Raw genomic sequence first — 72,089 nt, 5'->3', positions numbered from 1 at the left:
AGCAATTAAGGTAACATAAGCAACTTTAACTTTCAATAGTACCCTAAGCTAGAAGATCTGAATTTGAAAGGGACGTGGTCCCAATATTCAATTTCTCTTGCAGGGATTTTTGTTTATATATTGTGTTGTTTGTTTATATATTATTTAAAACTTGTAGAAATATTAGATTTTGATGGTTCAATATTTAAGTGTTTTTTTTATGTTAAATGGACTTTTTGAATGTTGTGGATCACGTTTTGAATAATACCATATGATGAAAATTGTATGAAATTGAAGTTATACATTTGGGATAATGTATGGACTGATGTTTGTTTGTGTATTAAGTATTGATGCCTATGTGGTAACAAAGATCTTCGAACTTCACTAATGATCAAAGTCACATAGACTAAGATATCAAGTGGTGAGAAACTGATATGGGAGTTAATGCACACTATGACATATGAGATGCACGACTTGGGTTGTATTGAACTTACCTTGATCATTTCTCTTGCACGCTGGTAATCTAAGTCTTGAGTATTAGATCAGGTGTTAGTCTGTGGTAGGACTTACTTAATACGGGTCTTCTGGAAGATGTCAGTTGTTATTATGTTTTGTTCAATATGTTAGATGTGTATATCCATGTGGGATTTATGTGATTGTTTTAAATTAGAATTTGAAGAAAATTGAATAATTAAGAAATTGATCCATGTCATTTGTTTTGATCTTTTGATTGAATTATGTATATTATAAAATTTTATTTTCACTAGCTTACCCTTGCTTTTCTTATTATGTTGTGAACTGCGATGACTGTACTATGTACACGAGCAGATGATCATACAGGTGTCGGGGATTCTAAAGGGCTTTAAGATGTTTTTTTCAACTTTATATTGTAAATATTTGTATTTCTGTAAGTTTTAATCATGTATTAGGAATGTTTTGGAAACTCTAAGCTTGTATATAAATATGTAGGAGTTGTATTGTAATAGTTAGACGTATTTTTGAGGTGTTAAACTTATCCTTTTCACTACTCAAGATGAATACATTTTCAAAAAGATATAACATCATCAATTTCTCTTCATTTTATATTAAAGTTTACACTTAATTTATTCTCTAATTTTTATTTTTTTTTATAATTTTAGTTTTGGTTGTTTCTTATTTTGTTAAAAAAACAACTACTTTAAGTCTATTATTATTACATGTTAATATGTAAAAAAAAGACTGATATAATGAGAAACATACTTTTTCATTGTTATATTTTTTATTTTGATAAAAAAAATCAAAGGAAGAATTTTTTTCAATATATTTAATAAAAGCAATATAAAAAACTGAAATATAAACCTAAACATGGCATATTGTCTCTTTCCATGGTTATTATACTAAGAACATGTTATTATTTTCGTTATTTCATTGGAGATTAATGGAATGACATGTAGATAAAGAACTGTTTTTTTTTAAAATAACTAAGTTCTTATCAAATTTCTCATTTGTTATCATTTTAATCTAAACAAAATATAAGCAAAATATATATATATATATATATATATATATATACTTAAAACAAGAAATATAAAAAATACTTATTAAATTTTAAATCCATAATAAATTTGAGTATATTCAATTGAGTTTCTATTAAATTTTCTTAGTATATTGATTACTAGAAAATTATATATTTTTTAATTGAGGTTTTTATTTATATAACTTTTTTGTTAATTGGTGATGTAGTTGTTATTTTGTCATGTCACCTTACTTAGTTGTCTCTTCATATTATTTTTGTTAATATTAAATTATGTAATTTTGTGGTTAACATAATATTTTATTTTTGGATGAGGATCAATAGAAACGAAAAGGTTTGCAAAAAAAATCTAAAAATGGTGTTAGGAGACTACGAGAACATTAACGATAGAATAAGGGTTATGACCAAATACAAAGTTTGTTGCAAGTTTTTTTATCCTATACTACCGTTTTTTTATCCTCTGCTACCTTCCTGTGCAACTCCAACCCTACATTTGTTCCATAGTCTCTTAACACTATATTTAGGTTTTCGTTTTGTTTTCCTCTTTGTTTTTGTTGATTTTCATCCCACACGTTTTCGTTTTCAGATTCTTTTCAATCTCATCCAAATAAGTTATTTCTTATAATTTTGAACCAAAACAATAAAAACTACATATTATTAGATGTGCCACAAATAAACCTGGTTATGGAATGTCCTTCATTATCTTCGGGCACAACTTCAACTTCCTTTTTTTCTGCTAATCAATCTCATGCTTATTTTGCTAATCAATCTCATGCTTATTTTGCAATCTCTCAAAACTATATTTAGATTTTCGTTTAGTTTTTCTTTTCATTTTTGTTTACCCTCATATAATAGTAAAAGTCATATATTATGTTAACCAAAAAATTACATCATTTAATATTAATATAAAATAATATATGGAGATAACTAAGTCGGGTAACAAACCAAGATAATAATTACATCACTTAGTTAACAAAAAAATGTTAAAGGACAAATACTCAATTGAAAAATATACCATTTTTTATTAATAAATAAAAAAAAATAATAGAAACTCTATTAAAAATCAAAGACTTCAAACTTAATTAAATCAATACAAAATATAATTATTTAAGTGTCACATTTTTTCTTTTCTCCTCATTGATAATCAAATGCAACATATCCACCCGTATTAAAAATAACAAATTAAGAATCCTAATCCCTTTTTCACCTCCAATATTTTTATTCAAATTTTACTAATGTTCTTACAGCAGGGACCAAGAACACTCGAAATAGGTTAACAAGACTAATCCTTCAATCTTGGGCTGGATACTATCTTGGGCTAGATACTATCTTAGGTTGGATACTTGATTTCTCTCCTCGACAGGAACTCTTGGCTTCTCCTCTCGGCTGGTGCTCTCGGCTTCTCCTCTCGGCTGGTGCTCTCGGCTTCTCCTATCGGCTGGTGCTCTCGGCTGGTGCTCTCGGCTGGTGCTCTCGGCTTCTCCTCACGACAGGTGGGGGGTACCTGCAAGTCGCTCGGATGCCAAAGTCAGAAAATGTTTAATATTCATCAGATAAAATCACTCTTACCTTTTTCTTACTCTGGACTTCTATTTATAGGGTTTCCTTAATGGGTTTTTCCCCTTTTCTGTTGGACTTTCTCTTTACACCTTTTTATTATTTACACACCCCTCCTGTAGGTTTTAAACTTAATTGGGTTTTATTTTTATAGTAGTACTTATATTTTATTTTATTCTTTAATGTATATCTTTTTCACTCTTGGTTTAAACCTCTCTGTTTTAACCTTATCCCCCCTTGTTTACTTAATGTTGTTCTCGGCCTAAACCTCTCGGTTTTAGCCTACCAGTACACTAGCCCCCGAGACAGAAATATTTTATTTTAAGTTTAAACAAATATTTGTGTCTTAATATAATATAATAATTTTGACATTTGATTTGATTTGATATGGAACGCTTTGGTTTCTGCGCTTTATTTTGCTCAGTTTACATGACTTGACAGGAACTTGCCATTTTGACTGTTAGATGACATATTTTTGAATGGTGCCACATTGTTTATAACGTTTGAAATTCTAGGGTTTTCTCTGGGCTATAAATAGGTTTGCCATTGGGTTTTTTATGATTGTTTGAGCTTTGCTGCTGTTGAGAAGGAAGCGTATTGTCAATCTTCGTTCAATTCTTGCGAAGGTAATGTCTCTTTCAAGTTCTTCTGCTACTGATGAATTTTCAAGCGCGGGTGGTGAATCAACTGGCCGAGTGGTTCGAGAAGAAGTTCCTCCTGAGTCGAAATCTTCATTTGCTACTCCATCTTGTATGAATGATTCAAGTGGAGCTCCTGCTATTGATATTCCTCAAGAATTTGAATTTATCGTGCCTCAGAAAAACCTTTGTCCCAATTATTAATGGGTTAATCCTAAAGTCCGAGAGTATTTCTCGAAGTATCGTTCTGCTAACGAACTTCGGAGTTTTCTTTCCCGTTATCAAATTTACTATTCTGATATTGAAAATGATATCATTTCATTTCGGCGTGTTGGAGATGTTGATAATGTGTGTCATGGCCGAGAAGGTGATAGCTATGAATTTTTTTATTTTTATGCTTGCTTTTTCAGAGATCTGCATATTCGATTGCCTTTGAACAATTTTCAAATGGGCGTTCTTAATTTTCTTAATGTTGCTCCTACTCAGCTTCATCCTAATGGTTGGGCTGCGATGCAAGCATTCAATATTTTGTGTAAATTATTGTCACTTTCTCCTAGTCCCTCTGCGTTTCTATACTATTATAGTTCTCGGCCTGGTAAACGGCCGGGGTGGCTATCCCTTATTAGCAAATCCAACGTGTGTTTTCTTAAGCCTTTTACGTTGTCGTATAAGGATTTTAAGGGAAGTTTTTTCAAAATTCTAATAGAGCCAATAGGAAGAGAATACTTCTTTAATGGAAATTCTCCAAAATTTCCTCTGTATTGGACGAAAGATCCTGTGAAGTTTAACTCAATATCTTTCCATTCGATGGGTGTGGCCGATCGTCATGTTATTGAAGTTTTTAGTCGTTTCTCGTACCAAGTTCCCACTCGTGCCTTGCTACAGTTGTATACTTCATCACATCCTCGAGAAGATCTTACTGGTACGTGGTTGTTCCGCATTTTCTTGCTTTTTAGGATGAGTTTTTTAACTTTGCTAAATTTTTTATTGATTTTCAGCTCTGATGGCAAGCACTAATCCGAAAGCTCGATCTTACTTTTCGAAATTGCTGAACAAAGATGTAACTCCCCGACGTGAGAATGTGGTAAATCCTGTTGTGGAAGTAGAAACTGTGGAACTTGTTGCTAATGTTGACGTGGTGGAACCGACAAGTAATGTCGATGTTGCTGGTCCTTCGAAGAAATCGAAGAAACGAGATAGGAGTAGCAAGAGGTCACATTCGTCTTCTCGGCGCCATCGCCATAGTGAAAATGTTTCATCTGAACCTCTTCCTGAGACGATTTTTAGTGCTATGACTAAGTATGCAAAGTTTGTTCAAACATCTTTTAGTGAATCATCTTACAATATGCTGAAAAATATGGATGCTGCTTCATTAGCGGATTCTGTTATTGAATTGTCAAGTAGAAATCTTTTGATTGGAAAAATGATGAAAGAGAAGAATGGGAACTACGTGTCGTTATCTGAATTTGAAAAATTGAAGAATGATCTTGCTGAGTATAAGGAAAGGATGAACTCTTTATCTTTAGAGTTAGAAAAGATGAAAAAACAGAAAAAGGAACAAGAAGTCGAGAATGAAGGTCTTGGAAAAGAAATTTCTGATTTGAAGAATGAAAATCTGAAATCTAGCGCAGAGAATGTTCAATTGTTCAAAGAGAATCAACTTTTGACCGAGAAGGTATCAGCGCTATCTTCTACGAATGAATCCGACAAGAACACCATCAAACTCATGGATGAGGAGATTAATCAGCTAAGGACTAATGTTTTTGAAGCCGAAAGTTTTATATTTGAACAACACAAACTTGGCTTTGAGAAGGCTCTTCAACAAGCAAAATACTTTTATAAGATTCCTATTGATGAAGGTAATTTTGATGTTAAGAAGGACTTTTTTAATGGTGAGCTAGTTCCTGCTAATGAAATTTCGGATAATGATGCTGAAGATATTAATATCGAAAATTAGGTATAGGGTTTTAAGTTTTATAGTTTGTCAGTTACCTCTCGGTTACTTGCTGAGAAGTACAATTGTTTTGGAATGCTGGGTTTGTTGGATATTTGCATTCGTGATGTAATTCCTTTTTGGGAACTTTGTTAATATAAATGTTTAAGCTTTTGTGGTTATCATCATAATTTTATCCTTTATATTATGTTGTCTGGTTAAAATTTTCTTTCGGTTATAATCGTTGTGAGACTTGTTAGTTTTCGGTTTTCTTTATGTTGAAAGCGTTAAAAATGTCTGAATTGTTTGAGCTCACCTCTCGGTTTTAATGATCATAAATATTAGTTTAAACATGACATTCAGTTAGAGCATGAAGATATTGACTATGTTGTAACCTGGACCTTTCGGTTTTTTAAGCGTGATATTTCGGATTATAATCATTTAACATTAAAGGCCTTTCGGTGTTTAACCCAATATTGACCCTTTGGGTTATTTATTTTAAATTTAAAACATTCATTTGTTAATAAGATTGTTACCGGGTTCTTTCGGTTGGGATTTAAAAAAGTATATTACCCCGTGATTATCGCATTGGATTATTTGCTTTCGGTTTTATCGTATTGGATTATTTGCTTTCGGTTTTATCGAACAAGCATTTTTTATCTTTTAAATTGTGAAGTATAAAGTTATTAATCAGAAACCTTTAATTTATTAAGGTTGATTCATAATTGATACATGATTGATTGTAATATGCAATTGTCGGTTTAGCAATGTATTTTGGATGAGTAGCTTTCGGTTTTTCGAATTGTAAAGTTACTGCTTTAGACCTGGCGTTTTGTGAAGGTGTAAAGATCATGTATCTTTTAATTCTGATCTTTCAGTTTCCGTGTGAAATAAAACGTTTAAGATTGACAGTTTTAAAGGAAGATTCTGACGGCAGGGATTTCATCTGATTTGAAGGCTTTCAAAAATGAGAAGTATATTTATGTTTGTTCAGGAGGGATTTCACCTGAAGTGAAAGCATCCAAGCCCAAAAAAGTTATGTAAATCAACTCTCGGGTGGGATTTCACCTGAAATGAAAGCATCCAAACCCAAAGAAATTGTGTAAATCTATTCTCGGGTGGGATTTCACCTGAAATGAAAGCATCCAAGCCCAAAGAAATTGTGTAAATCTATTCTCGGGTGGGATTTCACCTGAAAGCATCCAAGCCCAAAGAAATTGTGTAAATCTATTCTCGGGTGGGATTTCACCTGAAGTGAAAGCATCCAAGGCCGAGAAACGAAGAATGAATATGTACATAATGGAAGATAACAAGATGGATTGTTTCTTGAGAATTCTTCTTCATTATATGATAAATAATTACATAGTCTTCTTTTTACATCTATTTTAACTAAAATAAAATTTTAGATGACTTGCATTCCAGGTTCTCGGTATCACTTTCTCTTCCAAAGTTTCTGATCTATAAGCTCCATTTTGTAAGTTTTCTAGCACCCTAAAAGGACCTTCCCAATTGGATGCCAACTTTCCATGTCGTGGATCCTTTCGAGCATCAGTTCGCATTCTCCATACCAGATCACCTTCTTTAAAAGCCCTAAATTTTACTTTTGCATTAAATCTCTTCATTGCTCTTCGTTTTACTGCAGTCTCCTTTATTTTTGCTTTTTCTCTAAGTTCTTCAATAAGATCAAGATCGGTTCTCAAACACTCATTGTTGATATTCCAGTCTTCCATTTGTCTTCTTAATGTGGGTTCATTAACTTCTACTGGTAACATTGCATCTGTTCCGTAAGTGAGATTGAACGGTGTTTCTCCAGTTGATGTTTGCGGTGTGCAACGATATGCCCATAAGATCTCCGGTAATTTCTCTGGCCATAATCCTTTAGCAGTCCCCAACCTCTTTTTTAATTGTCCAAGAATAACCTTGTTTGCGGCTTCGGCCTGTCCATTCATTTGCGGATGTTCAACTGAAGTGGTTGTGGGCTTGATTCCCAAATCTGCATAAAATTCCATAAGTTTTTTTTCAATGAACTGTCGGCCATTGTCACTTACAATAGTATGTGGGATTCCGAATCGACATATTATATTTTTCCATACAAACGTTTGGACTTGTTGTGCCGTTATCTTTGTCAATGCCTCTGCTTCTATCCATTTTGTAAAGTAGTCTACAACTACTATCTTGAATTTTGTTTGGCCTCGTCCAAGTGGGAATGGGCCAAGTATATCAATTCCCCATTTTGTAAATGGCCATGGAGATATAATTTCTTGCAACTCCTGCGCTGGGATATGATTTAAGCTCCCAAACTCTTGGCATTTTCTACATGTTTTGACATAAACTTCACAATCCTCTCGGATTGTTGGCCAATAATAACCAGCTCTGCAAACCTTTGTTGCCATTGTTCTAGCTCCGCAATGCAGTCCACAAATTCCTTCATGAAGTTCTTTGACCACATATTCTGCTTGTTCTTTGGTCAAACATTTTAACAGGGGCATGGAATATCCCCTTTTATATAGCTCATCACCGATTAGAATGAAACTAGCGACTTTCTTTGCTGTTTTGGCATCCGGCTCAACACCTTGCTCCTGGGTCTTTATGATTTCGATGTATGTTTTTATCCAGTCATCTTTGGATGTTATAATATTGAAGCATTCGTCCAGACTAACTGTCGGATGACTGAGGGTTTGTTGTATGACTGAATTGTGTTGCACTTGCCTTTGTTGGCTTGCTAACTTAGACAATGAATCTGCTTTCATATTTAATTCTCTTGGAATATATTTCATCTCGGCTTTGTTAAAACATTGCATAATATTTAAGACTTTATGATAATATTTCATTAACAAAGGGTCTTTTACCTGATACTCCCCGTGCACTTGTCCCACCGATAGCTGTGAATCAGTTTTGCAAATGACATTTTCCACTCCTATGTCTCTGGCTAATAACAATCCTGCAACAAGAGCTTCATATTCGGCCTGGTTGTTGGATGTTTTGAACTCGAATCTTAGCGCCATCTCTACTTGGAAATTATCTGGTCCTTCAAGTACTATTCCTGCTCCGCTTCCTCTTTTGCTTGACGCGCCATCTACATACAAAGTCCACTGGTCCTGTTGTGCTGATGTTGGCATCTGAATGATAAAATCTGCAAGAGATTGGGCTTTAATTGGTCCTCTTGGTTCGTATTTGATTCCATACTCCGAAAGCTCCATTGACCATGTCACCATTCGACCTGCAAGCTCTGGTTTTTTTAAAATTTTAGATATTGGAAAATCTGTCCTCACAATTATCTGATGATTCTGAAAGTATGGTTGAAGGCGTCTTGCAGCATACACTAATGTTAAGGCAATTCTCTCAACTTTGGGATATCTGGTTTCGGCATTTTGTAGGGTTCTACTCACAAAATATATCGGTTTCTGCTCTGGGTTTTCTTGGATTAAAGCAGCTCCTATTGCTTCATTTGAAGTGGCTAAGTAGACTATGATGGGTTGATTGGGTACAGGTTTTACTAAGTTTGGAGGTTCAACCACCATGCTTTTTATTTGAGATAAAGCTTGCTCACATTGTTCACTCCACACAAAGTTTTCAGATTTTTTCAACAAGTTTATAATCGGTTTGGTTTTCTCAGCCAATATTGGCAGAAATCTTGATAATGAATTCAGCTTTCCTACTAGCCTTTGTACTTCTTTTAGGTTTTTCGGTCTTCCCATCTGCATGATTGCCTCACATTTATCAGGATTGGCTTCGATTCCTCTGTTTGTCAACATGAATCCCAAAATTTTTCCTCCTCTGACGCCGAAAACGCATTTTTCTGGATTAAGACGAATATTGTACTTTCTTATTTGAGCAAACACTTCTTCAAGATCTTCCAGGTGTTTCTGTATCACTTGATTTAACGACCATGTCATCAACGTACACTTCTAGGTTTTTTCCAATCTGTTCTTTAAACACTTTGTCCATCAATCTTTGGTATGTTGCTCCAGCATTCTTCAAGCCGAAAGGCATGACTTTATAACAATAATTTGCAACATCAGTGGTGAAAGCTGTTTTCAGGATATCAGGTGCATACATCTGTATTTGATTATACCCCGAATAAGCATAAAGAAAACTCATCATCTCTTGGCCAGATGCCCCATCAACTAGTCGGTCCATGTTAGGCAATGGATATGTGTCTTTTGGGCAGGCTTTGTTCAAATCGGTGTAATCTGTACACATTCTCCATTGTCCATTTGGTTTTTTGACGAGTACCACATTAGACAACCACGTAGTATACTTAGCTTCTCGGATAAAACCAGCTTGTATTAATTTTTGAGTTTCTTCAATTGCTGCCTTTCGTCGTTCTTCTCCTAACTTTCTTCGTTTTTGAGATACCGGCTTTGCTTCCCGGCAAACAGATAATTTGTGACACATTACCTCTGGATCAATTCCAGGAATATCAAACGGCTGCCAGGCAAATAAATCCTTATTGCTACGCAACAGTGTGATGAGTTTGCTAAGCAATTCATCAGGCATTCTTCCACTTATATAAGTGCACTGTCTGTCGTCTTGGCCTAACACTACTGCTGTTGTTTCTTCTTTCGGCTCCAGCCTTTCCTCATTCAATCTGGGATCCAAGTCCACCATGGCTACTATTTTTTCAGCATCTCTATCCATCTTCAAATTCATTTTTAGACCTGCCGCATAACACTCCCGAGCATCTCTTTGATTGACATAAACTGTCGCTATCTCTCCTTTTTCTGTTGGGAATTTCATGGCCAAGTGCGGTGTTGACACAATTGCTCCTAACTTATTTAAGGAAGATCGTCCTAGCAACACATTGTATGAAGTGGATGCATCCACCACCAGATATCGGATTTTAATTTTTCTAATTTTGCTACCTCTTCCAAATGTTGTTACCAAATCAACATATCCTTTTGTGTTAACTCTTTCACCCGAAAAGCCAATGATTTGCTCTTGGAAAGGCACTATGTCTTCTTCTCTCAAATGCAACCTTTTAAACGTATCCCAGAACAAGATATCAACCGAACTCCCTTGATCAACCAGGGTCTTCATGACAACATATTCGGCTATTTCAACCGTGATCACCATAGGATCATCATGATCTGGATCAATTTCTTGAAAGTCTTCGTCTGTGAAAAGCATTGGTGGTAAAGTTCTTCTTTTAAAAACATGATTAACAGCCCTGATATTTCTTCAATGTTGCTTTCGTGCAGATGAGGATTCCTTCCCAGAAAAACCCCTTGAGATCGTATTTATAAACCCCCTAACCGGCCTTCCCAAACTTCGCTCTCTGCTTCGTCTTACTGACTGGGTGCTTTGATAGATTCTATCTCCTCTTTCATCTGGCCTTCCAATCCTTCTATCATCTCTTTTTTCCACTCGTTTATTTTCTCTCCTTTCAAACCTTTCAACCCTTCTTTCACCCAGCTCTCGCCCTCTCACATCTCTCTCAGGGCTCAACCATGCTCTTGCGTTTCCCCTTTGAACAAAACGTTTTAACTGCCCGGCATGAATCAACTCTTATATTCTGTCTTTCAACCCAATACATTCTTCTGTATGATGACCATGATTTTTATGATATTCACAATGTTTGGTGCGGTCTGCCCTTTCTGGTGTTCTTGCTTTTCTTGGTGATGGTATTATTTCGGCTGCCATGGCTTCCTGTAAAATTCTTGCTCTGTTTGTATTTAGAGGTGTGTATTGTTGGAACTTTCGACTTCTGAACTCTTCTCGGGCTCTTCTTGCAACAGGTGGGTGTTCTCTTTCTATCACCCTCTTCTCACCTCCATCAACCCTTACTTGGTTTCGAAACTCCCTTAATTCTTCCATTTGCATAAATTTTGATGCTCGTTGCCTTAGTTCATCCAAATTGATCGCAGGTTTCTTACAAAGACTATCGGCAAATGGTCCCGGTTTTAATGTCGTTATCATATGATGCATGGTAACCTCTGGGCTAAGATTTCGGATTCCCAAAGCAACCTTTCCAAAACGTTCCATGAACATTCTTAAAGACTCTCCTTTCTCTTGTCTTATGTTCACTAAGGCGATTGACGTTAAATGATGAGGACGACTAGTTGCAAATTGAGCGCCGAACTTTTCTATCAATGTATCAAAACAATCTATACTCAAAGGTGGGAGGCGTGTAAACCAGCTCAATGCTGCCCCTTTCAGAGTTGTAGGAAATACTCTGCACATAACAGCATCATTCCATGTATACAAGCTGATTTGAGTAGTATATATTGCAATATGCTCATCAGGGTCCATACTCCCATCATATTTGTCAATGGTCAAGTTCTTCCAATTGTCAGGCAACGGAGTATCATTTATAACATCATAAAACAGATGTTTTCTAGAAGATGTCCCTGCACAAACCCCAGAGTTTTCAAGCCATCTTCTTTTGGTTTGGGAACTTTCGTTGTGATATAGCCTTTCATTCACTTGTATCCCAGGTTGAACAGTTTCGAAAGATGAATTCAACACCGATTCCTCTTGTAACTTTCTCCTCATGTGTGCATTTTCGGCTCTCAACATACACAATTCTTCTTCATTATTCTTTTTTAACATCTCGAATTCTTTTTGTAATTGGACCAACATTGCCATTGGCATGTTAACATTGTCTTCCCGATCTCCACCTTGTTCTCCTCCTTGACTCATCTTGTCTTTAACCCTTCTCAATTGACCCTCGGCCCCACGGTGGGCGCCAAAATGTTCTTACAGCAGGGACCAAGAACACTCGAAATAGGTTAACAAGACTAATCCTTCAATCTTGGGCTGGATACTATCTTGGGCTGGATACTTGATTTCTCTCCTCGACAGGAACTCTTGGCTTCTCCTCTCGGCTGGTGCTCTCGGCTTCTCCTCTCGGCTGGTGCTCTCGGCTTCTCCTATCGGCTGGTGCTCTCGGCTTCTCCTCACGACAGGTGGGGGGTACCTGCAAGTTGCTCCGATGCCAAAGTCAGAAAAGGTTTAATATTCATCAGATAAAATCACTCTTACCTTTTTCTTACTCTGGACTTCTATTTATAGGGTTTCCTTAATGGGCTTTTCCCCTTTTCTGTTGGACTTTCTCTTTACACCTTTTTATTATTTACACACCCCTCCTGTAGGTTTTAAACTTAATTGGGTTTTATTTTTATAGTAGTACTTATATTTTATTTTATTCTTTAATGTATATCTTTTTCACTCTCGGTTTTAACCTTATCCCCCCTTGTTTACTTAATGTTGTTCTCGGCCTAAACCTCTCGATTTTAGCCTACAAGTACAACTAAATTTTGGATGTCTCATTTAATTAAGGACTCTAATACTTGATAGTCCATTACTCACATCCATCCATTTCAACTAAATCCAATTAATACAAAATTTTACAACCTAACTATTACTAGAAATTACCAAATCATAAAATTCATAGAATATTTTACTCTAATCCTTAAAATACTACATGTCTAATCATATAATAAACATCAACACAATATATAAGAAGTATTCTGATATTTTTGTAATAAATTGGAATTATATATAACAAAGTTATTTGTTTAAATCTGTCAGAGATTTTTTTTTTATCTATAAGTAATTTTTAGCACTTTTTTTATTGGAGGAAATTTTTTCAATAAAATTCTCCAAAATTTCCTCTTTTTATTGTCTCTAATTCACTAGACAATTTATATTAGAAAAGATTATTTAAAAATTTGAATTACAAAACTTTTCATTTTTCACTCCCACATACCACTCTATCATTTTCAATTCAAAATCAAAACCATTTTGAAACATTTTTGTTAAATCTCATATCCAAATAAAATTCAATATTTTGTCCATATATAATTTCAATTTCTACAAAATCTCCTATCAATTAAATCCAAATTACTTCAATTCCTTTTAAATTTAAAATTTCATATTAAGATTCCAACATAAAAGTATTAATTCTAATTATAAGTATATATAAACCGAAATAATCATCCGAAATAATCACCTACAAATATCGCTAATCAGGAAGCCTACATCATAAAGTCATACTTCTATCAAACTCTATTTAAAATTATGAGACACAAAATACCATGGAACACAACCTGTTCCTGCTAGGGAGATGGGACCTAGAGAACTGTTGAAGTCTTCTTCTCCTTCCTTCGGTCGGGCAGGTGGTTGAGTGATGAACTGGGATCCTTCTCTTCCTTCTGCTTATCTTTCGGCACTCGGGACTCGGTCGTCGGGTGAACACCGGATGGTGGGGGTACCTGCGAAGGCACTCCGACGCTCAAGTCAGTAAAGCGGGTGGTTAGCTCTCAGGTAGGTGAACAGTAATAATGACATACCTTACTCCTTGAAATGCGTGCTATTTATATTATTCTAGTGGGCCTACCTTGTTGGGCCCGTTTATCGAGGTGGATACCGCTTAGGGTTGCATTACCTAATTCTTGATGATGGATTAGCTTCACTGATCTCGGTCTGAGCGTTAGTTGTAATGGGGTTCGGCCATCGGCCAAATTCCCACGGTGCGGGTCAGCCATCGGCCAAATCCCTGTGGTCTTTGGCGGTTTCGGCCAAGCCTTCTAAGGCCTCGGCCTCTCAGCATAAGTCTTCAAAGGCTTCGGCCTCTCGGCACAAGTCTTCAAAGGCTTCGGCCTCTCGGCACAAGTCTTCAAAGGTTTCTGCTCCGGCCGTTCGGCCAAGTCTTCAAAGGTTTCTGCTCCGGCCGTTCGGCCAAGTCTTAAAAGGTTTCGGCCAGGTTCTCATGGTCTCGGTCGGGCTGACACGGCATCGGGCAGCCGGGTGGGTCCCGATCTCTCCCCCGTACCGGTACACTTGCCCCCCAGGCTCAAGGGCAGACGCGTGAGTTATGTCCGATGAGTCTTCAATAATGGGACTCGGCCGGTCTTCCTAGGGCGTGCGGTTGTTTCGTTTCTCGAGGTGTGACGTGATCTGGGCGGCGTGACATGACCTTTGGTGACGTGATGTGATTGGCATTAATGAGGGGTTTTCTGGGCGGGAAGTATTGTGAACCGTTGGATCTAAGAGATCTAACGGTTGAGATTGATTCGACGCTTCGAATTCCGAGGCCCATGGGCCCTATAAATAGGGGTCTCCAACAGTGTCGAGACCTTGCATTTTCTGAGTGAGTTTGTCTGATAGTGGAGCCTTCCCTCGCCCACTCTCTGAGAACCGAGTGACCGTTCGGTCTTTTGGCAAAGCTTCACCTCGTTTTTCCAAGGTTAGTAGTGATGTCAACCGTGTCTCGGCCAACGTCAGGGACGTCCGGCCATTCTTCCCCCTCTTCCGGTTGCCCCTCTCGTGTCCTTGGGCTTTCTTCCTCTTTGTCAACTCCTAAGTCAACCTCTTCTTCGTCAACCTCTTCATCTGCCACCGATTCTTTATCGGTTGGGATGGCCGAGGGGTCACCCATGGTAGAGGTGGTTAGGGGGGACGACCCGGTTAACGCCGTTGACCGATCGGATTCCCCTCTTACTATCGTAGTTGCCCGGCCGGGCTCTCCCCCTGCTAGCGCTGGTGACCGGTCGGGCTCACCCCCGACAGCTGTCCCACTCGCGGATTTTAGTTGGGTGGATCCTAGGGTTGTTGAGTTCTCGTCCACTTATGGCACCGAGAAGTCTGTGGCCAAGTTTTTGGCCAGGTACCCGGTGTTGAAAGCGGGCGAGGGTTCTGACGATTCCAGGGATCCAGACTACTTCAGGATCTTGCCGTGTGGGCCGACCGAGCGGGTGTGTCTGGATCGGGCTGGTAACGGTCCTCCTTTTTTCTATATGTATGCTTGCTTCTTCTCCGACCTTCGCGTGTCTCTCCCCTTTGATAAGTTTACAATGGGCGTCCTTCGGGCGCTCAACGTGGCCCCTACCCAAGTACACCCAAATACATGGGCGTCCCTTCAGGCATTTCGCTTGTTGTGTGACGTTATGCGGCTTCGCCCAACCCCTTCTTCTTTTCTTTGCTAATATGGCTCTCATCCCGGTCGCCTTGCTTCTTGGCTATCTTTGGCCGGTCGGCCAGGGAGTGTTTTGTTCGACCCTTTCGCGGTCTCGTACAAGAGGTTTAAAGAGAGGTTCGTCAAGGTTGTCATTCGGCCCGAGGCGACGGCCTTTTTCTTTGACCAGGCAGGTCGGTCTCGGTTTCCCCTGTATTGGACTTCCAAGCCGACGGAGTTTAAGTCTTGGCCGAGGCCGACGGAGGGCGAGGAGGTGGAGATTCTCTCCTTCTTCGATGCGCTCCCAAGGAAGCTTCCTTGCCGATCGCTGATCGGTGCATATACCGAGACAGCGCGTTGGGCAGCCATTAGGGGTATGAGGCTCGTCCTTTGTTGTGTCGGTCAGTGTTTTTTATTTATGTTGTTCTAACTGTTTTGGTTTGCAGCTACGATGGCTCAGGAGAAACCGGCCGGCGTCAGCGTCCTCGACAAGTATCGGGAGAGGGCGGCTGCCCGAAAGGGACGTCAGAGTATTGATGTTATTCCCTCGACCGCCCATGGTGCTGGAAGGGGCGAGGCCGGTCCCTCCCATAAGTCCAAGAAGAGACCGAGGGATGGAGGTAACATTGCTACCACCCATCGTTCCCCCGGCTCTCTGCCGACACCGCCTCCTCCCCGTGAGGTTGTCGAGGCGATCCCTTTGTCCCCTCGGCGCGTGGAGCAGGCATCTGGGCATCAAGCTGGAGGCCACCGGTCTTCGTCCTCGGCCCTGGATCTGCTTGGGGGGAATCACAGGTTCATGCGAAGAGTTCGCGTGGCTCTCCCCGAGGGGACTCGGGAGTCGCTCCGGTCGGTCCCCCCCATTGACTTGGTGAGGAGCGGCCTAGAACTTATGTGCCGGTCAATCGTCCTCGTTGAGCACGGGGTTGAAGGCCACGACCGGCATGCCGAGGAGGTGACTCGGTTGGAGCAGGAGCTGGCCGAGGCTCGTGAGGATTTGCAGCGGTCCTTGGCTGCTAATGCTGAACTTTCGGCCAATGCTGCCCGGGAGGCTGCTGAGAGAGAGCTTGCCGCGAAGGATGCCGCTCAGGCGAGGCAGCTTTTGGCTTCGGCCAAGGAGGAGGCCCGAAGGGCGGCGGCCGAAGTCGTCGAGGTGAAGAAGATGGCCGAGGAGAAGCTCTCATCTTCGGCCTCTAAGTTGGCCGCCCTCCAAACCGCAAAGGAGCAGGTCGAGGCTGAGCTCGACCAAAATTATGAGGAGTCGGAGGAGTTGCTCCAGCAATGCTTCGACCGGGCGGTGCGCCAGGCTCATGTGCTTTATGGAGGGCCGCCGGCCACTGGTTCATTTAACATGGACTATGAGGTTTACCAGGGCCGGCTGGTTCCGAGTGCTGAGGTGGGGGCTTTGTCGGCGCAGGAGGCTTCGGCGGCCGGGACCAATGAAGGGGAGGCCGTGGCTCGGGTCGAGGGGGTTGAGGCCGAGGAGGGGGAGTGCACAGAGGTTCAGGAGTAGGTTTTCCCTTAGCCGGGGTGTGGCCTTTTCTTGCTCTTTTGATTTCCTCCGAGGCCGGGGTGTGGCCTCTTTTGCTTTGGTTTTTTGATGTATCGCCTAATATGTTTGTTTATTAATGTGTCGTCCCGTTTTCCTTTCATCATTTTGGTGTGAGAATTGACAAGTTACTCAATCGGTCTTCTAAAAATATGGGCGACTGGCCATTTAATTGCGAACGTGTAACTCGAGCAAGTAAAAATGTGGGCGGCCGGCCATTTAAGTGCGAACGTATAACTTGAGCAAATAAAATTACCGCCGATCGGTCATTTAATTGCGAATGTAAAATTCGAGCAACTGAAAATGTGGGCGACCGGCCATTTAAGTGTGAACGTATAACTTGAGCAAATAAAATTACCGCCGATCGGCCATTTAATTGTGAACGTAAAATTCGAGCAACTGAAAATGTTGGCGGCCGGCCATTTAATTGCGAATGTAAAATTCGAGCAAGTAAAAATAAGGGCGGCCGACCATTTAATTGCGAATGTAAAATTCGAGCAACTGGAAATGTGGGCGGCCGGCCATTTAATTGCGAATGTAAAATTCGAGCAAGTAAAAATATGGGCGGCCGGCCATTTAATTGCGAGTGTAAAATTCGAGCAAGTAAAAATATGGGCGGCCGGCCATTTAATTGCGAATGTAAAATTCGAGCAACTGAAAATGTGGGCGATCGGCCATTTAATTGCGAATGTAAAATTCGAGCAACTGAAAATGTTGGCGGCCGGCCATTTAATTGCGAATGTAAAATTCGAGCAACTGAAAATGTTGGCGGCCGGCCATTTAATTGCGAATGTAAAATTCGAGCAAGTAAAAATATGGGCGGCCGGCCATTTAATTGCGAGTGTAAAATTCGAGCAAGTAAAAATATGGGCGGCCGGCCATTTAATTGCGAGTGTAAAATTCGAGCAAGTAAAAATATGGGCGGCCGGCCATTTAATTGCGAATGTAAAATTCGAGCAACTGAAAATGTGGGCGTGCCGGCACTTGCGATGTTAATCGAGCAAGAGGGCGTTCGGTAGGCCGGCACTTGCGATGTTAATCGAGCAAGAGGGCGTTCGGTAGGCCGGCACTTGCGATGTTAATCGAGCAAGAGGGCAGTCGGTGGGCCGGCACTCGCGATGTTAATCGAGCGAGCGGGTGGTCGGCGGGCCGGCACTCGCGATGTTAATCGAGCAAGTGGGCAGCCGGTGGGCCGGCACTCGCGATGTTAATCGAGCGAGAGGGCGTTCGGAAGGCCGGCACTTGCGATGTTAATCGAGCAAGAGGGCAGTCGGTGGGCCGGCACTCGCGATGTTAATCGAGCGAGCGGGCGGTCGGCGGGCCGGCACTCGCGATTTTAATCGAGCAAGTGGGCAGCCGGTGGGCCGGCACTCGCGATGTTAATCGAGCGAGAGGGCGTTCGGAAGGCCGGCACTTGCGATGTTAATCGAGCAAGAGGGCGTTCGGTAGGCCGGCACTTGCGATGTTAATCGAGCAAGTGGGCAGTCGGTGGACCGGCACTCGCGATGTTAATCGAGCGAGCGGGCGGTCGGCGGGCCGGCACTTGCGATGTTAATCGAGCAAGTGGGCGTTCGGCCAATACTTTCGGTAGGATATTTGCAACACTTTTGATGAAAACGCCTCGTTAAAACCTCCCTGGTTGGGTGAGGAAAGAGTGCGTGATTTTATTGATTTTAGCTGTAATAGAACTTGAGGTGCGTGGCATTCCACGTCCTCGGTACAATTTTTCCTGACAGCCATTCTAAATGATAAGCCCCTCCCTGCGCAACTTCTCGAACTCGGAAGGGTCCCTCCCAGTTGGATGAGAACTTCCCTTCATTTTTTCTTGCGTCGCTGCGCATTCTCCAGACAAGATCGCCCTTCTGGAAACCTCTCGGCCGGACTTTGGTGTTGTACCGTCTGGTCGCCCGGGCTTTGCAGGCAGCCTCCCGAATCTTGCTTTTGTCACGAAGCTCACTTACCAAGTCAAGGTTGACCGCTAGGCTTTCCTCGTTTAGGGTGAGATCGAACATCTGCCGTCGTATGGTGGGCTCGGCCACCTCTACCGGGATCATGGCCTCGGTTCCGTATGTCAGGTTGTAGGGCGTTTCTTGTGTGGTAGTTTGGGGAGTGCACCTGTACGCCCAAAGTACCTCGATCAACTCCTCGGTCCATCGGCCCTTTGCTTTGCCCAGACGCTTCTTCAGCTCGTTGAGTATGACCTTGTTGGCGGCCTCGGCCTGCCCATTGGTTTGTGGGTGTTCCACCGAGGCTGTGACGGACTTGATGCCCAGGTCGTCATAGAAGGATTGTAGGCCTCGGTCGATGAACTGTCGGCCATTGTCAGTTACTATTGTGTGTGGGACGCCGAATCGGCAAACTATGCTCCTCCATACGAAGTTTTGTACATTCTTCGCCGAGATGGAGGCGAGGGGCTCGGCCTCGATCCATTTGGTGAAGTAGTCGACTCCCACCAGGAGGAATTTGGTCTGCCCCTTCCCTAGGGAGAATGGCCCGATAATGTCCATCCCCCACATGGCGAACGGCCATGGGGAGATGATGCTATGCAGTTCTTCCGGCCTGGTGTGGTGGAGGGGGCCGAACTCTTGGCACTTGGCGCATTTCTTCACATATTCGGCACAGTCGCCTTGCATGGTCGGCCAGTAGTAGCCGGCCCTCAAAACTTTGGCGGCCATCGTCCTCGTCCCGGCGTGATTTCCGCAGATTCCTTCATGGATCTCGGCCAGGATGTACTCGGCCCTTTTGTTGGTGATGCATTTTAGCAGGGGGGTCGAGTAGCCTCTCCGATACAAATCTTCGTTAATCATGATGTACCGGGCGCATTGCTGCTTCATCGCCTTCTCTTGGCCGGCCTTGCATGTGCCGACCGTTAGATATTGGATGACGGGTGTCATCCAGTTTTCGGCGTCGGCCTCTTCTTCTTCGATAGCCAGACACTCGGCCTCGGCCTCCGTCACACTAGGGTGTCTCAGCCATATTTGTATGACTGACCTCTGGTGGCTCTTCTTTTTGGTGATCGAGAGCTTGGACAGGATGTCGGCCCTTTTGTTGTCCTCCCTCGGTATGTGTTGCAAGGGCGCTTTGTTGAAGCGGGCGATACTGTTTTTGGCCGCGTGGTAGTACCGCTGCAGCAAAGGCTCTTTAACCTCGAAATCTCCGTTGACTTGGCCGACCATCACCTGGGAGTCGCTTTTGCATGTAACCTCGCGCGCTCCCATGTCGTAAGCTAGGTTCAGCCCGGCCAGCAAGGCCTCGTACTCGACCTGATTGTTGGTCGCCCGAAATCCGAACTGGAGGGCTTGTTCCAGGAGGAGGTCGCCCGGCCCTTCCAGGACGACTCCCGCTCCACAGGCTGTTTTATTTGATGAGCCGTCCACGTAGAGAGTCCAACCGTCCGAGAGGGTGGGCAGTGGTGTCAGCTCGGCCGAGAAGTCGGCCAAGCATTGAGACTTGATGGCGCCCCTCGGCTCATAACGTATGTCGAACTCGGAGAGTTCGACCGACCATCCTATCATCCTCCCTGCAAGGTCCTGTTTAGATAAAATTTTGAAAATAGGGTAGTCGGTTCTTACCGTTATGGAGTGATTTTGGAAGTAGGGGCGCATCCGTCTTGCCGTGAGGACGAGTGCGAGAGCCACCTTCTCAATCATCTGATATCGGGTCTCGGCCGAATGGAGGGTTCGGCTGACAAAGTATATGGGTCGCTCCTCGCCCTCGGCCTCCTACACTAGGGCAGCGCTGACTGCTTCTTCCGAGACTGCTGGATATACGAGGATTGGGACGTCGGGTCTCGGCTTCTGGATGACGGCCGGAGATGTGAGGAACTCTTTGAATTTTTTGAAGATTTCCTCGCATTGGTCGTCCCAGACGAATTTTTTGCCTTTACGGAGCAACTGAACGATCGGCCTCGTCCTCTCGGCCAGGCGGGGGACAAATCGAGAGAGGGTGGTCAGCCGCCCAAGGAGTTGTTGTACCTCCTTCACGGTGTTCGGGCTTCTCATGCTGAGTATGGCCTGACATTTGTCGGGGTTGGCCTCTATCCCTCGGTGGGTGAGCATGAAGCCTAGGAACTTTCCTCCCTCCACCCCGAAAGTACATTTTTCGGGGTTGAGTTTCATGTTGACCCCCCTTAGGGCCTTGAAGACCTCGTCCAGATCCTTCAGATGTTGCTCGAACGAGTCGGACTTCACGACTATGTCGTCCACATAGACTTCTACCGCCCGGCCTATTAGACCCTTGAAAATTTTGTCCATGAGGCGCTGGTAGGTTGCCCCGGCGTTCTTGAGGCCGAACGGCATGACCTCGTAGTAGTAGTTGGCATCGGCCGTCATGAAGGCCGTCTTCTCCTTGTCCCGCGGGTGCATGCTTATCTGGTTATAGCCAGAGTAAGCGTCCAGGAAGCTCATAATTTTGTGGCCGGCCGCCCCATCCACCAGTCGGTCAATGTTCGGGAGGGGGTAGGTATCCTTCGGGCATGCGCTGTTGATGTTTCTGTAGTCGACGCACATCCTCCAGTTACCGTTAGGCTTGGTAACCATGACGACGTTGGCCAGCCATGTCGTGTATCGGGCCTCCCTTATGAATCCGGCCGACAGGAGCTTGCCGGCCTCCTCCTTCGCCGCGAGTCATTTTTCGTCGCCCAAGTCCCTCTTCTTTTGGGAGATCGGACGGGCTTCCTTAAATATGGACAGCCGATGGGTGATGACATCCGGACTTACTCCCGGCATGTCGGCCGGCGTCCATGCGAACATGTCGACATTCTTTTTTAGCGCGGCGTGCATGACCTCGGCCTCGGCCGCCGCCAAGGCTGTCCCTACAGCCGTGCTGTGCTCTTCGTCGAGGAGGGGGACTCTCCTCAGCTCCTCTCTTGCCTCTAGCCTGTCCTCGGTTGCCCGGGGATCAAGGTCTACTAGTGCCACGGTTGGCCGGGTCTCCCTGGGCCGGTCCTTCCTGGGGGAGCGGTCCTTTCGGGAGGACTTTCTCGCCCGAAGGGGAGAGGTGTCTGCCCTTAGAGGCTCCACCCGGAGGCTCTCGGCGTAGCATTCCCGTGCTTCTTTCTGGTCCACGTGGACCGTGAGAATGTCTCCTGTCTTCGAAGGGAATTTCATTGCGAGATGAGGGGTTGATACTATGGCCATCAGCCGGTTGATGGATGGTCGGCCGAGGAGGATGTTGTAGGAGGTGTTGGCGTCGATGACCAGGTACCGAATTTTGATGGTCCTGGTGTTCTTCCCCTCTCCGAAGGTGGTGTACAAGTCGATATACCCCTTGGTACCCACCCTTTCGCCCGAAAATCCTACCACGTGGTCGTCGTATGGCATCATCTCGGCCTCGGCCATTCTCATGGCCTTGAAAGTTTTCCAGTAGAGGATATCTACCGAACTTCCTTGGTCCACGAGGGTCTTCCTTATGGTGAATCGATCTATGTCGACCGCTATCACCATCGGGTCGTCTTGCTGGCGGTAGTCCACGCCTTTAAAGTCTTTGTCCGTGAACGTGATGGGTGGCATCCTTGGTCGGAACGCCACGGCGTTTACCTGGTGTACCGCCCGGAGGTGCTTCTTCCGGGCGTTGTTTGTGCTTCCTCCCCCGGCGAAACCGCCGGCTATGGTGTTGATAACCTCTCGGTTACCTCTCCTATCGCCCTCCCTTGGGGGGTCGTCCCTTCGAGGGGGGTCGGCCCTTGCGGGTTGTCGGTCGCCTCTGTTGTTTTGGTTTTCTCGGCCGCGCTGAGGTGACCTCGTCCGCCTGGGAGGATCCGTCCGGCCCGGTGGGTCTCGGCCATTCCTGACGAACCGGCGGAGATGCCCAGCCTGGATAAGTTCCTCTATCTTGTCCTTAAGGGCCTGACACTCGTCGGTTGAGTGTCCGGTGTTCTGGTGGTACCGACACTGCTTCCTCCGGTTGGCGTTATTTGGGCTGGCCACCTTCCTTGGGGGAGGGATCAGCTCGGCGTTAAGGGCTTCGTCCAGAATCCTTCCCCGCTCGGCCGTTAGGGGTGTATACCTCGAGAAACGGATTGGTCGGTCTCGGTTCTCCCGGCGCCGGTCCGTTCTCTGTATCGGCCGAGCCTGTCGGTCTTTTCCTTCCTTCCTCTCTCCACCGGCCTCGGCACGGGCCTGGTTGCGAAACTCTCTTAGCTCCTCCAGCTGCATGTACTTAGCGGCTCTCTTTCTCAGCTTCGCCAGGCTGTCGGCCGGCTGCATGCATAGGTTGTCGGCAAAGGGCCCCGGGCGCAGGGCCGTCAGCATGTGGTGCATGGCGACATCCGGACTCAGATTTCGGATGCTCATTGCCACTTTGCTGAACCTATCTACGAAGGTTCTCAGCGACTCTCCTTTCTCCTGGCGGATGCCTACCAGGGCGATTGAGGTCAGGTGGTGCGGCCGGCTGGTCGCAAACTGTGTTTCGAACTTTGCGATGAGCGTGGCAAAGCTATCTATGGAGTTGGGTGAGAGCTTGGTGAACCAACTAAGGGCTGCACCCTTCAAGGATGTGGGGAACACTCGGCACAAGACGGCGTCGTCCGAGGTGTAGAGACTCATATGGGTGGTGTAGGCGTCCATATGCTCGTCCGGGTCGGTCGACCCGTCGTATCGGTCTCGGTTGAAACCCTTCCACTTCTCAGGAAGTGGGACTTCGATGATGTTGTTTGTAAAGGGATGACGACGGTTCGGGTCGGCCGTTAGGGTCGTCCGGGTGGACCTGATTAGGCACGACTCGTCGCCCGTTTCAGTCTCGCGGGGAGGGGGTCGGCCTCTCGTCCCCTCGGCCACATCCGGGTTGGGGGGAGAGGTGTAGGACTTGCCAACCACGTTCGTCGGTATGACAGAAGGTCCTCCCTCCCCCAGCTTCTTTCTCATATCTTCGTTCTCCCTGCGGAGAACCTGCAGCTCTTGCTCATTTTTCTGAGCGGCCTCCTCGGCTTTTCTTCGCATCTCGGCCATTTCCCTCTGGAGAGACAGCAGCAGCATTGTCTGGTCGGCTTCAGTCATTCTTTCCATGCTTCTTGTCGAAACCATCTACTTTTTTCCTTCAGCTAGTTTCCCTCGGCCCCACGGTGGGCGCCAATTGTTCCTGCTAGGGAGATGGGACCTAGAGAACTGTTGAAGTCTTCTTCTCCTTCCTTCGGTCGGGCAGGTGGTTGAGTGATGAACTGGGATCCTTCTCTTCCTTCTGCTTATCTTTCGGCACTCGGGACTCGGTCGTCGGGTGAACACCGGATGGTGGGGGTACCTGCGAAGGCACTCCGACGCTCAAGTCAGTAAAGCGGGTGGTTAGCTCTCAGGTAGGTGAACAGTAATAATGACATACCTTACTCCTTGAAATGCATGCTATTTATATTATTCTAGTGGGCCTACCTTGTTGGGACCGTTTATCGAGGTGGATACCGCTTAGGGTTGCATTACCTAATTCTTGATGATGGATTAGCTTCACTGATCTCGGTCTGAGCGTTAGTTGTAATGGGGTTCGGCCATCGGCCAAATTCCCACGGTGCGGGTCAGCCATCGGCCAAATCCCTGTGGTCTTTGGCGGTTTCGGCCAAGCCTTCTAAGGCCTCGGCCTCTCAGCATAAGTCTTCAAAGGCTTCGGCCTCTCGGCACAAGTCTTCAAAGGCTTCGGCCTCTCGGCACAAGTCTTCAAAGGTTTCTGCTTCGGCCGTTCGGCCAAGTCTTCAAAGGTTTCTGCTCCGGCCGTTCGGCCAAGTCTTAAAAGGTTTCGGCCAGGTTCTCATGGTCTCGGTCAGGCTGACACGGCATCGGGCAGCCGGGTGGGTCCCGATCTCTCCTCCGTACCGGTACACAACCTATTTAGGATCGTGTTAGATTCTATATTTAAAAATTATCAAAGAAAATAAAAAAAATATTTAGATTATAATTTTAAAAGATGCAAAAGAAATGTAAAAGAAGATAATTTGAAAATATGTAAAGGAAGGAAATTTTCAAATTTCTATTTACATTCCCTTATTTGTTAAGATTTTAATATAAGAGTAGGTTTTGTTTAACCTCATACCCAATTAATTTATCATAGCCCCACTCATTTATTATTCTCATTCCATTTTTTTTAAACTAACTAAAAGTTTAGTTAAAGCAAAAAATTAACTATCTAATTTCCATTATCTATTTAAACCCATTGATTTATTACTTATACCAAATAATACACATACTTGTAAACCTGCATAAAATTCTCAATCCTTATCCAGATCATTTTAAATTTGGAACTTCATTACTTAGTGATAATTTACTAAGACTTAACTTAATTACTTATTATTCTTTTAGTTTACAAAAGTATTTTTAAAAATTCCAATTTAGATACTAAAGTAACAATTTAGATACTTTTAATAATATTTTAAAATATTGATAATTTTAATAATTAATATGTGAAATCGAATGAAATTGTAAAAATATTAAAATGAGATTGCTGTTGATGAAACGGCGTGACCAACTGGTGTTTTATAAGAATTTGACGTTCTTGGTCTTAGAAAAGAAAAAAGCAAATGAAGCGAAACCTGAAAGAACATGTGTTGGAAACACTGAGCAAGTGCAATCATGTGAACCACCAGAAGCAACTTTACCACTCTGGGCCACGCACACACCCACTTCTACGCCTTTAAGCTCCTTCGCTTCTGCGCCTTCACCCTCTCCAACCTCTCCTATCTGAAAAGAATTACTGAGGTGCGAAAAGAAATTATGAAAGTGCAAGGAAGAAAATATTCAACTTGTCCAATATCATAACGGCTATTCTTCATCCCATTTTTACCAATTATATCCTAATTCTAAGATTTATAATATAATTTTATATTTTCAATTTTAGAGTTTTAAAACTCTACGAATTTGCAATTAACAAAATGAAAAAAAATAAACCCAGCACTTTTTACAAAAGGGTTATTTTAGAATTATGAAGGTGCAGAAAGAAGTTATTAAGTGCAAGAAGAAAATGCCAAACTTGATTTGCGAAACTTCAGTATCATTTACCCTGACTTTGGGTTGGTTCACAGAGCTAACTAAACTTTTGACAAAAAAACATTATTTTTTAAATCACAGAACTTTAAGTTTTTATAATAAAACTAAAATTGATTTACTTATTAAAATTATTAATTAACTTGATGTTTTATTATTTGCATACAACACTTTTTTTATTATTTTTTCATACAAAATATATATATATATATATATATACATTAATTAGTTTTAACTTTATATATTATAAAAAAATGTTACATAGAGAGATATAATTTTTAATACTATTGGTGGAAGATGGCGAAGGAAAACCCTAGATTTGCGAAAGGTGAAGAACCACGCTAACAATGAATCAATGAAAGCAAGAACAGTGAGAGAAGAACATAAGGTTACATAGTATTCACTATAAACAATTTATTTTTGCACCTTTATGCTTTATCCCAGACTCTTCATATATTTTGACACATATAAAAATATTCTTTTATGCAATTTCATACGGCTTTCTCCAATTATTTTTATACTGTAAAATCTATAATATATATTTTTAATTTTAAATTATAAAATCAAAATAAATTTATAAATTATACAATTTAAAATATTTTAAACTTACGAAAATAATTTTGATTTTTCTCACACTTATAAAAATGCAAAAATCAAGTATAAAAGAACTAAAAGAAATACTTTAGAATTAAACTTAGAACATAGAATGAGAACCATGCGAATTTTAAACTTAGACTCTATCATCATAAGATAAATGCAAAAAAGATAACATGAGATTTAAAAAAAAAAACATGTTTCTTATGTAACTATGCCACCACCCTTTTGATTTTCTTACCATAATGTTTTCTTTTTCAATTAATAGATGCTCATAAATGCACACATGCTTCAACTATTGTAATTATAGGGTCTCAGTGATACATTATTAAATGAATATCAAATGAATCTTAAATCTTTCATTTTGTTTTTAGTGCAAATCATAAAAAGATTGTGAAACTTGTGTAGATAAGATGTTTTCCTTATCAGAAAACACGTTCAACAACCATATCATCAAATTTTTTTAACTTCTTAGAGAAGTTAACTGTTCTGTTAGTTAGAGTTGAGTGTCCAGCTTTTACATTGACTTAAAGTATTGAAATATTAGTAATTTTAATGCGAAATTGAATCAGTAAAAATCTTAAAATGAGATTGCGTCATCACCAGCTGAATTTGACCACCAACTGAATTAATAGGAATATTATTACGTATTATTACGCGTTTAGAATATAGTGATGGAGACTTTAAAAAATCATTTGTTATGTAACTATCTCAATAATTTCTTTTAATTTTCTTACAATAATATTTTTTTCAACCTTATATTATAAATATTTGTATTTCTATAAATTTTAATCATATATTAGAAACGTTTTTGAAAAACTCTAAACTTATATATAAATATGTAGGATTTGTGTTCTAATAGTTAGATTTATTTTTAAGGTGTTACACATATCTTTCTTACGGCTAAAGATGAATACATTTAAAAAAAAATATAACACCATCAATATTTCTTCATTTTATATTAAAGTTTACACTTAATTTTTTTTTTTTTTTTTTTGTATAATTTTAGTTTTGATTGTTTCTTATTTTGTTAAAAACAACAACTACTTAAGTCTCTTTTCATTCTAGTTTTACAGTATAAATACTTGTACACTTTTGTTATACAGTTTTACAGTTTCCAATTATCAAATTAATTTCTGATCAGTCAAATATTACTGATATTCTTTATTAGAAAACTTTAGTTCAACAACCTCAAATGATGTAATATTATCTCTCTTGTTAGGATATCATCAAATTTTTAACTTTTTGAGAGAAGTTTACTATTATGTTAATTAGAACAATATGGGATAGGTTGGAATTACCTAAATAAAAAGTTAGTTTGTTAACTCTAAGAGTTAATTTGTTAACTCTTAAAAAACGTAGTTATTTTCTGTTATTAGAATGTTTCTCTTTTCATTCTAGTTTACATTTTGTTCAATATTGTACATCAATAATATACAGTTTTAAAGTTTTCAATTATCAAATTAATTCCTATTCTGTTAATTAGAACAATACAGGATCTGTTGTAATAAGCTAAATAAAAAAGTTAGTTGGTTAACTCTTAGAGTTAGTTTGTTAACTCTTAAAAACAATTAAAATCCTAAGCTAATTATTTTCTGTTAGGTTTATCTTTTTATTTAGTTTGACAATACAAATAATTGTACACTTTTGTTCAATATTGTACATCAATAATATACTGTTTTACAATTTGCAAGTATGAAATTAATTCCTTATTAATCAAATATTCTTAATATTCCTTATTAGAAAACTTTAGTTTAATAACCTCAGAGTGTGAGATATTTGCTTTCTTGTTAGGATATCATCAGATTTGTAACGTTTGAAAGAAGTTTACTATTCTATTAATTAGAACAATAGGATATGCTGGAATAAGTTAAATTAAAAATTAGTTTCTTAACTCTTAGAGTTAGTTTGTTAACTCTTAAAAACAATTAAAACCTAAGCTAGTTATTTTATGTTATTAGAATGTTTATCTTTTCATTCTAGTTAGACAATACAAATAGTTGTACACAAGATTGTGAGATATTTGCTCTCTTGTTAGGATATCAAATTTTTAACTTTTGAGAGAAGTTTACTATTCTATTAATTAGAACAATATGGGATCTGTTGGAATAAGTTCAATAAAAAAAATTAGTTTGTTAATTGGTTTGTTAACTCTTAAAAACAATTAAAATCTTAAGCTAGTTATTTTTTGTTATTAGAATGTTTCTCTTTTCATTCTAGTTTGACAGTATAAATAGTTGTACACTTTTGTTCAATATTGTACATCAATAATATACAGTTTTACAATTTCCAATTATCAAATTAATTCCCAACAGGATCGTCTTAACAAAGTTGAGTGTCCAACTTAAATTGCATTTACATTGACTTACAAGGAAGAATAAAGAGCATCAAAATAAAGACATATCACTCGTATAAGCAGACATTAAGAAAGAGAATCATGTCTATTATTCATATATATACTTTTCTGCCATAACAACAATTAATGCTCGTCTATCACTTATTTTTTTTTATGGACAAGAATTCAAGGATGGCCCACATTGTAAGTATACTAATACCATTTTATTTGGGAAAGGGTAACAATTTATAAGAATTAAATTTGTGATCTTTCCAATTTATTAATATTATAATTAATATATCAATTTTTAATGTTACAACTAAAATACAACTTTTAGAGAGAAAATGGAGTAAGATGGTTCAAAATGTGAAACCTCTTGAAGAGGATGGTTTCCATAAGCAATGCATTTATAGGATACCACCAAGAATTCTTGAAAATAACCCCAAAGTCTACCCCTCAAATTGTTTCTATTGGCCCTTATCATCACAAAGTAGACAACATTTTTGAGACAATGGAAGAGAATAAACCCAAATATCTCAAAGGGATTTCTAAATCGAACACATCTAGGTATGAGAGAATTTGTTGTCAAAATGAAAGAGATGGAAGAAGATATTCGATTTTGTTATGCAGATCCTATTAAATATAATAGAGATGATTTCTTAAACATGATTGCATCATAATTGAGCTTTTTCTAAGACTGCATACATATGATGTGGAGGGAAGAGATCCTTTGTTGACAAAACAATGGATGCTAAGGGATATTCAGAATGACTTGATACTACTAGAAAATCAACTCCCATTCTTTGTTCTTGAATAATTTTACAACCTCACAAAACTGAATCTACTATTCCCTCCTTTCTTGATATTTGTTTCAACTATTTTAGGAATCTTGAAATTGGTACCTTTTGTCCAATGCACTTCACAGATCTTTTAAGATTTATCTAATATCATCATCAAACCTTCAAGTTGGAACACCAAATGAATGAAAAGGTAAGCCAACTATCAAAAATAGATAATAAAGACTTACTTGACTTAACCTATTTCAGATGGTAAGTTTATACTGCCCATCTTGAATATGAATAACTACACATAAATATTCTTAAAAAATATAGTGGCATTTGAGCATTGTCACATTCAACATACAAACATTATTAGTCAATATCTAAGGATTCTAAATTTTCTCATTAACTTTTAAGAAGATGTGAAGGTATTGGTTGTACCGTACAAATAGTTGTACACTTTTGTTCAATATTGTACATCAATAATATACAATTTTACCATTTCCAATTATCAAATTAATTCCTATTCAGTTAATTAGAACAATATGGATATGTTGGAATAAGCTAAATAAAAAAAAGTTAATTTCTTAATTTGTTAACTCTTAAAAACAATTAAAATACTAAGCTACTTATTTTTGTTATTAGAATGTTATAAGAATGTTTATCTTTTCAATTCTAGTTTGACAATACAAATAGTTGTACACTTTTGTTCAATAATGTACCTCAATAATATATAGTTTTACAATTTCCAATTATCAAATTAATTTATTATGAATAAAATATTCTTGATATTCCTTATTAGAAAACTTTAGTTCAACAACCTCATATTCATTATAAGATATATTAGCTCTCTTTTTAGGATATCATCGAATTTTTAACTTTGGAGAGAAGTTTACTATTCTGTTAAATAAAAAAGTTAGTTTGTTATCTCTTAGAGTTAGTTTGTTAACTCTTAAAAACAATTAAAATCTTAAAATCGGTTGAGATCTAGGATAATCTATAATATATTTTTTAATTTTCAATTGTAAAATCAAAATAAATTTATAAATTATACAATTTAAAATATTTTAAATTTACAAAAATAATTTTGATTTTTCTCACACTTATAAAAATGAAAAAATAAAATATAAAAGAACTAAAAAAAAATACCTTTCATTCATGCGTAAAACTATTTATAGACAAAAGTAAGAACCATGGCTAATTTAAAACTTAAAATGTGTTTATCATCATAAACCAAAAAAAAAAAAAAACAAATGAGATTTAAAAAAAAATCATATTGTTATGAACTATACCACCAATTCCTTTTGATTTTCTTACAATAATTTTTTTTCAACCTTATATTGTAAATATTTGTATTATATAAATTTTAATCATATATTAGGAAAATTTTGGAAAACTCTAAACTTGTATATAAATATGCAGGATTTGTATTGTATTAGTTAGATGTATTTTTGAGGTGTTACACGTATCTTTCTTACTACTCAAGATGAATACATTTTTAAAAAAATATAACATCACCAATATCTCTTCATTTTATATCAAAGTTTACACTTAATTTATTCTCTATTTTATTTTTGTATAATTTTAGTTTTGGTTGTTTCTTATTTTGTTAAAAAAAACAACTATTTTAAGTCCATTTTCATTCTAGTTTGACAGTATAAATAGTTGTACACTTTTGTTCAATATTATACATCAATAATATACAGTTTTACAGTTCCAATTATCAAATTAATTTCTTATCACTCAAATATTCTTGATATTCTTTATTAGAAAACTTTAGTTCAACAACCTTAGATGGTGAGATATTATCTCTCTGGTTAGGATAACATCAATTTTTTAACTTTTGAGAGAAGTTTACTATTATGTTAATTAGAAAAATATGGGATAGGTTGGAATAAGATAAATAAAAAAAATTAGTTTGTTAACTCTAAGAGTTAGTTTGTTAACTCTTAAAAACAATTACAATCCTAAGCTAGTTATTTTCTGTTATTAGAATATTTCTTTTCAAGTTTACAGTACAAATAGCTGTACGCTTTTGTTTAATATTGTACATCAATAATATGTTTTACAATTTTCAATTATCAAATTAATTCTTATTTTATTAGTTAGAACAATATGGGATCGGTTGGAATAAGCTAAATAAAAAAGTTAGTTGGTTAATCCTTAGAGTTAGTTTGTTAACTCTTAAAAACAACTAAAATCTTAAGCTAATTATTTTCTGTTATTAGAATGTTTATCTTTGAAATTAGATCCTTATCAATCAAATATTCTTGATATTCCTTATGAATCACATATATGGTTCATATTTATACTTGTTATTCTTGATATGCCATAACAATAATTTTGAGTGACAAGAGAATTGAAGGATGGGCCCAGTATATTAATACCATTTTATAAGTATATATTTAATTTTGAGTTTCCGTTTTACATTCATCACTTTGCAAAGTTTATTGAATAATAAATAAATTATATAAAATAATTCCTATAAATTTTAAAATAATCCTATAAATTATAAAATAATCCTATAAATTATAAAATTATGTTATGTAATATTTAAAAATTTCTTTAGATTAATATTTTAATATTAGTAAATATATTAAATTAAAGACCAAATTGATAGATATTCATAATTTTTATTTTGGAAAGGGTAACATTTTATAAGGATTAAATTTGTGGTCTTTCCAATTTATTAATATTATAATTAATATATCAATTTTTAATGTTACAGAGTTTTTACCAAATAGAAGTAAGTCCAGAGATTTAACAACTAAAATACAACGTTTAGAGGGAAAATAGAGTAAGATGGTTCAAAATGTGAAACCTCGTAAGATGGTAATTAAAAAAAATACCTTTCATTCATGGGTGATTCTCCCTACACCCAATCAAACCTAACCTACACCCAATTGCGTTTGTGAAAGTACCAAAGTACCCTTAATGAAAATGAAATTAGGTTAATTGTTTTGTGCACCCAATCACACACTCAACTTCAGTCTCTGCCATTCTCGCACCCAATCACACACCCAACTTCGTCTCTGCCATTCTCGCACCTAACACCGTGGTTCGCATTCTCGCACTTACAACGAAGGCTTGAACAAAGATGAACCCAGAAGCTTGAAGGTCGTCCACTGTTATGCGAAGGTTTGAGCATCATCTGCGACAGTGAACGAAGGCACCGGAGAAGGCATCGGAGAAGGCATCGGAGAAGACAAGGTATGCGTGTGCGTTGCGTTGTGAACATTTTTAGGCGGAAATCATTTTGTGACTTCTGGATATTGTTGTGCGGAATCAAGTTGTTTGCTGCGTTGATCTAGAAGTGTTTAAATCACTTTCGGATGTTTGGACGCGGAAGGTAGTAGTTGTGGACTGCGATGGTTTCATTCGGAAGGGTGTGAATGGATTCTGGATATTTGTGTGCGGAATATAGTTGTGGGCATTTTCATATTTGGAGTAAAATATCTACTTCCGGACGCCTGCATCTGAAATGCGAAAACCAGGCTTTGTAGACGATATCTGAGCACAACCCCAGTAAAACCTCCCCTTCTGCATCTCAAAGCATCACCCGAAGAAAATAAAGTTCCTTCTGCAACTCACCATACACTATTTTTCAAAGTGAAGAAGAGAAGGACACAATGGAATTTCTAAAAATTCGTCGGGTGCCGATCATAATTGATCGGGTACAGGAAGCAATTGCCTTAATTCATGCGATAAAACTATTTATAGACAAAAATAAGAACCATGGCGAATTTTAAACTTAAAATGTCTCTATCATCATATAAATCATCTGTGCCGTCGAAACCACCGCCACCGCCGCCGCTGCCTTCGACTTCTTCCGCAGAATGCTAACCTGAAGCCTCTTTCCCTGCGTCCAAGACTTCAACCTCTTGTTCGGTCTCGTCGGGAAATCGCACCACCATGCCACGACGATTTCCCTCATCAAAAGCTTCCAATCGCTAAGCGAAAGTGCTAACGTGTGCACTCTCAACATTTTGCCGTTTTAGGTGTCATGACCAAAATCGGCGTGGAACCCACGCTGGTGACGCTTAACACCATCGTTAACGGCCTTTGAATTGAAGGGGATATGGATCGTGCCCTTTGGTTGGTTGAAAAAATGGAAACTTTAGGTATCAGTGCAATTTTCGAACTTATGGGGAGTTGGTTAATGGTCTGTGTAAAATTGCGGATACTTCTGGTGCTGTGGAGTGTTTGAGGAAGATGGTTGAGAGAAATTTGGAGCCTAATGTTGTGGTTTATAATGCGATTTTGGATGGGCTTTGAAAGACAAGGTTGGTGAATGAGGCTTTTGAGTTGTTTTGTGAGATGTGTGTTATTGTTGAGCCTAATGTTGTGAGTCTTCACAGACCAAGAACTACGAGATCGCCCCTTTCATTCTGGGGTGACGGCGGGATCGTACCATTCGAGCCTTTTTTTCATGCTTTTCCCGGGGGTCTGGAGAAAATTGCAATCAATAGGATTTTCCTAATCCTTCCACAATTGCTTGATTCAGGGTTTGTTGATGGGTTTGGTTGGTGGAGGGAGGGGGTGGTTTTGTAATGAGATGGTAGTGGAGAAGGGGATTGCAGCAGACGTGCAAACGTGTTTTCGATTCTGGTGGATGATTTTTGCAAAGAAGGGTTGGTTTTATGGGCAAAGAATGTGATGAGTTTTATGGTTAGGACTGGTGTGGAGCCAAATGTTGTTACATATATATAAATCGTTGATTGGCGGGCATTGCTTAAGGAATTGGATGGAGGAGGCGACGAGGGTGTTTGGATTGATGGTTAGCGAGGGGGAGAGGTGTTTGCCGAGTGTTGTGACTAGGGTGATCATGGATTGGATTTTTCAAAATCCAATCTAGATCCAATCCAAATCCAAATAAATGGATTGGATTTAAAATCCATATCCATTTTAACTAGATAAAATTTATTTGGATTTTTCTTAAATCCATTTAAAGTGGATTGAATCTAGATTAAATATACTTTCTTAATTAGATTACCACTTTGTCAAATACATTACATCCATTTTGATATCCACACAAACTAACTTGACTCGAACTGGGCCTAATCCAACTCAATTTGGACGTGGATCAACGCGGACCAACTCGGTTCAACATCGACCCGGGCCCGGACCACTCGACATCCTGAGCTCGGACGACTCGACATCGACTCGGTCTCGAACGACTCAACATCGGCCCGGACCCAGACGACCCAAATGCCCGGACGACTCGACATCGGCCCAGGCCCGGACGACTTGACATCGGCCTAGGCCCAGACGACTTGACATCGATCGGACCCTCTCGACTCGACATCGGCCCGAGCCCAGACGACTAGAAATCAGGCCCGGGATCGGACAACTCAACATCAGCCCGGGCCTGTACGACTCAACATTATTATGGGCCTATACGACTTAACATCGGCCCAGGCCCGTACGACTCGACATCGACCCGGGCCCGTACGACTCCATATCGACCCGGGCCCGTACGACTCGACATCGGCCCAGGCCCGTACGACTCCACATCGAACCGGGCCCGTACGACTCCACATCCGCTCGGGCCCGTACGAGTCGAGATCGGCCTGGGCCCGTACGAGTCGAGATCAGCCTGGGCCCGTACGAGTCGAGATCAGCCTGGGCTCGTACCACTCGACATACACTCGGGCCCGGACGAGTCAAGATCAGCCTGGGCTCGTACGAGTCGAGATCAGCCTGGGCCCGTACCACTAGACATCGACCCAGGCCCGTACCACTCGACATCGACCCGTGCCCGTACCACTCGACATCGGCTCGAGCCCGTATGACTCAAGATCAGTACGGGCCCGTACGACTCGACATCGGCCTGGACCCGTACGACTCAAGATCGGCCCCGGCCCGCACGAGTTGAGATCGGCCCAGGCTCGTACGACTCGAGATCGGTATGTGCCCGCTCGGATCGACATCGACTCCAACCCGCTCGGATCGACATTGACCCGGGCCCACTCGGCTCAATATCGGTCCAGACCCGCTTGACTCGACATCAGCCCGGGCCCGCTCGACTTGACATCGACCTGGGCCCGCTCGGCTCAATATTGACCTTGGCCCGCTCAGCTCCAAATCGGCCTCGGCTTGGACGACTCGACATCGGCCCGGGTCTGGACACTCGACAACGACCTGGGTTCGAATGACTCGACATCGGTTCGGGCCTGCTCTGCTCGACATCGACTCGAATTGTCTTAGCTCAACTTGGATCGGGCCAAGTCAAAATCCAACCCAAAATGTAATTTGGATAATCCAAAAATGTATCTAATGCATATCTAATCCATATCCAATTAAATGGATTGGATTTAAAATCCAAAAGTATGGATTTGGATTTAAGATAAATCCATTTAAATGGATTAAAACTAATATGGATTTGGATAATTATGGATTGAATTTTGTAATTTGGATTTTTTGCCCACCCTTAGTTGTGACGTATAATTTGTTGATTCATGGATGGTGTAGGGTTAAGGAGGTTGATATGTCTCTGATGGGTGAAATGATTCGGAAAGGGTCGGATCTTGATGTGGTCACTTGGACCATTCTTATTTGTGGGTTCTGTGAAGTGAGAAAGCCATTGGCTGCAAAGGAGTTGTTTTTTTTTATATGAAAGGGCATGGCCAGGTTCCTAGTCTCCACACCTGTGCTGTTGTGTTGGATGGTTTGTTCAAATGCTGGCTTGATTCTGAAGTGGTGTCGTTGTTCACAGTGATGGAAAAGAGTGGTCTGGATCTTGATATTGTGATTTACAGTATCATACTTGATGGAATGTGCAAAGAAGGAAAAGTTGATAATGCAAGGAAACTTCTTTCTTGTGTCCTAGAAAAAGGGTTGACAACTGATGCATACTTAACCTAATGATTAAGGGTCTCTGTAAAGAAGGACTGCTGGATGATGCTGAAGAGTTGCTTAGGAGAATGGAAGGGAATGGGTGCACCCCTAATAAACACTCTTATAACGTCTTTTTTGCAGGGACTGTTGCGAAAATATGATATTTCTAGGTGTAGAAAACATCTCCAAATAATGAAAGGAAAAGGGTTTAAAGTAGATGCTGTCACAACTGAATTTATTACACCTTTCTTATCTGCTAATAAAGGAGATAATGCATCTCAAGAGATGTTGTTAAGCTGAACTTTGTTTGCATTTAGTGTCTATTCATTATCTGAGTTGGTTTATATCAAGTTTTGAGAAACTTCATAATGTTAGACACTCAACCAGGCCTCTTAATGGTGGGATCCAACCTTTCTATTATCTTGGTTTAACTGCCTAAAGAATTTATCATAAGAAATTGAAACTTGAGTTATTATGAAAAGTCACACTTTTTTTTCAAAGACAATGATGTCCATAGAGAGAGATTCAGATACTGCATAGACTCCAAGATAGTTCAAAACATCATTGTATTTAGAACTTTGGACAAGATATGTTTTGTCATTTGTCCTAAATGATTGTAGGTAGAAGTTTCGGTAAAATATGTTTTTGTTAGTCAAATTTAGGTTGTGAATTCTCTAGTCACTTCCAAATATGAATGTGTTTAGATTTCATATGTTACTGGTTTGGACTAAAATGTCCCTCAAATGTACGTAATAGTTCACTTGGTTAACAACAACATTTATGCTTTCATCCATGAAAACAATTACTGTTTTATTGTTTATATAGTGTTGTATTGTTGAGTCTAAAGTGAAGTAATATAAAAATAAATACCGAGGTATTTTTAATATATTAAAAATGATATATTAGATAGGAGTGACATTGAAAATTAGTTAGGACATAGGTTGACGTTGAAGTTGAAATTGGGGAGTGACTATCTCTTAAACGTCAAACTCTGAATTTTCTCAATTATATTTTTGCACACCACACATAACATATTGTGCCTCGTTCTTAATAAGGCGACTATATATTTTGAATATTAGTGTCTTGCTTGTAGTATGCATTACCAAGATGCTTATATTAAAACTTTCCAAGGTCTGCCTCATGCAATCCAAGTTGAGAGAGATAAATTGAACAAGTATGGTCCTCCCCTATTAGGATGTACTATTAAACCTAAATTAGAGCTATCCGCTAAGAGTTATGACAGAGTAGTTTATGAATGTCTTCGTGGAATACTTGATTTTACAAAAGATGATGAAAATGTGAATTCCCAATCATTTATGCGTTGTAGAGACCATTTCTTATTTTATGGTGAAGCGATTTATAAAGTACAGGCTGAAACAGGTGAAATCAAAGGGCATTACTTGAATGCAATTGTGGGTACATGCGAAGAAATGATAAAAAGAGTTGTATTCTCCAGAGAATTAAGCATTCCTATCATAATGCATGATTATTTAACATGAGGGTTCACTGTAAATACTAGCTTGGCTCATTATTGTCGGGATAATGGTCTACTTCTTCATATACACCATGCAATGCATGCCGTTATCGACAGACAAAAGAATCATGATATGCACTTTCGTGTCCTAGCTAAAGCATTACATTTTTCTGCTGGAGATCATGTTCACTCCGGTACCGTAGTAGGTCAACTTGAAGGGGAAAGAGAAATCGCTTTGGGTTTTGTTGACTTATTGTGTGATGATTTTATTGAAAAAGATCGAAGTCGTGGTAATTATTTCACTTAGGCTTGTGTTTCTCTACAGGTGTTTTGCCTATTGCTTCGGGAGGTATTCACATTTGGCATTTGCCTTCTCTGACCGAAATCTTTGGAGATGACTTCGTACTTCAATTTGGTAGAGGAACTTTAGAACACCCTTGGGGAAATGCACCAAGTGTTGTAGCTAATTGAGTAGTTGTTCTTTCGAATGTGGTCTTAACTAGAGCACAAATCGGTAAGAATCATGCCCTTTTGAAAATAAACTTCATGCTTTCAACAAGATTTGTTGTTATGTGGTCAAACCTCTTGCCCCGTCATAGGTCTGAGTCCATTTTTCTAATTATATTTGATCCATCCAAGAGGCTGCTTGCCGAAATTCTGCTCTCATTATCGATAACTTTGTTTGTAGAGTCGGTTGCTTCATCTAATAACTTATCACATTCTCAAAAAGGGGATTAGTGGAAAAGTTAGTGAATTGTGTGATGGAAGTTAAGGAATGTTTACACATGTTTATTAGTTGTCGCTTTAAGTTTTCATTTTTAACCTTTTGTTGAAATTGGATGCTATATGGTGTATGCAATACATTAAGGTCAGATCATCTCCTTCCCAAGAAACTTATGGAGATTCCAAGTTGATAGTATTGTTGTTCCTGTGTCGGTAATCATGCATAAATTTGACCGAGGCATCACATATGCTCGTAACAATTGGAAGAACCATATATGTCCATGCTTTATTTCACCTTCAACAATGGCGAAAGCTAACAGAAAAATGTTTCAGTTCCCATCTTGACAGATGTAGTCAGTAAAGTTCTGTGATATTTTTCGATCAAGAATGTGTCGTCAACTTGAACTATTGGCTTGCAATAGTTGAACCTATCAATGCATGACTTGAACGACTATAAGTCACATTCTGAGATGTAAGTAGATTTGTCTGAGTGCTCGGTGATCGGACATTGACGCCTGTGTCAAGCAGGTCAACTCGGTGGTCTGGTCGAGTTAATGGACGACGTAAGTGGGCCTTAGGTATGGATGCGTTGAGGTTCATTCATATACTAAAGGTGTATAAGACCTGGTCAGCGAAAAAGTGCGAGTGGTGTGTTTAGTACATTCGGGTCTAGCACAAATAAAATATTCTCTAAAAATGCCTAAGTCCAAGAGTGCTAGGGTTTTAGGGATAAGATGCATGCATGATACGTGAAAGGCTTGTACGCTACAATGGACAAATGGGTCCCCTGATGTTTGTACATGAGTTTGTACTCTGGCGGCCATGCTGTTAAGATTATGCACTCCAAGGAGGAAAGATTCTAGCGGTTGTCGTACTAAGATTGTGCGCATTGTAACAGATTCTCCTCCCATCAAACCTACTTTCACTCGAGATAAGGTTCTCATGAGAGAAGGGTTGTTACAAGAAGTAACCTAAAAGTAGTCTATAAAAGGGACTTGAGATCCCTAATAAAGGTACACCGTTTCTAAGACTAAAACTACTTGCTTACTTACTCATTGTTTCTATAAGCCCTATACTGACTTGATCGTCAGTGTGCAATCAACAGGTAGAGCCCCCTGTGTTTCAAACGGAGCCGCGTTCCAACATCCAAAGGAAAGAGCAAATTCCAGCAGGGGCAGACGGAGTCACAATTTGTTCCCAGAGTCAACCAACGACTAGGTCAACAGGCAAGAACATTTGGCGCCCACTGTGGGGCCCGATAAAATTAGGTCCTATCTACAATTGTGATCAAGCTACCAGGCGATATGAGGAATACTCGACAAGGTCCATCTGGACAGGAGGAAGGTGACAATGCCACCTTACAAAAACTCATGGAAACCGTCAACACTATCTAGCAAGCAGTGGCAGCATCCAAGGCTGACCTAGAGAGGGTTTCGGCTGAGGTACGGGCCGAGCAGGCCTATAGACAAGACCAATTCAGGGTCGAGCTAGACACATCGCGAGAAAGCAATCAAGAGTTACGCAGGGCTAATGGAGCGCTACGAAGAGATCCACAACGCTTAGGGGAACACGCAGCGGGGGAGCAAAGCCCGCCCATTTCAGTCAGAGCTTGCCCCATGCTGTTCTCCCAGGCGATCATGAATGTCGTGATACCAACGAATTTCATGACACCCAAAATTACTTTCACAGGGACCGAAGACTTGGAGGCACACATCACTACTTTCCACACTTAGATGATGATCTCTGGAGGAACAAACGCCATGCATTGCAAGCTGTTCATGGGGACGTTCGCAGACACGACATTGGATTGGTTCATTGGTCTTCCTAACGGACACATAACCTCATTCGATCAGTTCTCTACATTGTTCAGGGAGCAGTTCATAGTCAACCGAGCTCCACCCCTTATCTCTTTCGAACTCTTCGGGGTGAAGCAGTACCAGGGAGAGCCCTGAAGGGCTTCGTGAACCTGTTTGAGGCGTTGGTTGTAAAGCTCCACACCAAGGACGAAGCTCTGATGGTGCACGCCTTTGGACGGGGAATTCTGTCAGGGTCGTTCAACGATTCTTTGATAAGAAATCGTGCGAAGACGTTTAGTGAGATCCGGCGACGAGCTGTTGCGTACATCGACGCTGAAGAACAGGTAACAGTAAAACGAGGAAGTGTTGGGCCAACGAAGCCCCGAGAGAGCAGCTGAGCTCAACCCATGAGAGTACATAAAGCTGCGATGGAGAAGAGATCACCGATCAGACATGTACCCTACGAATTGAAAAAAGCATTTGATTAGGGCGAGAGTGAAGGGAGACTTTCCCTGTCGACACAAGTTCAAAATGAGCCACAAGGAGTTGATCGCCATCCCAAACGTGGCTGACAAGTTGAAGTTCCCCCCAAAAAGTAACAAGAATTTGGGGCCAAGTAAGGGCACTTGGTGCGAGTTCCAAAAAGCCTTTGGGCACAACGTGAGAAACTGTATAGCACTGGGATACCAATTGGCTGATCTGGTGAAGGATGGTTTCCTGAAGGAATATCTAGAGGAAGGTCAAGAAGCCTCGATGGTGGTGACCCCAGCAGTGGATTAGGGACATAAAGTGCCAGTCCATGGCAAGGTCAACACGATCTTTAGGGGGTTCTCAGGGGGAGGATGCACCGCCTCCCAGCGAAAAATGTATGCTAGAGGAGTGATGGCAGTAGAGGCGCGAGATGTGGTCTCATATGATAATGACCTAGTGGTGATCTTGGGGGTCACGGTAGGGAGAAGGGTACACCGAGTCCTCATCGACCAAGGAAGCTCGGTCGATGTAATGTTTTGGTCAACCTTTAACAAATTGCAGTTATTGGCCGACCAACTAAGACCATATGGCGACTGTTTGTACGACTTCACGAGAGATCAGGTAGAAGTGAGGGGGAATGTGGAGTTAAGAACAACCTTCACGGATGACACCTCATCTCGAACCATCAACATCAGATACCTCGTCGTTAACGCTCCTTCAGCTTACAACATCCTCCTAGGTAGACTTGCCCTGAACAGGTTAGGAGCAGTGGCCTCGACGAGGCACATGAAAATGAAGTTGCTTTCCCTTGAGGGAGGGGTAGTTACCATCAAGTCCGACCAAAAGGCGGCAAAGAAATGCTACGAGAATAGCTTGAAGACTAAAATAGGGGTATGTGCAGTCACCGCCCATCCCCAGGAGGTAGAAGGGGTCACCCGCACGGAGATCACCCGGGAAAAGCGACCTGAGCCTACAGGCGAGTTTTAGGAAAGAGAGATCGGAGGAAAGAAGTTCAAGCTTGGCAAGTCCTTAAGCCAAGAAATGCAAAACTAGATCGCCGAAGTCATATCACGACATTTGAACGCCTTTGCATGGTTTGCCTTGGACATGCCCGAACTCGACTCTGACTTTCTGTGCCATCGTCTCACGATGGATCCAAAGGTTAGACCTATCCTACAGAGGGGAAGGAAGTTCAACGAGGAAAGATGCCTGGTCATCAGGCAAGAGACCCAAAAGCTGTTGAGTGTCAACCACATAAGGGAAATCCAGTACCCTAAGTGGTTGGCAAACGTGGTGTTGGTCAAGAAGGCCAACAGGAAGTGGAGAATGTGCGTCAATTCCACGGATTTGAACAAGGCCTGTCCGAAGGATTCATATCCGCTGCCCAACATCGACGCCTTGGTGGATAGCGCGTCAAGCTACCGACTTCTCAGCTTTTTGGATGCCTTCTCGGGGTGTAACCAAATTTGGATGCATCCCCGAGACGAATGCAAGACAACATTCATGCCAAAGGTCTCTAGTTATTGCTATAAGGTGATGCCCTTTGGGTTTAAGAATGCTGGAACAACCTACTAGAGGCTGATGGATAGGGTTCTCGCCCCCATGATTGGACGAAACGTGCATGCGTGTGTGGATGACATGGTCGTAACCTCCAAGGAGAAAAACCAACACATTGTTGATTTAAAAGAGCTATTCACCATGATAGCCAGGTACAATTTGAAGCTAAATCCTGAAAAATGCATATTCAGGGTAGAAGTAGGGAAATTCTTGGGGTTTCTCCTCACTGAACGGGGAATAGAGGCAAACCCTAAGAAGTGTGCGAAGATCATCGCAATGAGGAGCCCGACCTCTGTGAAAAAGGTACTGTTGATCAAGTGTGATCAAGTGCTTTGAAGATTTCAAATTATGCTTTGAAGAATCCAAATCCTCTGTGCTTGATGCAAGGATGAGTTGCTGCTGTGTTTTGGGAGGGATCTGGGTAGTTTTATTTGTAATCCACTCCTTTGTTGAATCTAAAGCTAATGTGTTTTAAATCCTTTTTGAAATAAAGTGTTTTTCAAACTAAGTGGAAAAGAACCTGTTGTTTTGTCGAATTAACCAGTTGTTTTACTCTTAGGAGTTTTGAAAAGGTTGAAAACTGTTCACGTTTGGTTGACTTAACTGCCAAACCAAACAATCGGTTGTTTCGTGGTTTCAACCGATTGTTTCTTTGAAAATCCTAACAAAATTTTGTTTTGATGGTTGAATGTGCTTTAAATGATTTCCAACTAAAATTTGGTGACGAGCGCAGATCTATCTTAGAAAAGACAACTGCCCCATGCAACTGATCCATCAAATCGTCAATTCTAGGAAGAAGATATTTATTCTTTATTGTTAACTTGTTTAATTGTCTATAATCTATGCATAGACGTGACGAACCATCTTTCTTCTTCACTAATAGCACTGGAGCTCCCCATGGAGAAACACTAGTGATGGAGATCAAGATCAAGAAGGGAAAGATGTCGAAGATGAAGGTGCTCAAGAGGATATTAGCTCATCATCCTTTTTACCTCAAAGGATTACAATGAGAAAATTTAAAGAATTAGGAAGTAGTGGTCAAATGTTTTCTCTTTTTGTAATATCTTTTGTATAAAATGTAGAATGTTTAAATATATAGTTTTTAGGAAGGTGCTTAGAGGGGAACCTAAAGATACCTCTTATGTAAAGTATCTTTAGATATTAGTTTAGAACATTCTAGTAGTTGACCCTTCATATCTCACTATAGGCGCTAGAAGTGGGTAATGTGCAAGGGACCTTTGGTTAGCATCTTGTGTAAGCTTTGTGTACTTCATGACCGGTCCTTCTCCTATATAAGGAGGGTTTGAGTCCTTCTAAATACAGATTTGATATTGAAAGTACCGAAATTCTCCCAAATTGGTGAGTGTTTGAGAGACTTGTGTCTTCTCTTACCTAGTCTTATCTTGAGAGCAATCTTGGAGCCTCAAGTGGCGGCATCTCACTCATCTTAGAGCTTTGCATCCTCCAAGTGGCGTGTTCCTCTCCAAGGACTCCAACCACATAAGTCTTTTTCTCCTATCCATCCTATTCATCCATTTCCATGTTCATATAAACTCTAGAAACACGTTTTAGGCTTTTCTTGCACTTTTGTTCGGTTCTTTTGGTTCTTCTCTTATTTTGTTCGGTTCATTTCAATTGTTAGCCATTTTAATCGGTTCATTAGCTTTCTTTCTTGTTTTTGTTCGGTTCATTGTCTTTCTAGATAGTTTTAATCGGTTCCTTTGCTTTCTTATGCATTTCAATCGGTTCATTTGACAAGAAATGGGTTTCTACATGAGTTTTGGTTTGGTGGTTCAAGTTTTGGTGAGTTGTTGAATGAAAGAACATTGATCCAATTCTAGAAAAGTGCCTATTCATATTCCAACTCAAGTTGATTCCATATAATGTCTATGAAACATCTATATCTTGCTATTGGAATCATATCATGTGGTATCATGAGTCTTAGGTTTGTTCTTGTTTGTGTTTGAGTTGTTTTGGCACTTTTAATTCAAGAACTTTACATTCTTGTTGTTACCTTTCTGTTTTAGGTTTATTTTTGGGTATTTTCTTGCTGTTTTCTTGTTGTTGATACATTGTGTTTGTGTCATTTTCATTTTTGAATCCTTATACGTTTTGTCAAAAGTCATGTTGCTCCAAAAATGTCATCAATTCTTTGTGGTCCTTTTGTTGTAATTTTTGTTTCTTGATTTTGTGTAGTGCAGTTATATGTGTTTGTTTCTTGATCCTTTGGTGCTTTTTCTTTTTAGTATTGAGTTCATACTTGTGTAATAGACCTATACAAGTTCTTCAACATCATTTCTATTATGTCTTTGCTAGTTCTTGATTCTGTTTTTCATTCCTGTTAGGTTTCCTCTGTTTTCTTGAAAACGTTCTGACTGTTTCGATTTATTGCAATTTATCTGCTTACTGAAAATTTCTGAAATTCTGGATTTGAGTTCTTCAAGGTGTTATAAAAGCATAGAAAAAAGAAGTACAAAAAATTCAAAGTACAAAAAAAATGATAAATAAAATACGAACAATGTGTAATTCTGCCGAAAAAAAAACGGTAATCTAGCAGTGATTTTACAAAATTTATCACTGTGCATGAGGATTCTTCAAACCACTTTTGTAATATTGAACTTTGTTGAAGTCTTCCACCACTCCAATGTTACCTTTGTTGATTCTCAACCCAACATACTTTAGGCCAGTCACAGCAGCCCACACCTCATGAGTGATCTCCATATCCACACCCTTGACATGAGAAACAAGATTGTTACCTGAATAAGTTGGTGTAGAAAACCTGAACAAAATTTTAAGTTGGTGTAGAAAACCTGAATAAGATCCGAATAGATGTTCCCTTTCATATCCAAGAACCTCTTTAGTAGTTGTTCTTTGAGAAGCCTTCTCACATTATCCAGCTTTTGACTCTTCAACCAGCTAAAAGAGACAACTTTTGGGTTGTTTATCACTTTTCTACTTGTTTCAAAGCGATATTTCTCAATCAATTCATTGTCTCCTGAAAACCAGCCCTCAAGACGTCGTTCTGATCTCACAACCCTGTTTTTAAACCATTTTGATGATGGAGGAGTGGAATCCATGAAATCAGAATGAGAAAAAGCACACACAGAGAAGAATATGAGGTGCAACAAGAGATGAGCCAACGGGTTGATTTTGTGAAGGAAAACAATTGCAGAGGGTTTTATGACAAAACAAAATCCCTCTTTGATCCTTTGGTTGTAGTGGGTTTCAGTCTTCAAGGTAGAAATCTGGTTCAACCTTTGCAGAAAAAAAGTCAGCCTAGAGCAAAAAAACACATGGTCAACACATGTGACTTGAATTTCCAAGATATGGAATATATTCCTTTTATGACAAGAAACAACTTTCTTCTGAATCAAATCAGACCTCATAACTGCTTTATTGACTCATAAAACCTTTAGAAAAGAAATCTACAACAGATAAAATTCATAAAGAGATTAAATCAATTTTATGCAGTGCTGTCAGAGAAGAAACAATCGGTCGTTTTTCTGCAGCAGCAACAATGTATGAGATTTAAGCAGAAATAAAGAAGAATTTAAAATGCAATTGTTCATATGCAGATGAAGAATTTAGTATGAATTTATAATAGAAAAGCAAAGACAAAGAAGGTCTTATCCTTTTGTCATGAAGTCCCTTCAATGAGTCATTATTTGTGATCAAGAATGCTTCTTTTGACTTTCAAGACATCTTGAGTTGGTACATACCCTTAATTTAGTTCCAGACACACTTCTTTTCTTCCAAAAGCTTGATCAGATAACTCAAAACTTCATGCTTCTCTTAGTATCCCTACAATACAATAAATTCAAGCAACAAGATTTGGTCCCCTTACAAATGTGGGTCCTTTTGATTCAGCTTTATCATTGGAAACCTCACAACCTCTGGGAATCAATTTCAAAATACCTTTAGGAACAAAATATTTCCTAATTTTACAGAATCTAACTGAGTGACCTCTCTTCATGCAGTAAAAGCATGTAACAACCGGTTGTTTCGATCTTTCAATCGGTTGTTTTTCTAGCACTTTTGAAAAGGCTTTGAAATCCCATTGTTCTTGTTTAGAGGATTAAACCCCAAACCGGATTTTCCAAAAACACATTTTTGGGATGCCAAGACAGTTTCAAAGTTGGATTTACCCTTTGAAAGTTTATTCACAGTTCGTACAAGATAGTGGACCTTACTCTTAAGAGTTTTACAATTTTTACAAATCTTGGAGTCACAAAAGTGAGAAGAATTTTTGTAATGCATTTCAAGTTTTTCAAAATCAATTTTTGACTTTTCCAATTCTTCTTCAAGAGTCTTGACTCTATTTTCAAGCCAGTTATTCAACCCTTTCAATTGGTTGTTTGAGAGAGCCAATCAGTTAGCTTCTTCATGAGTTTCTTTAAAAGCTTGAAGTAATTGGCTATAGTTTTTAGCATTTAAGGAAGCATAAGAACTTACACTGCTAGAGCTGCTTGAATCATCATCTCCTTCTGCCATTAAACACATATTGAATTTTTCATCTTCACTTGATGAGGAGCTTGATGAAGAGACTTCATTTTCATCCCAAGCAATATAGACTCTCTTTTATTTCCCTTTCTTTTCCTTATTGCTTGACTTCTTTTCCTTGCCTTCTCTATTTGGGCAATAAGCTTTTATATGCCCTTGTTCTCCACAAGCAAGTATAATTGTTAGAATATAAATCACTAGTTTTCTTGTTTCCATACCTTTCTTTGTTGCCGTTTCTCTTCAAGAATTTGCTGAACTTTTTGGACAACAGGCTAAGATTTTCTTCCTCACTTTCATCAGTTGAGTCTTGCTTATTCTTGTGCTTGGCAACTTTCAAAGCAATGTTCCTTACATGCTTGTCTTCACTTTCTTGAACATTGAGTTTATTCATCTCCAACTCATGTTCTCTAAGCTTTCCAAACAAGAAGGTTGTAGTCAAAGATGTCAAGTCCTTTAATTCAGAGATAGTCGTGACTTTAGATTCCCAAGATCTATCAAGACACTTGAGAATATTTGTTTAACTCCTCTTTGTCAAAGGTTTTTCCAAGACTCATTAGATAGTTGATGATGTGAGTGAATCTCTTTTGTACTTCAGCAATCGATTCTCCCTTGAGCATTCTAAACATCTCATACTCTTGTATTAGAGTATGTTTCCTTGCTCTCTTCACATCATTTGTTCCTTCATGGGTGACTTCTAGAGTATCCCACATTTCCTTAGCCGATGCACATTGTGAGATCCTGAAAATTTCATTCTAATTCAAAGCAGAGGTTGTGATATTCTTGGCAATGCAATCAAACTTGGCCTTTTTATTTTCAGCATCAGTCCATTGGGACCATGATTTTTCAATAGAAGATTCATCCTTTTCAAATTTTGGAATAAAAGGACCATTTTCAATTGCATCCTAAATTCCTTTATCAAGAGATTCAACAAAGAATTTCATTCTAACTTTCCAAAATTGATAATTCAAACCACAAAACAAAGGTGGCCTGTTAATTGAGGCACCCTCCCTAAAAGGTAGTTTTTCAGCCATAGAAAAAAAACATTAGGATCAAACTTGAATATTTTTCAAGTACCTTGCTCTGATACCAATTGCTAGAATATATGGCCTTAAACGAGAGGGGGGTGAATTGTTTAAGGGAGGTTTTTGAAATTTTTTTGAGGTTTAACAAAATTCTTTGTGTGAATCCAGAACAAGAATCAAGTTAGCCAAGAATATAAGCAATTAAACAGCAAAGCAACAAAAAAAACAATCGGTTGTTTATACCAGTAAAGCTAAAAACAGAATTAAATGAGTTCAGAGTAAGAGAGAGATACACCAACAATTTATACTGGTTCACTCTTAAGCCAAGAGCTACATCCAGTCCCTAAAAAACCATTGGGTAATCCACTAAGAAATCAAACCAGATTACAACACACAAACCACCAAAGTAGACCTTGAACCCTTCAAGAAACACACTCCCTTTGGCAAAACACACCAAGAGTATTGATCTTGACCACCTCAAGAACACACAACACTCATTGGCAACATAACACCAGAAATACAGTAGGTTTAGAATGGATTACACTTGTTCACAGTACAAACTAAAATAAATACAATTGCAATCCTATTCCACTCTCTTTGAAAACCCAAAGCTTGATGTGAATGTTCAAAACTTAGAATCAACTTTGTCACAACTGAAAAACTCAAATATGTTTCTCTTGTTTTTTTGAGAACATAAACAAACAATTTATATTTTCCAAAGATTGGTCAAAGCAATTAATGAAGGAGCGTATTCAGTTGAAAAACATTTAAAGCACATTCAACAACCAAAACTGAATTCTGTTAGGATTTTCAAAGAAACAATCGGTTGAAACCACGAAACAACCGATTGTTTGGCTTGACAGTTAAGTCAACCAAACTAAAACAGTTTTCAACCTTTTCAAAACTTCTAAGAGTAAAACAACCGGTTGATTCGACAAAAATCAGGTTGTTTTTCACTTAGTTTGAAAAACACTTGATTTCAAAAAGGTTTTAAATCACATCAGTTTTAGATTCAGTAAAGGAGTGGATCACATTCTATTCTACCCAGATCCCTCCTAAACACAGCAGCAACACCAGCCTTTCATCAAACACTTTGGATTTGGATTCTTCAAAGCACTTGATCACTCTTAATCAACAGTTTTGATCATACCCAAAACAGAATAACAAGTTTTTCAAAAACGGTTAGCCAATGTTACCATCAACCAATTGAAAACACGATTTAACCGGTTGAATTGGTTAGGCAGTTACATAACCAAGTCAAAAATAGTTTCAAAACCTCTAAGCTAGCCAAGTGACAAACAATCGATTATTTCGATAATTCAACCGGTTGTTTTTTTCTTTGCTTAGAAAAACTCTATGCTTTTTAAAATAGATTGGGCAAGTTTTGTGCAAGTGATAAGAACTGATCTTTACATAGATTCTAAACATTCTAACCTAAACCCAAACCAAAAGAAGCACAACTTCAAGCTTTATCATGGATTTGAAACATCAAAGCTCCCATGCTATACAATCTCCCCTTATTTGATGGAGACAAATTCTTGGGATGCTTTTTGGAATGTTCTTGTTTAGAATTTGTAAAACCTGCATAAAGCAAACATAGAAACACAGGATAATCTATTCCAATCAAATAAGCACCACAAACCAGTTCCCACTAGGTGATTTCCAGATAGGAATATCAGCCAAATTAGATGAGAAACCAGTCAATATACAGAGGTGCAAACACAGATAAACAATCAGTTATTTCACAGGAATAACCGGTTGAAATTTTGCATCAGAGTTTCAAAAGAATTTCAAATTTAAACCAGTTATAGCAGTTTTTAGAAATGTTCATAAGCAGAATAATTGCAAATTAAAGAACATTACAACATCCAAACACTTTTCCCCCTATTTGTCTTCTCAAATAAAATAGAAGAAGGGGGTAAAAACAGAATTAAGAAAAACCAGAATACGACTGTGTGTAGCAGCATCATTGCAGCAACAAACTTGTGATATAATATCAAAATTGCAACTGAAATTTGTAGTGTATTAGAGTTATGGCAGCAGCAGAATCAAAGTACCATAGACCCCAGAAATTTCAACAAGGAGACCACAGTTTCTCCCCCTATCCTTTCTTCATCCAGCAATACCCAACAATGTAGTACTTCAAAAGGTTCATTTTCAAGTTGGTCGAATGATTGCTCAAGAGGTGGATTTGGTAGAAATATCCTTTCTTCTATTAAGATCAAACCTTCCAGACGTTCCAAAGATACATTCACAAGTATTCATCAACCCCATGACCACCAATGTGGTTGCCATTCACCAAAAGCTTTGAATTTCAAGAAAAACAAAGAATATATATATATATATATATATATATATATATATCTTTATTATCTGATTCAGAGGCATAGTAAATGCATTTTTGACCCACAATGGGTTTTGAAAGAAAAGAAACAACTGTAATCATGCATAAGAATTCATAACAACTTTATTCAAATGTGTCAGGGGTAAAACAATCGGTTGTTTCATGAAAACAATCAATTGTTTTTCTAAGACAGCAAGAAAATGTTATTTTTCAATTCCTTTTCGAGAACTTCGTAACACTCATCCACAGCGACAATGTCGAAATCGGTAACGACATCCATGTAATACAGTGGCGCGAGGCAAATTAAACACACAAACAAACACAAGTCACAAAGAGAATCATGTTATAGACACAAGTCAAACAAAACATGCCAGTTATAGAAAATTTATTAAATTGATAACTTAAGAAAACTTAATTATGTGAAATATACCAGCAATTTTATGGAGGAGAGACTCGAGCTTGGATTCTGAAAGGGAATTGTCGAGGCGAGGGATTTTTTTTGGATTCCGATAAATTATGGTGAGGCAGAACAGAGATGGAAAGAAGAGAATGGGGTCGTTGGGTTTTGAACAAAGGTTGCACTATTGGGGAGGAAGACAAAAGTATTTGGACGAAAATGAACACCTAGGTAGCATTCGTTGGAATTAATGGCTTAAACAATAGGGGGTGAATTGTTTGTCAAAAGATTTTCGAAAAGATTGAATAAGAATGAAGCTTTATCAACAATCACAGAAAAAGCAATCAAGGAAGCCAATCAAACAATGTAAAAAAAACTGTTTGCAGAATTTCAATCGGTTGAAACTTCGTTTTAACCGGTTGTTTATGGCAGCAACAAAAGAATAATGAAATCAAACAGTTTATAAGGAGTGAGTGAGAGAGAGAGAGAAAAAAGTTACTCAACAAATTTATACTGGTTCACTCAACCTTGAGTTACATCTAGTTCCCAGAACAACCACTGGGTTCCACTAGTAACCAATCACAAATTACAATACACACAACCACAAAGAGGTGATCTTGATACCACAAGAACCACTCACCCTCTTTGCCTTACACACAACCTTAGTCAGAACACCCTCTGACCTTACAGGTTTTCACACACTTTACAAGTATATAAAAGAAAAAATACAAGAATCAGAAAGGAACAGATTACACCTGGATTTACAGGAATCACAGAGCTACTAAGATTAAACCTTGAACCAGTGCACAACTATTTAGCAATCTTGCAAAACTTGATTTGAATCTCTTCTGAAAAAAGAATTTCAATCTCACTGTAAATGTGTTAACTTGTAGTTTTTTAAATACAAAGAGAAGCTTAGCTCTTAAAACTAGTCGTTCTAGGCAGTCAATCATGAGCCAAAACTATTTTGATCCAACTGAAAACAAATCCAACAGGTTTTTGAAAAGCTGTTATGAAATGTGACCATCAATCGGTTGAAAAGTCGTTTTAACCGGTTGAATTGGTTAGGTAGTTATTTAACCAAGTCAAAAACAGTTTTGAAAACCTTCAATCAAGCTAAGTGACAAACAATCGATTATATCGTGGTTTCGACCGATTGTTTTTCTCTTTGCTTAGAAAAACACTTTTCTCTTTTAAAAAGGATTGAACTAGCTTGTGCAACGGACTAGGAATGATCTTTACAAGAAATCTAAACAACCTAGGCTAAGCTCAAACCAAAAGCAGCATAATTTCAAACTTCAACACATATTTGAATCATCAAAGCACCGATGTTCTACAATCTCTCCCTATTTGGAGGAGACAAATCCTTGGGATGCTTTTTGGAATGTTCTTGTTTAGAATCTTGTATAACTGCATTCACAAGCAAACATAGAAATACAAGATAATCTATTCCAGTTAAACTGGAAAAACAAACTAGTTTCCACTAGGTGTTTCCAGTGAGGAACATCAACCAAATCAATGTGAGAAAACAGTCAAACATGCATAGGTGCAACACAAAAACAATCAGTTATTTCGCAGGAATAACCAGTTAACATTTGTATCATAGTTTCAATTTGAAATAAAAAACCAGTCATAGTAGTTATAGCAATGTTCAAAAACAGAAATAGGTGCAGATATTTAGAATATTACGTCCCAAACACTTCTCCCCCTATTTCTCTTCACAAATAGACAGAAAGAAGGATTAAAACAAAAATAGCATAAGAGAAAAAAAATGTTCAGAAACATAAACCAGTAATTTTAAATGAAGGACTTCGACTTCCTTCAATCATTCCTGCCATATTGTAGGTCCTAAAGTTGTTTCTGAACTTCTTCAATCTACTCATCCAAGGTTTGGAACCTTGAATCCATATGCTGAAACCTTGATTCACACAGTTCATGAAGATTTCTCTGGTTTTTAGCAAAGGTGTCCATTCAGTTTACCATTAGCCTCTTAAAAGGAGACATTGAAGTCATCCTTTCTCCTATGTAATCATCACTAAAACCAGCTTCATGAGTTTCAGTAGCAAGTTCCTATTGGTTTGCTACAACTTCAGGTTCTTCTTCATCATTAGTTCCACTAGGGCAAACTTGGTCACCATCCTTGCTTACCCATCTCCCACCAATCTTGGTAAACCCCATCTTGCTTAGGGATCCATTATTGATCTCACTTGAGGGCTTTATAATCTCAGCCAATTCTTCTTCAATATTTACTTCAAAATAGTGTAGAAATTTAGAAATTAATATGACATAGGGATAGTGGAAGTCACTTAACCTTATAGCCTTTTGCATATCATCTTTGATTATGTGAATCCAGTTGAGCTTCACTTTGTTCATGATGTAGTAGATTAACAACAAGTCTTCTTCAGAGAGAGTAGAATGATTGTTCCCCCTTGGTGTAATAATCTATGACACAATGAAGGCAATGAGCCTTTCATCAAGTTTCAACCCTCCAACAGAAAAGTTTCTTACCTTTGAGAGGGGGTTTTTGAGACAATTCTTGTAGAATTGCATCTTGTTGAACTCTTCTATCACCCCAAGATTGCCTTTGTTAATCCTTACTCCAAAAAACTTTAGCCCAGTTATGGCAACCCACACATCATTGGTGATAACAATGTCTACCCCCTTTACATGAGAGTTAAGAGTGTCACCATTGAACTAAAGGTTGGTGTAGAATACCTTCACCAAATTTGGGTAGATGTTTCCAGAAAGCTCAAGGAATCTCTTCAGCCTTTGCTCCCTTAGAAGAATTCTCACCATAGTCAAATTTTGTTGCTTCATCCAGGTGAAAGAGACAAACTTTGGAGTGTCAACTATCTTCCTACTTGTTTCATGTAGGTACTTGTCTATAAGTTCTGATTCCCCTAAGAACCAGCCTTCTAGCTTTCCACCACTCCTTACAACCCTTGTTTTCATTCTCTTAGAGGATGGAGGAGTTGAAGCCATAGTCCAGGTAGAGAAAGATGAGAGCACACTGCAGAAAAAACTTTAGTGCAGAAAGAAGAAAAAAATAGGTTGTTCTTGGTGACTGCAACAAATAACCTCATATATACCTTGAAAATCCAGTCAAAGTTGGCATTTAGTGGGTTGTTTTCAAAACAGAAAAGGCATCAAATCAAAATCATAAAGCAGTTCTGTCAGTCATAACAGAAAGGAAAGAAAACACATGCTGATTTGACCAAATTTTAAAAGCAGATTTAATTTCTAAGATTTAGAGGAATATATTGCATGAATAGCAGTTATTGTAGAGGAAATTTGCATTCAAGGTTGTAATTGAAGCATTGTTGACCACACACATCACAGGGTTTGAACAAAACATCAATTTAAAACACATTTTATCAAAAAAATAGATTTGACCAGTGCTGACAGAGTTGAAACAATCGGTTGAATTTATGCAACTGGTGAAAAATTTGAAAAAGCCAAATTCTTTTAACAACCATTGAACATACGAGAATTCAGGTTTAAGGCACATAGATTTGTATAGAAACAGAAGGAATACGAAGTAATTCAGAATCCTTAAGTGTAGAAATACAAAATTGAATTCAAAATGAAATGTTCAAGCATATAAATAATAAAGAGTTATTCTTCAAGATTTTAAAGTACACATATGAAAATAGTACACAAAATCAGAACAAGGCATCGTCTTACAAATTTGCTTCCATGAGATCCTGATTTTACACACCCTTCATGTGGAGTCAAAAATCTGCAATGTAAAGCTTATCAAATCACAATATTTGATCCCTTAAAGAAATTGAGACCTTTCATGTTAGATTTATCCTTGGAACCATCGAAATTTCTTGGAATCCATTTAAAGATACCTTTAGGAACAAGAGAATTACGAAACCTGTAGAATCTAACTAAATGACCTCTCTTCATACAGTAAAAATATGTAACAACTAGTTGTTTCGTTCTTTTAATCGGTTGATTTTCTGGCACTGATTAAAAAGGTTTTGAAATCCCATTCTCTTTGCTCAGTGGATAAAATCTTAAGCATGTTTTTCCAAAGACACAATTTTGATATGCAAGAACATTCACAATGTTGGATTTTCTAGTTCTAAGCTTATCCATAGTTTTCAAAAGATAGTAAATCTTTCTTTCAAGATTTTCACAGTTTTCACAAAACTTTGAGTCACACATGCAAGTAGAGCTTTTGTAAATCAAATCCAGGTTTTCAAAATCAACTTTAGATTTTTCCAACTCTTCTTCGAGTGTTTTGACTCTATTTTCAAGCCAGTTGTTCAAACCTTTCAACCGGTTGTATGAGAGCCAATCTGTTATCTTCTTCATGAGTTTCATTGAAAGCATCAAGTAGTTGGTAGTAATTATTACCTTTGACTGAAGAAGATGTGCTCATACTGCTTGATACAGATGCGTTTTAGCATAGGTTTGTTTCTTCATCTTCTGAAGAGCTAGAGGAGGATATATCATTATCATCCCATGCTATATATGCCTTCTTGGATTTTCCTCTTCTTTCACTTTTGAAATCATCTTTTTTCTTGCTCTCATTATTAGGGCACTCGGCTTTGATGTGACCCTGTTCACCACAACCATAACAAGTATATTTGTTAAGATTAAAGTCATTTGGCTTCTTAGAATTGAACCTCTTTGAAGATTGGCCTTTATTCTTTTTCAAGAATTTGCTAAACTTCCTTGACGGCAAGCTCATGCTGTCTTCATCACTATCACTGGAGTCTTGTTGCCTTTTCTAGTTGCAACCTTTAAGTGCAATACCCTTGTTGTGTTTGTCTTCACTTTCTTGGACAACCAACCTATTCATCTCAAGCTCATGTTCCTTTAGCTTACCAAACAAAGAAACAGTTGTTATGGATGTTAGATCCTTTGACTCTGAAATGGTAGTGACCTAGGTAGCATTTGTTGGAATTAATGGCTTAAATAAGAGGGGAGTGAATTGTTTGTCAAAATATTTTCGAAAAGATTGAATAAGAATGAAGATTTATCAACAATTACAGAAAAAGCAATCAAGAAAGCCAATCAAACAATGTAAAAGAAACTGTTTGTAGAATTTCAATCGTTTGAAACTTCGTTTTAACCGGTTGTTTATGGCAACAAGAAAAGCAAAATGAAATCAAACAGTTTATAAGGAGTGTGAGAGAGAGAAATTACTCAGCCAATTTATACTGGTTTACTCGACCATGAGCTACATCTAGTTCCCATAATAACAACTGGGTTCCACTAGTAACCAATCACATATTACAATACATACAACCACAAAGAGGTGATCTTGATACCACAAGAACCACTCACCCTCTTTGCCTTACACACAACCTTAGTCAGAACACCCTCTGACCTTACAGGTTTTCACACACTTCACAAGTTTATAAAAGAACAAATACAAGAATCAGAAAGGAACAAATTTCACCTGGATTTACAGTAATCATAGAGCTCCTAAGATCAGACCTTAAACCAGTGCATAACTATTTAGCAATCTTGCAAAACTTGATTTGAATCTCTTCTCAAAAACAATTTCAATCTCATTGTAAATGTGTTAACTTGTAGTTTTTGAAATACAAAGAGAAGCCATATTTATATCTCTTAAAACTAGTCGTTCTAGGCAGTCAATCATGAGCCAAAACAGTTTTGATGCAACTGAAAACAGATCCAACAGGTTTTTGAAAAGCTGTTATGAAATGTGACAATCAATTGGTTGAAAAGTCGTTTTATACGGTTGAATTGGTTAGGAAGTTATTTAACCAAGTCTAAAACAGTTTTTTAAACCTTCAATCAAGCTAAATGACAAACAACCGATTATATCGTGGTTTCAACCGGTTGTTTTTCTCTTTTCTTAGAAAAACACTTTTCTCTTTTAAAAAGGATTGAACTAGCTTGTGCAATGGACTAGGAATGATCTCTACAAGAAATCTAAACAACCTAGACTAAGCTCAAACCAAAAGTAGCACAACTTCAACCTTCAACACATATTTGAATCATCAAAACTCCCATGTTGTCCAGAAGAAATACGTTAGAATAAAAAGAGGAGAAATCAAGAAAAAGTGAAAAATAACTAAAATTAAAAATTTATTTTCACTCATTAAATTTAGCTTGTTAATGGAGGTTTAAAAGACCTCTACTAAGTGTGTGTTTTACTAGGGGTTTGGAAAACCTTTTGTATGTGAGTACCTTACTAGGTTATAGTAACGTTCACTAATAAACTCCTTAAAATTATAATTTTTTGTAGTGTTTTTGTAAAATTAAAAGAAATCTCTAAGTACTCATAATAATACACAACATAAAAAAGTTATAAAAATATGACACACACAAATTATCAAACATCCTATTCAAGTTTTCAAATTAATACAAAACCATTTCATGATATATTTTTCCTCAAATATTTTATAGATAAAAAAAGAGAGCATATCCACGCAAGAGTTTGGAGTGATAAAAAACTGGAAATATTATTTCTTTAGTAACAAGGATTGTTACACCATCATGACCAAATAAGTAGAAAAATACTCTCTCTAATAACATAAATCATATCAAAGCAATAACCTAATGGTCCTAAATGTATTTATTGAACGTGTGTACTTACACTTTGATACAGTGCATCACTGTTGTCATTGTTGTGGTTGGGAGGAAGGTTCATCCTTTTTGGAGCAACGTAAAAAAAAAAAGACAAACAATAAAGTGACAATGACCAAAAACACAGATAATAATGTAACTAAGAATGTCAAAACCTTTGAATGTATAAGATATATCACTGCCAAAACTTTTGAATATATAAGATATATCACTATCAATTGTTTTGAAGAAATCATATATGTACTTGTGATGTTCTTGAGGGACATCACTACAATTCTGAAGAAGTCGACGATGGTGCCCATCAACCAAGTCAATGTTGCCAAAATTACTATTGAGAACAAAAAGAGAATACACATGCTCTTGGTGGGTGGCTTTGTCCACATCATTTTGTATAGAAAAGATTTTGTTGAAAGAGTTAACTCTAAAGACCGTAGAAAAATGTTATAAGAGAGTTAGATGTGATGAAAGAAAGTTGCATAATTAATTTAATTATATATTACTTTAAGAGAAGAGAGGTGAAGAGGGAATCAATATAGTACATGCATTCAATGATATTTTTAGAAAAAAAAATTATTATTGTTGTTGTTGCAAGCTTGATTTTATCCTTAGTTACAAGATTATTATTTTAAATGAAAAATGATTCAGCACAACATGTGTAATTATTTAAAATACTCACTCTGTTAGAAAAATATATAAACATCTTTTTTTTATAATATGAAAAAAATATTAATAACATTACATTTTTAAAAAAAATTTATTTATAATTATGTTGGAATCAACTACGTATTGCATTATTATAATAACAAAAAATTGAAAAATAAGCAAATTTTCAATCAATGTATATTATTTATTTTTTTCTTTGAAATGTGACATTATTATAATAACAAAAAAAATGTGACATAATGAAATTATCAATCAATATATTATTGATTTTTTTTCTTTAAAATGTGACATTATTATAATAACAAAAATTGTGACAAAATTATCAATCAATATATATTATTGATTTTTTATTCTTTTGAAATGTGAGTGAACTTGTTTATTTAACTTTTTTTTTATAAAAATATATAATTATCAAAATTAACTAAATTTATTAAATTATTATTTTATATATAATTTTTTATTTTAAATTGTACAGAAATTAATTTATTAAAAATTTTGAAATCATTTTTTATAATTACCATAGTCAATTACCACGTAAATAAAATAATTTATTTATTTATGATATATTTAGTTATTTGGGCCATTCTAATTGATAGGCCAATAATATACTCTCTTTTTTTCAATTGGAAATTTAGTGTAATCTGATATATTTTATTTAAATTTATAATAGATTTAAATTAAAAAAATTGCAAGATTTATTCTCAATATATATATTAAAAAAATATTTTACCACATAATAACACATTTATTTAGTATGTTCCTACCGTTATAAAGTTGAGATTATTTTGTTACTTTAATTTATAAATATGCATAATTATATATTGATTACCTAGTCATTACTGTGTATATTTTGATTTGAATTTATTTAAATGAATTAATATAATTAATATTAATATATACTATATATTATTCATATTATTTCATATCATATTAAAATTAATATTCTTTTAAATAAAATAATTAGCTAGATTTTGAACAAGAAATAATTTTTTGTAAAATATTAATTATTATTATTATCAATTGAAAACATTACTATTAGAAAAATTAACTTATGTGATTTGATTAGGTTTAGATTTTTTTTTTCATATTACTCACTTCATCTTTTTATTTTATATATATCTTGTTATTGTTATTGTTTTTTTTTTTTTTATAGTTTCACCTTTATAAATTATTTGTGTAAACTAAAGGGAACTTATAAGTACACAAAACAATACACAATATAAAAAAATAAAAATAAAAACACACAAATAATCAAACATCTAATTCAAATTTACAAATCAAAACCAAATCATTTCATGATATATTTTTTTGTCAACAACTTTATAAATAAATAAAAAAGGATAGTAATTGTACGCAAGAGTTGTGGTTACGAGGGAGGTTTGTCCTTTTTGAAGTAACCGCACGAAAGCATGACAATGAATACGATGAAAATGAATAAGGTGCAAATAAAAAAAACATAAGGATGGTAATGTAACAAAAAAAGACAAGTGTTTGAATTTATGATTGTCAATTTTTTTGAAGAAATCATATATGTAATGATGATGTTCCTCGGGGACATTAGGGACATTGGGAACATCAAAGACAAAAGGGACATTAGGGACAAAAGGGACATTAGGGACAAAAAGGGCATTAGGAACATTAGGAACATCACCCGAAAAAAGATTAGGGTAGTACCCATCAACCTTGTCAGTGGCTTCCAAAACTAGTATTGAGAACAAAAAGAGAATACACATGCTCTTGGTAAGTGGCTTTGTCCACATCATTTTGTGTGGAAAAGATTTTGTTGAAAGAATTAACTTTGAACACCATAGAAAAATGCTAATGAAAGAGTTAGTTGTGATAGAAAAGAATTGCATATTTTGTTTATTTATATATTAGATTATGAGAAGAGAGGTGAAGAGGAAATCAATGTAGTGCATGCATGCAGTTAATGATCATTATGAGAAGAAAACTTATTATTATTACTTGATTTTGTGCTCAATTATATAATAATCATTTTAAATGAGAAATGATTCAATATAACATGTGTGATTATTTAGTGCACTATCCTCTATCAGAAAAAATAAAATGTATCCACGTATCATCTCTTTATAATTTATGAACAAATTAATATAAAGATATATTAATTATTAATAATCTTACATTTAAAAAAAATATTTTTAATTATATAATAATCAAGTGCATATATGACTGAACTTGTTCATTTAACTTTTTTTTTATAAAAACATATACTTTTCAAAATTAACTAGATTGATTAAATAATTATCTTATATATAATTTTTTTATTTCAAATTGTATAGCAAGTAATTTATTAAAATTTATGAAATCAATTTATAATTACCACAATTAATTATCGCGTTAATAAAATAATGTATTTATTTATAATATTTAGTTATTTTCAACTTTCTAATTCTAATTGATATTTCAATTATATATTTTTTTTTAATTGGAAAGTTAGTATATTCTGATGTATTTTATTCAAATTTATAGTAGTTTTAAATTAAAATTTTCAGAATATTTATTCTCAATATATATATATATATATATATATATATATATATATATATATATATATTTCTTGTTGGTGACCTAAAACGTCTTCGTGCACTTCTGATAACCTCGCATCCAAGAATTCCCCTGTCTCTAAGTGTCATCTTTCCCCTGATGGAAACACCTGAAACAAAGAGACAAATGGCGCCCTCGCAGCCGTCTGCACTCCGACGCTCAAGTCAAACTCTCGGGAAAAGAAACACCAAAAACTATTAACTCTGAGAGCTCTGTGTTTGTATTCTCTCTGTGTGTTACTTGCACTAGAAATGCGTACCTTATTCTGTTGGTTGTTACCCTTTATATACTCTTTAGTGTTTCTGCTTCCTTTGCTAGTTGTGACTTAGGCTTACTGTAGGTGCGTCTTAGCATCAATATCACCCACTTTCAGGGCCATTTAGTGTGCAAGACCCTCCTTTACTAGAGTGAAACCTCCGCGGGATGACCAGTTGGGTGTCAACTCATGCACCCAATCTCTGGGTCATCCGCCCTGGGAGTGCCATGTCCCATTTCACGTGCCATGCGTGCAGATCACCCCTGGGACGTGACCCTTACCAATCGTCTCTTTCCCACGGGCTCTTTGATTGCGACGCGCCCTACCGCCTCGTCCACACACCATGCATGGATTTTCTGTGACCTTGACTTCTCCCTTACTGAGTGTTGGAATGTGGTTTGGAAACCACCCTTTTTCGGCTCAGCTTTACTGTTTGGATTTGCCGAGGCCCGAGGCCTGCACGCCCCCCGTCTTGATGTCGCCCCCTCCTCGGCTGCCCCTACCCGCGAGCTTACTGAGATTCTGGCTCGTCCTGCCAACCTCCCAGTGGACCCAGCATTCAGGGCCGCACCGTGACTTTGGTCAACGCGCAAGTCCGAGGACTGGTCGATACACAAGCCCCCAAGTCTCGAGCTGTTAACTTGTTCAATGAAGAGACTATGGCCCCGCCCTACCGACCTACGTGGCTTCATGTGACAGGACGTGCACAGTGCACTGAAGTGACTCTTTCCTGTTCCTTCCTTAATCAACGCACACGTGTCTTAATCAAATGGCTGGGACCTAACGTCGCTTGCGCTTTCCAAGTTTACGTTAAGTATTTCAAAATTGCGCGCTTCATGCATTGTTCCATCACTTGCAACTTTCTAGTGCACTTTTTGTCTTCCTCTTCGAACACTCTGGTTTCCTACCTTCGCAAAAACCTGAACTTTTGCTCATCAACAATCAAAGGTATGATTTTTCTCCATTGATTGCTCTTTATTTATGATTTCGCACGTTGGTAACTGCCTGGGCCTGTTTAAACTTCCGCGTTTAGGTTTTCCTCTACATTTGCTCTTTGTTCCTCTGTTTTCTAGGTTTTCTACGAGCGTAGGGTTTTTCTGGGTTTTTCTTCCCTTTTACACAACAGCTCCCCTTGCTGAACCCTTACCTTCTTCTTTTCTTGCTTTTTTAGCTTCCTTCGTCATGGCATGAACGAAGGTCACATCCAACCCTCCACCCAACGCCAACTACAAGAGCATGTATCCCTGGGCGTTCGTTGAACTCCTTGTCAAAACCTCCTCCCTCACCTCTATCGCGGACTGTAGGGCACACCTAGACAGTGAGCCTGAGTTCAAGGGTAGCACATTTGGGAGAGAGAGTGACGTCTATATCTCGGTTCGCCCCTATGCGGAGGGCGAACCCGTTTGCATAGACAACCGTGCCAACGAGGGAGAACCCTTCTTCTTCTTTTACCAAACGGTCTTTAAGCGCATTAGGCAGCACCTTCCCTTTACCCGCTTCGAGAGGGAGCTGTTAACTGAAGTGAACGTTGCCCCTGCCCAGCTGCATCCCAATAGTTGGGCGATTGTGAGGGCCTTCTCCATCCTTTGCAACCATTTTGGCCATCCACCCACCGTAGATGTTTTTCTTCATTTCTTCTAAGCCAAAAACCCTGGGAAGAACCTCTGGGTGAGCTTCAGTGGGGTGACAAGGAGAGTCATCCTCACCCTGTTTCAACAATCTTACAAGGATTTCAAGGAGAAATTCTTTAGGGTGTGTTGTTCTGAGCACGATGACACCTCTCTGGACGGATTCCCCTTGTACTGGGTGGGGAAATTGACCCTCAAGAAGGCCAAAACCCTCGATGAGCTATCCTCCGCTGATCGTGAGGTATGCCAAGTGCTGGCTAGTCTTGGGACGATCTTCAACACCGCTGAGCTCATCAAGAATGAGTATAACCCATCAGGACTTGCTGGCTACATCGATATAGGAACCTGCTCATGACCTTTCTCTCAGCTCTCTGTTTTACTCTTTCTTATGCCTGTGCTGATTCCTTACTTAACTTTGTCTTACCAAGTTCTCATCTCTCCCTGTTCTGGGTGTAGGCATGGTGCTGAATGAAGAGAAGCGGGTAAGGTTGGCTGAGGTCTTAACCCTTCGTGAAGAGGCGGCCGCTGGTGCAGGTGCCCCAGCCCTTTCTGCTCCAAACATCGCACCAGCCACCATCGCACCAGCCGCCCCTTCTCCTGCCCCCTCAATCCCTCTGGACGTTGTGCCCTTGGCTGCCGCTGGGGCTTCTCTCACTCCATTCCCTCTCAAGAGGGTGGTGGAGATTGTGTCTGATGATGACGCAGACACTACAGACGGCCTTGTCTTCAAAAAGCGTAGGGTGGCGGTAGCGGTTATTTCAAACTTTTCCTCTGCTAGGCACCCTGCCTCGCTCAGGGATCACCCTTCCCCAACGCCTCATCCCCTCAAAGCCTCTTTGCGCTCGAGGGTGGGGGTGAGAGCGCCCCTGAGCCTGCCCCTGCGCCTGCCCCTGAGCTTCCCCTGTTCCTTCAACAAATCCTCAAGGGCTATCAACAAGGGGCCATGGGAAGCTCCAACGAAAAGGCTATGCAGGAGAGCTTGGCTCTTAGTTTTGGCGAATTCTTTGCCCAAGCTGATGCCTTTTCCCACGAGGCAGAGTCAAAAGCAAAGGAGCAGCTGGCTTTGGCTAAAGAACTGGTTATGGTGAAGGAACAACTAGCCCAACAGGCTCAGGTCGTCTCCAACCGTGAGACTGCACTGAATCAGGAATTAAGTACACTTCGCCAAGTTGACAAGAGCCAAGAGTATACCTCCTTGCTAGCCAAGGTTGTGCCACTGCGCACCCAGGTGGTGGGACTCGAGGAAGAAGTCGTGGCCAACAAAAACTAAGATGGTCAAACTTGAAGAACGGGCCACGGAGAGGGAGGTGAAACTGGGGAAGGTGGAGGCTGAGCTCACTGCATAAACTGAAGCCCTTGAGAAGGCCAAGGCAGAGCTCACCACACAAGATGAAGCCTTTGGGAGAGCCAAGGCGGAGCTCATCGATGATGACGCCGACGCCTACGCAGCGGGGTTCGAGGATGCTCTTGCTCAGATTGCTTGCAAGCATCCTGAGATGGACGTCTCCCTTACTTGTTTTGTTGTATTTGCTTGTTAGCCATTCTGCCTTTAACTGCTAACTTGCTAACAATGCTTTAACGTTAATAACTTTAACATACGATGACCTTGAAAAATTTGAACCTTAGGTAGCACAATCCCTCGCCATTTCTTTCGCTTTGCTTTGACCGCTTGGCCACCTGTGACAGAGGGCGGACATGCGTGAACCTTTAACTGGCCTTGCCTTAACTCTGTTTAGACAAGGGAAACTCCTTTACTGATCCTCGCCCCTGCCTTTGTGGTCAGGGGAGATATACTAACTGGCTCCATCTTTGCCCATAAGGCAACAAAGGACTTAACTGGGAATCTTTTCGCTTAGCCTTGGCGTCCACACTTGAGAGGAGGTGTCCTACGCGGGAGCTGCCACTCCCTATCATGGTGTTTAGTCTCGAGGCGTTCATCTAGCCTCGTCTTTGCTCACATGAAAAGGAGGACTCAACTGGTCGAACCTTGTTGTTCGTACCTGACGCCCACACTCGAGGGGGAGGCTGTTAGAATGTATGGCTTTAAACTAGATGGGGGTGAATGGTTTAAAGAGGGTTTTCGAAAACTTTTAAGTCAAGAATGAAATTACTTCGAGAAACAATTGATAAGGAAATCAGTTTGCCAAAACACAAAGCAAAGAGCACAGCACCAGAAAAACAATCGGTTGTTTCGCAAAAACAATCGGTTGTTTATACCAATTCACAAATATTAAAACTGAATTTAAAGAGATTAAGGATAGAGAGAATACACACAGAGGTTTATAATGGTTCACTCTAAACCCAGAGTTACATCTAGTCTTCTCAGAAACCACTGAGGAAATCCACTAAGCAATCAACCCTAGATCACTTACGAGTCCTTCGGGCATGCCATGTTGATGTCGGTGAAGTCCACACACATTCTCCACTTCCCGTTGGCCTTCTTCACCAAGACCACATTTGCCAACCACTCAAGGTATTGAATCTCCCTTATGTGGTCGGCACTCAACAACTTCTTTGTTTTTTCCTGGACGACCCGCCGCCTTTCTTCATTGAACTTCCTTCTTCTCTAGCGGGCGGGCCTGACCTTGGGATCCATGGTGAGGTGGTGACACAGGAAATCTGGGTCTATGCCTGGCATGTCCGAGGCAGACCATGCAAAAGCGTCCAGGTGTCGTGCTATCACCCCGGCAACTTGATCTTGCTCCGCTTGGTTCAACAACTTACCAAGCTTGAACATTTTGCCCCCAATCTGCCTCTCCACGATATCCCCTACTGGCTCGGGTCGCCTCTCCCGAGCGCTTTCTGTGCGGGAGACCCCTGCGCGGGCACCCTTGTCTCCACTAGGTGGGCGCTCGGTAACCATGAACACCCCCTCTTGGTCTTGAGGTTGTTCTCGCAGCACCTCTTAGCCTCTTGCTGGTCTGACTTAATTGTTATCATCTTCCCGCTCAAGTCCGACAACATCATCTTCATGTGGCGTGTTGATGTTACCGCCCTTAGCCTATTCAAAGCCGGTCTCCCCAACAGGATATTATAGGCTGAGGAAGCATTAACCACCAAGTACCTTATGTTCTCCGTGCGGGATGCAAAGCCATCGGTGAAGGTGGTCCTTAGCTCCAAATATCCCCACACCTCCACCTGATCTTCCGCGAAGCCATACAAGCTTCCAGTGTAAGGCCTCAACAGATCGGGAGACAACTACAGCTTATTAAAGGTGGACCAAAACATCACATCCGCCGAGTTGCCTTGGTCTACTAGCACTCGGTGCACCTTTCTTCCCGTGGTTACAACAGAAATCACCACAGGGTCGTTGTCATGAGGAACGATGTCTCGAAGATTGGCCTTCGTGAAAGTAAGGTCGACATCGAGCACATCATCCACCACCTGCGCCTCTACTGACATCACCGATCGTGCATACCTCTTGCGTTGAGAAGCAGTGCACCCTCCACCTGAGAAACACCCCGGGATGGTATGGATCTCCCCATGCACGGGCATCTTGTGCCCTTGGTCCTCACCTGACGCTGTTGAGGTCTCAGTCCTCTGTGGCTCCACCAAGTAGTCGTTTAGGAACCCACTCTTCACCAGTTCGTCCAACTGGTGTCCCAACGCCAAGCAGTTGCGTATGGGATGACCAAACACTTGGTGAAACTCGCACCAAGCCTCCTTATGAGGTCTCATTTTCTTGTCAGTCTTGGGCGGCATCTTCAACCTCTCTGCTATGTTGGGCACAACTATCAAATCCTTCAGCTCTACCACAATATTATGCCTCAAAGGCTTATTCTCCCTTGCACGCCCCCTAGCCTGAGGCTTCCTAAGTTCGTAGGATTGCTTCTTCACGGGGGCCCTCTTCTCTGTTGTAGCCTCATGCACTCTCACGGGCTGTGCACGCGCCGGCGCTTGTGGGTGCGTGGGAACAACACACGCACGCTTCTCATTCATCTCCCCCTCTGCTGCGATGTGAGCCGCCGCTTGACGCCTTATTTCAGTGAAGGTTTTGGGGCAATTCCTGATGAGTGATTCATTGAAAGGCCCTGGACAAATCCCCTTTCTGAACGCGTGAACCATCATTGTTTCATCCTTGGTGTTAAGCATCACCACCTGCGCCCCAAAACGATTAACAAACTCCTTTAGGGACTCACCCTGGTACTGCCTTACATCGAAGAGATCGTAAGAGTTGGGTGGGGGAGCGTGATTCACAATATACTACTCCCTGAACAACTTTGACAATTGCGCAAACGATGTCACGTGGCCATCAGGGAGGCTGATGAACCAATCCATCATCGTCCTTACCAGTGTGCTCATGAATAACTTACACCTTACCGCATCAGAACCACCAACCAGCATCATCTGCATGTGGAAAGTTGTGAGATGGGCCTATGGATCCTCCATCTCTGTGAACGTGGCTTTCGGTCCCACGAACGTAGCTGGTGTCATAGCATCCATAATTGCCTGCGAAAAAGGCATGGGAAACTCCCTCAGAGGAGTAGCACATTCTTGTTCCTCTGTTTCACGATCCCCTACTTAGTTTCGCAACCCATGCTGCAACTCTTTATTGGTTCGGTGTAACTCTTCGTTTCTTGCTTGCGACGCAGCCAGATCAACCTGAATGCATTCTTGATCAGCTCTTGACGCTGCCATCGCTTCTTGAAGGCCCTGCATCATCTCCATGACTTGTTGTAGGTTAAGACCTTCGCCCCCGATTGGCGCAGCAGATCCTTGCCTCGTATTCCTCATCTTGATCGATTCTTGATGAATCTTTCTCAGTTCTTGCGGTTGGGACAATCGTTTTAGATCGGGCCCCACGGTGGGCGCCAAATGTGGTGCACTTCTATTAACCTCGCGTCCAAGAATCCCTTCGTCTCTACGTGTCATCCTTCCCCTGACGGAAACACCTGAAACAAAGAGATAAAGCACACTCTCGCGGCTGTTTGCCTTCCTACGCTCAAGTCAAACTCTCGGGCAAAGAAACACCAAAAACTCTTAACTCTTAACTCTTAGAGCTCTCTGTGTGTATTCTCTCTGTGTGTTACTTTCACTAGAAATGTGTACCTTGTTCTGTTGGTTGTTACCCTTTATATACTCTTTAGTGTTTCTACTTCCTTTGCTAGTTGTGACTTAGGCTTACTGTAGGTGCGTCTTAGCATCATTATCACCCACACTCAGGGCTATTTAGTGTGCAAGACCCCCCCCCCCCCCTTTTACTGGAGTACAACCTCTGCGGGATGACCAGTTGGGTGCCAACTCATGCACCCAATCTCTGGGTCATCCGCCCTGGGAGTGTCATGTCCCATTTCACGTGCCATGCATGCAGAGTACCCCTGGGACGTGACCCTTACCAGACGTCGCTTTCCTAGGGGCTCTTTGATTGCGACGCACCCTACCGCCTCGCCCACACCCCATGCATGGATTTTCTATGACCTTGACTTATCCCTTACTGAGTGATGGAATGTGGCTTGGAAACCACCCGTTTTCGACTCAGCTTTACTGTTTCGATTTGTCGAGGCCCGAGGCCTCCACGCCCCACGTCTTGATGCCACCCCCTTCTCGGCTGCCCGTACCCGCGAGCTTACTGAGACTTTGGCGCGTCCTGCGAACCTCACAGTGGACCCAGCATTCAGGGTCGCATCATGACTTTGGTCAACGTCCAAGTCCGAGGACTGGTCGGTATATATATATATAATAACACCTTTATTTAATATCTTCCTACTGTTTGAAGTTGAAGGTTTTTGGTTACTTTAATTTAAAAATATGCATATTTATATATTGACTACCTATCGTGTGTATTTTGATTTGAATTGATTTAAATGAATTAATAGAATTATATATACTATATATTATTCATATTTGTCATATTAAAATTACTATTATTCTAAATAAAATAATTAGTTAGATTTTAAACAAGAAATAATTCTTTGTAAAATGTTAATTATTATTATTATTATCAATTGAAAATATTAGTATTAAATTTTTTTAACTTATGTCATTTTATTAAGTTTAGATTTTTTTTTTTCATATTACTTACTCCTTCTTTTCATTTTATATATTTTGTTTAGTGTTATTTTTTTTAGACTTTATCTTTTTTTTAAATAATTTTCTACTCTCTAAATTTTAAAATATTTTAACATTTTTATCTTAATGTATTTCGTTAATTCTGCATATATGGTTGTTCTCGTCGGCTGACCTGATCTGGTCCTTGGTGCTGGATCTGGGGGTGACTTCTCTTTTTTGTTGTTGTTACTTTGGGATGCTAATAATTCACAGTGAGAGGAGTTCCATTTGTTGATTACACTCCGATGATCAAGTCAGTGAGAGCACATAACTATCAGAAACGGTATGCAAAATAACTGTATGGGTGTAGTCTCTCCAAATTTCAACTTACCTTTGCTCAGGGTCTCAAGTCCCTTTTATAGTATTCATAGACCACCCTTCAGGAGTTTAACAAACATTAGAGATACTCTATTAATATTTCCCTTTATTTTATGGTTACAGGTAGAACATTATTATTGAACAAGGTGTTTTGATGTCTCCAAATCCAAGTGGATTGCATGAAGAGCCTTGTTGTTCGTTGTGTGTTTATCTAGAGTAGTTGAATTTGTTAATCAACTCTAAGAGATGTTACACTTAGTGGATTTTGAAAAGGTTGACTTTCTTTGACTTTGTTGTCAACCAAATTTAATCGATTGTTTCGCGTTTTCAATCGATTGTTTTTCTGAAAACCTTAACATAATTTTGTTAAGTGGTTTTAATCTGTTTCAACGAATCCTAACTGATTTTGGTTCTTGTAATAAATGTTTTGACCAATTGATTAGAGTATATAAAGTTTGTTTTACTCTCCTGATCATTAATTAACTAAGAGAAATCATTCAAATCAGTTTTTCCAAAATTACTAAGTGCTTTTGATCTTTTTTAAGAGTGAAATAAGATTGTGTTGTATCAAGTTTTGTTGGAGATCCCACATCGACTAGAGATTAGGACATTTCATTGTATATAAGTGGGTGCAAACCTCACCTCATGAGTCGGTTTTATAGGGTTGAGTTAGGCTTAAAGTTCACTTCGTAATAAGTGCTTTAATCTCTTATTGTATCTTGTTGTACTCATTCCTTTCTCTCTTGACTAATATAATTTTGTGTGAATTTTTGTTGTGCAGTTTCAGAGGTTGTTATGAAACTGTGGTTCTTAGTGATTTCTGAGGACTGGATGTAACTCTTGGTAAACAGTGAACCAATATAAACATTTTGTGTGAATCTTTCTTTTTCTACACTCTTTAAACTGTTTTTGGTTTGATTTTGTTCATTGATGGTATAAACAACTGATTGTTTCGCAAAAACAACTGGTTGACTGCAATCACATTAAAAAAAATTTGAAATTGACTGAACTGATTTCTAATTGATTAATTTTTCAAGTCTTTCACTCTACCTTCAATACTGGCGTAAATATTTCATAAACAATTCATTCCCCTCTTGTTTAAGGCCTCTAATTCTAACAATTATCTCTAGTTGTTTATTTATACTGAACTTTAGAATGATATTTGTATTTAACTAATTTGGTTATTCTTATGTTCTTTTAATTATCTTTTCAATACGGACTCCCAATTGTCTGGGTCGACCTCTTGCTGCATCATTGGGCTTATTATTTATTTTGGGCCGAGTTAGCTGCCTCCCCCAAGTTGACCTTACCAGTCGAGTTAACACACTTAAGTGGTCGGATCGAAACTTCGAACACTCTGACCAGTACAATGGTTAAAAGAGATCCCATAAGGAAAAAAAAATACTGTTATAGAAATATGTTTTTTTTTTCAAGAGTTTAAAATTTATATTTGTTTGCATCTCATTCTTTAGAAAATATTGTTTCTCTTACTATTTTTCACACATATATATAAATAATCTTCAATATTTATTTTCTTCAAATGCTTTAAAGAAAGATCTATTATTTAGTATATAATTAACCACTACTTTTGTAAAGTAACATATTTAGTTAAAAAATTTGTAAGATTTTACTACAAGAAATTAATAAATTAGAATCGATGAAAAATGGGTGTAAAGAGGCGAAAGTCGTTGTTTATTCATGGTTAATGTGTCGATTTTTCAACCGACTCTAAATTGGATAAAAGGTACTGAGTTTAAAATCGATGCACATAACAAGATCCTAGCTCACACTAAGTATAAAATACATATTATAATATCTGGCTTATGTGTGCTTCACCCATATAAATAACAAAAAATTTAGAAGAGTTGATGACACAAGAATAATTATTTTATAATTTAAAAAAAAATTGTGTGTGAATTTAATCGGAAAAAAATAGAGTTATATTGTTTCACACTTAAAAAAATTTAAAATGGATTTGACTTACAAATAAACCGAAATTAAAAAAAAATTACAAAATATAAAAAAAAAGTTAGCATTTACTTGACCAACGCATAAGTTAATGATAAGATTTAAAAAATATATATAATTTGAAGCAAACGAGTGATCTAAACTATAAAAATTTCAAATTAGACCCATAATATATATATATATATATATATATAAATATAAATACAAAAGTTTTAAAATTTTAAATAATTTAAATTTGCTACAATTTTGGATGCTTTAAACTATATTATTTACACATTTTGTTAGTATAACAAAATGTAGCATCAAAACTTTTCAAACTAAATTTGGACCACAAGAACACAAACATTAAAAAAATATATCATTTAATGTTAATCAATCAAATTAGTTAAAGAAATCATTATTTCAATTTTCATTTTACGATGTCATATTATAATATATTAATGATAAATTGTATTATTAACGCAAAGTACCAATTATTATACATATAAAACAATAGGTTATATCAAAATAAAATTATACAACCATGTGAAATATTGACCTATTTTTTAATTAAATCAAGTAGCAAATAAAATATTCATGTTTTTTTAAAACTAATATGTAAATAAATGTTTAACAATGTCGAAACTTTAAAATTAATCAAATTACTTTATTTATAGAGATATGTTAGGGTTTGAAAAAATAAAAATTCTTAAATACATTTAGTTTAAAAATTCTTAATTACATTTTGTTTGAGTAGGATTGGACTAATTAATAGTAGAACGGAGTCTTTATAATACTCTCTCAAATATTATATTTTTTAAAATTTTGTTATAGTATTAGTTGTTGTCTATGAAAAGATTTAAATTTTGTGGTTTATTGTTTATTAGTAATTTGTAACTTTCTTCTTATTTAGTTTTCAAATTTTACAATTTTAGATCAATTTTTAAACTATATATATTATTTATAACACCTTAAAAAATATATAATAAATTTTTTATATTTATATAAAATAATATAAATTATAATGTTTATAAAGACTTATATTAAGTACATTCTATCGAATATTATTTACACATAATTAATTTAATTCAAAAATCATTAATTAATAGTATTAGTAAAGATAATTTTAGACCTCATACACCAAATATCTACTTTTATCATGCAGCATTTTCCATTTTAAATCAACAATATCAGAATAATTGTTTAGTCTTTCTAAACATTCCTCAACATAATAC

At 38.7% G+C, this 72,089-nt stretch overlaps 3 protein-coding genes and 2 pseudogenes across 3 annotated transcripts; 2 read left to right on the top strand and 3 right to left on the bottom strand.

Annotated features, from left to right (window-relative positions):
• Positions 1-11,128: 11,128 nt before the first annotated feature.
• LOC137806843 (uncharacterized) lies at positions 11,129-12,262 on the bottom strand. The gene has a single exon (XM_068607177.1). It carries the CDS (start codon positions 12,260-12,262, stop codon positions 11,129-11,131), a length of 1,134 nt encoding a protein of 377 aa, XP_068463278.1.
• A 9,430-nt stretch (positions 12,263-21,692) lies between these two features.
• On the bottom strand, positions 21,693-23,360 carry LOC137806833 (uncharacterized). Its single transcript, XM_068607137.1, has one exon. It carries the CDS (start codon positions 23,358-23,360, stop codon positions 21,693-21,695), a length of 1,668 nt encoding a protein of 555 aa, XP_068463238.1.
• A 5,788-nt stretch (positions 23,361-29,148) lies between these two features.
• LOC137806823 (UPF0481 protein At3g47200-like) lies at positions 29,149-29,890 on the top strand (annotated as a pseudogene).
• A 3,627-nt stretch (positions 29,891-33,517) lies between these two features.
• Positions 33,518-36,872, top strand: LOC137806816 (putative pentatricopeptide repeat-containing protein At1g12700, mitochondrial; annotated as a pseudogene).
• A 28,867-nt stretch (positions 36,873-65,739) lies between these two features.
• On the bottom strand, positions 65,740-66,606 carry LOC137806807 (uncharacterized). The gene has a single exon (XM_068607093.1). The coding sequence runs from the start codon at positions 66,604-66,606 to the stop codon at positions 65,740-65,742; it is 867 nt and encodes a 288-aa protein (XP_068463194.1).
• Between the last annotated feature and the right edge of the window lie 5,483 nt (positions 66,607-72,089).

Source organism: Phaseolus vulgaris, chromosome 11, assembly GCF_000499845.2.
Source record: "Phaseolus vulgaris cultivar G19833 chromosome 11, P. vulgaris v2.0, whole genome shotgun sequence".
NCBI classification, from domain to species: Eukaryota; Viridiplantae; Streptophyta; class Magnoliopsida; order Fabales; family Fabaceae; genus Phaseolus; species Phaseolus vulgaris.
Note: the sequence above shows the minus strand (reverse complement) of the source record. Positions and strands in the feature narration are given on the sequence as shown.

Excerpts from the sequence above, each read along its gene's own strand:
- LOC137806843 (XM_068607177.1), bottom strand. The coding sequence starts at position 12,262 with ATGAGTCAAGGAGGAGAACAAGGTGGAGATCGGGAAGACAATGTTAAC.
- LOC137806807 (XM_068607093.1), bottom strand. The coding sequence starts at position 66,606 with ATGGTTCACGCGTTCAGAAAGGGGATTTGTCCAGGGCCTTTCAATGAA.
- LOC137806833 (XM_068607137.1), bottom strand. The coding sequence starts at position 23,360 with ATGAGCATCCGAAATCTGAGTCCGGATGTCGCCATGCACCACATGCTG.